Raw genomic sequence first — 72,089 nt, forward strand, 5'->3', positions numbered from 1 at the left:
AATGTCCCTGGTCTAGGTCTGCCCCTGCAGAGGTACCTGGCTTGGGCTTGGCCCCACAAAGTCTCTGCCTCTGGTCAACTCCCTCAGAGGTCCCAGACTCACTCCCGGACCCACAGAGGTCTCTAGTTCCTCAGTCTCCTCTTTTAAATTGGAAAGAAAGAAATTGGTGTGGTGGTGAAGACTTGTAATCTCAGAATTCCAGAAGTGAAGTAGGATTTTAAATTCAAAGCCAGTTTACACTATATAAATTCCAGCATAAACAGCCTAGAGCAAGGCTGAGATTTGCCAGGAAGGACCAGAGGGCAGGCAGTGTCCCTGAGGGTCTTGTTTCTGGTGACATCTCTGGTGGACGTACAGTTTCCTGATGACCTTGGCTTATGCTTCAGTACCTGACTCTACCCACATAAGGGGCACAGCTATATGGGGGAAGATCCAGGTCGCCTGTGTTTCTAAGACTGATTGCCAATGCACTGGAGGCTGAATGTCAAACAGATACAGGTGACGTGACTACCCTTTCCCAGGGGAGTGAAGGTTTTGCTAATGTGGCCATAATTCCTCACATTATGTCATCTGTGACCTCTGCCAGGGTGTGTTTCTTCCTGTTTGTATCTCATTGCTCATCTGTCCCCCTTGACTAACATGTATTTAAAAGCCTTCCACAGTCTTCATTACAATCAAGTCTAATTGTTCGGCAAGTCATCTTTCTTAAGGCCAATCAGCTCATTTGTGTTAAAATAATTCTCAGAGAGTCATCTTATTCCACAGATTCCTGACTCCACAGCTCGTCACATCACTGCTCCCTTCAGGTAAGAACAAAATGCCTATTTTCTATTGATTGAAGGCGTCCTGGAAGATTCAGTGTCTCATAAATGCAGACAGCTGAGCATCGTATTTCTGCAGGAGGCATATTTCTGAAATGGATGGAGGTAGTTGTGTGACAGCCAGAAGACTGGCTGGATGGCACACTGGGTTCATGCTGTGCCCGAACATATTTACAGCCACCATGACTCAATGATTCACTACCAGATGGTTTGCCAGATCTTACGGGAAAGCGAACAAGGAGTATAGGAATTAATGAGTGCACAGGGCCTAAGGTTCCCATTGCGTTGCTCACACTGTGTGTAGAACCATAACATGGCACAGCTTGTGATGGCAAAATAGGAGGAGAAGGAGGCTTACATACACAGAGCCAAAGTGAAAGCATTCCAACTGCCTCCACTCATTCACTGGATATCTAATTAATACTTATTGACTATCTGCTCTTGGGGGAGTTGTGCACTGACTTGTAGGGATGCAGCTAAGGAGTAATCAAGGAAGGTTATCTGACCTCATGGACCTCACAATCTCAGAATTACAGTGGAGCTTTGAAAACCATCACAGCGTCTAGTCTACTGCCTTCCTGCTGAGGTCATGTTGATCCAGGTGTACCAAGTGCCGTGTTGCCAGTCATAGAAAAGTCTGTCCAATAGACAGCCACATAGAGTGCGCCCTGCTTGAGATTAAATGGCTATGCTGCTGGTCTGAATTTACTATATACATTTGTTATTATTTTAGAGCAAACTTTTACTTATTAAAACAAGTTTATGGGCCTGAGAGATGACTCAGTAGGTAAAGGCCCTTGCTGCCAGTCCCTGTGACCTGAGTTTGATCCTTGGAAACCACATGCTGAAAGAGAACCAGCTCTAGAAAATTTGCTCTCTGGCCTCCAGATGCACACTCTGGCACATGCCCCACCCTCATAAATAAATAAAAATTTAAAGTGTACTGTACAGTGTATGTAGTGTATCGTGTTATACCAGCAGAAGGCTTATTTCATGCTTCCCAAGTCATTTAACCGTATCATTTTCTGTTGGGATTGACTTAATCTCACTTTTTAAATCCATAATGTCCCTAGGAACAGTGGGGGTCTTTGTGTGTGTTATACAACCTAGGTGTATGGATATGCAAGTATACTTTGTGATATCTCCCTAAGGACATAAAATCAGCCAGCGATGCAGTCTTCATTTTCTTTCTGTTACAGTGCTAAAACACTGACCAGAAACAACCAGGGGAAGAAGGGGTTTATTCCAGCTTACATTTCCAGGTCACGGTCTATGATGCAGAGAAGTCAGAGAAGGGGCGAGGCAGGAACTGAAACAGACAAGCCATGAAGAATGCTGCCTACTGGCTTGCTCCTCATGGCTAGCTTGGCTTGCTTTGTTATACATACAATCCAGAGCAACCTTCCCAAGAGTGGCATTGCCTACAGTGGGCTGTCTCCTCTCACGTCACTCGTTAACCAAATGCTTCCCACAGGCCAGAGGTTCCCTCTTCCGAGATGACTCCAGCTTGGGTCAAGCTGACAGGAAAAAACCTAAGCACCGCAGATGTGTCTCTCAGAACACATGGACACTTCTTTCTACATGGGGGCCTCATTATTAGCCTGGATGCATGAAATTGTTCCACAAGTAAAAAGCCAATATTCTAGCCCATGGAATAGTAAATCTTTTTTGATAAATGGAAATTTCCAACAGCCATGCCTTCATCTAGTCCACCTCTTATAACTTTAATAGCTAAATAAATGCTTCTGTAAAGCAGGCACCCAAATGCTTTTGGAGTGAATGGTTATCAGTTAGAGAGGCTGGACACACTCTGTCCTGTTCCATTTGGAGTTCTCGGTTAGCAGGGCTATGCTTAAGGATTTGAGTCTGTCTTATAACAATGAGTGTCATTTATAAGATCTTTAAATATTAAAGTATAAAAGGAAACAAACAGCTGGCAATCTCAGGACATTTCCTTGACTTCTTTGGGCTTCAGTCCCAAGGTTGTATAGTGCCTTGAGTTCAGTCCTCAACATCACACGAAATAAACTCTATTCTGACTTCCTTATCCAGAAAATGCCTTTTTGTTCTATGTCTAGATCAAATCTTCCTTTGATGACCCATGCACTATTTCCAGTTACAATTAATATTGTATCTTTCTATAAGAATGAACATTATGCAATCCGTGCTTAGTTGTGTCTATATGTGGGTTCTTGAGGTATGGGGAGTATCTCATCAGGTACAGCTACACACCCCTTTATGTAAATGAGGATGTCTTTGCTGCTTCAATGGGCTTTAAATGAGTCACATTCCCAGTCCACCCCCAAAGTGAAGGTAACATTTTATAATAATTGCTTTTCTTGTGGGAGTAATATACACACCCTGACATTTTTCACGGTGATGAAGGAACAAGGCACTTGATGGACAGAAGTTGTGACAGAATGTTTTAGAAGCCCATTAATAATTTTCATTGATAACATAAATTATAACATATAAATTGAGCTCTGTGGAGTAGAGTTCACCTATGGGATAGCCTCATTGCCAATACTCTTCTGAAGGCCTGAACTCATAGATTCTCATTAGGTAATAAGATGATGACTTATGCAAATGAGGATAAAATAGTTTTTCTTGTTCTCGAATACCCTGGTTCTATGACACAAATAATGAGGGTTTAAAAAATTGGTTTCCTTTCACATTGCTGAGGCTAATTCATGCAAAAGGGTGACTTAGCTTCTCTATTGCTATGATAAACACCATGACCAAAACTGACTTGGGAAAGAAAGGATTCACTTGGCTTCCATATCCTGATTACAGTCTGCCATTGAATGAAATCAGTGCAAGGCCTCAATCAGGGGCAGAGGCGGGAACCATGGAAAAAAGCTGCTTTTTGGCTCATTCATCTTGTCCCACCCAGGACCACCTAATCAGAGGCACTGCTTCCAGTGGGATGGGCCCTCCCACACCAACCATTAATCAAAGAAATGCCCACACAGCCTTGCCCACGGGAACTCTGTTGGGGGCAATCCCTCGATTAAGGTTCCCTCTTGCTGGATGATCCTATCTTGGTCAAGTTGACAAAAACAAACCAACACAAGGATGTGATATTATTTTATATTAGTTAATTCAAGGAAGAGATATGACCTCATGCAAGGCCCGGTACAAGAGGTCTCCAAGGAATGAAGAATCCAAAATAGCCTTGCCTGTACCCTGAAGGAACCAGGAGAACTTGAGGAAAACTACACTCCCTTGCCTTCTCTGGGATTTCTAGGGCCATTAATGCCAGTGTGGTCTCAACATTGGCGATTTTATCAGGAACACGACAAGGCTGTCCACTCTCTCCATACCTCTTCAATATAGTGCTTGAAGTCCTAGCAATAGCAATAAGACAACATAAGGGGATCAAAGGGATTCGAATTGGAAAGGATGAAGTTAAACTTTCGTTATTTGCAGACGATATGATAGTGTACATAAGCGATCCCAAAAACTCTACCAAAGAACTCCTACAGCTGATAAACACCTTTAGTAATGTGGCAGGATACAAGATCAACTCCAAAAAATCGGTTGCCCTCCTATACACAAAGGATAAAGAAGCAGAGAGGGAAATCAGAGAAACATCACCTTTCATGATAGCCACAAATAGCATAAAATATCTTGGGGTAACTCTAACCAAGGAAGTGAAAGACCTATTTGACAAGAACTTTAAGTCCTTAAAGAAAGAAATTGAGGAGGATACCAGAAAATTGAAAGATCTTCCCTGTTCTTGGATTGGGAGAATCAACATAGTAAAAATGGCAATTCTACCGAAAGCAATCTATAGATTCAACGCAATTCCCATCAAAATTCCATCAAACTTCTTCACAGACCTTGAGAGAACAATAATCACGTTTATATGGAAAAACAAAAAACCCAGGATAGTAAAAACAATCTTATACAACAAAGGAACTTCTGGAGGCATTACCATCCCTGACTTCAAACTCTATTACAGAGCAACAGTATTGAAAACAGCTTGGTATTGGCATAACAACAGAGAAGTCGACCTATGGAATCGAATAGAAGACCCGGGAATTAACCCACAAACATATGAACACCTGATATTTGACAAGGGAGCTAAAGGCATACAATGGAAGAAGGAAAGCATCTTTAACAAATGGTGCTGGCATAACTGGATGTCAACCTGTAGAAGAATGAAAATAGATCCATATCTATCACCATGCACAAAACTCAAGTCCAAATGAATTAAAGACCTCAACATTAATCTAACCACTTTGAACCTGATAGAAGAGAAAGTGGGAAGTAGTCTACAAGATATAGGCACAGGAGACCAGTTCCTAAGCAGAACCCCAGGAGCTCAGACAATAAGAGAAGCAATGAATAAATGGGACCTCCTGAAACTGAGAAGCTTCTGTAAAGCAAAGGACACTGTCAGTAAGACCAAAAGGCTACCTTCCAACTGGGAGAAGATCTTCACAAATCCCTCATCAAACAAAGGTCTGATCTCCAAAATATACAAAGAACTCAAGAAACTAGACACTAAAACTCTAACTAACCCAATTAAAAAATGGGGTACTGAACTGAACAGAGAATTCACAACAGATGAACTCCGAATGGCCAAAAGGCACTTAAGGTCATGCTCAACCGCCTTAGCGATCAGGGAAATGCAAATCAAAACAACCTTGAGATATCATCTTACATCGGTCAGAATAGCCAAACTCAAAAACACCAATGATAGCCTATGCTGGAGAGGATGTGGAATGAGGGGAACACTCATCCATTGTTGGTGGGAATGCAAACTTGTGCAGCCACTGTAGAAATCAGTGTGGCGGTTTCTCAGGAAACTGGGAGTCAACCTCCCTCAGGACCCAGCAATTCCACTCTTGGGAATATACCCAAGAGATGCCCTATCATACCACAAAAGCATTTGTTCAACTATGTTCATAGCAGCACTATTTGTAATAGCCAGAACCTGGAAACAGCCTAGGTGCCCCTCAATAGAAGAATGGTTAAAAAAGGTGTGGAACATATACACATTAGAGTTTTACTCTGCGGTAAAAAACAATGACATCCTGAATTTTGCATGCAAATGGATGGAAATAGAAAACGCTTTACTGAGTGAGGTAAGCCAGACCCAAAAAGAGGAACACGGTATGTATTCACTCATAAGTGGATTCTAACCATAATTAAAGGTCTTTGAGTCTATTATTCATGATCCTAGAGAAGCTAAATAAGAAGATGAACCTGATGAAGATTATTTAGCTATCCGCCAGGAGGTAGGAAATAGACAAGAGTCCCAGATCCTTCATCTGGCGTAGGACGGCGATACTGACGGAGACCCACATTGGAGCACCGGACTGAGCCCCCCAAGGTCCAAATGAGGAGCAGAAGGAGGAAGAACATGAAAAAAGAAATCAGGACTGCGAGGGATGCTATCACCCACTGATACAAGGGGACGGATCTAATGAGAGTTTACCAAGGCCAGTTGGACTGGGCCTGAACGAGGACGTGATCTTACCAGATTCTCGGAATTTGGCCGGATTCTCTGAATGTGGCTGGCCTGAAGTCTTTCTGAAAAGCCATTGACTATGACACTGGGACTTATTTCCTCTGCATATACTGGATTTTGGGGATCCAGTCTGTTTGGATACTCACCTTCCTGGACCTGGAGGGAGGGAGGAGGAACTTGAACTTCCCACAGGGCAGGAAACCCTGACTGCCCTAAGGGACGAAGAGGGAGGAGGAGAGGGAGTGGGGTGAGTGGGAGGGTGTTGGGAAGAGGGGCAGAAATGGAAACTTTTATAATTTAATAAAATTACTCTCAAAAAAAAAACATTGGCGATTTTAAAAATTAAAAGTCACCATCAGGTGACTCCGGAAGCATACCTCAGTTTAGAGGGAAGTGTGGAGTCAACTCCCACAGTTTTCTTCAGATCTTCACAGGGGTGCACACTGTCTTCTACTTGGCCCTAAAGCTGGAAGTGGTGGACTGATCCATGTCAGACAAAATTTTCATTTTAAACTTTTTTCTCCTAGTGTAATATGCTGGGTGTTGTGATGTCCTTTTTGAGATAAGGGGGTGCTATGGGAACTCCTTCAGTCAATAGCCTTTAAGATACCAGTCCACTTTGGGTGTGGTCTCATGTACTACAAATGCAGACAAAAAGCATGCCCAGGTCTCTTGGCTGCTGAATTTGGTTCCAGTTCCCAGCACATGCAGAGGACTGTGGATCACTTCCCTTTCTGTGAGTTTATCCCCATAAATAAACCTTTGTTATACTCCATTCTGGGCTATTGTGGAACTATTTTGTATGGCAACAGGGAGGGATGTGATTTTCTATATAACACAATTTTTCTGAGCCTTTTGAAGTTCCATGTTTTTTACATGGCTTCATATACTTAGAAACTTGGGAGGCTTTCCTGAAGATTTGAACCCAATCTACAGTAAAAATCAATACTAATTATTAGGATAAGTCACCAAGTAGAATGTAGAAACCAGAACAAAGATCCTGGTCTGATTGCTCTCAATGAGAGTGTGAGTTTTATATATCCCTAGGTTCGGGATTTATTAATTCTACAGCAGGGTAAGAAAAGAGAAGCAATTGGACATCATTCACTCATTTATATTTTCATTCAACAACCATCTGCTGTGTGTCTTCTCGGGCTTGGCAACAAAATAGTGAGTAGCTCACACAGTGCATGTCCTTAGTCTAATCGGAGACAAAGAAGTAAGTGAGCAGCTGGACTTCACATGAACATGTGGTAAAGAGGGAGTTGGGGGATGCTGTGAGAAACAAGGCTGGGGCATCCAACCCCAGACTCAGCGGCCAGGCTGGAGAGGGATGATAGGGAAGTCTCATGGGAAAAGCATCACTTGGTGGGGAGGGGGTCAAGCTGTGGGATTTGGCTGTTTGGACTTTGACTACAGGAAGAGAAAATCTTGCTGTTTAAGATGAGTGGAGTCATCTAGTAATATCCAGATGTTGGGCTCTCAGGACTGACCTCAGCTTTTTTTCCAAGTTGCAACTGCTATGTCCCTTCCAGATCACTGTGCAAAGAACAGAGAAATCAATAGAAGGAAAGGGAAAAGGAGGAGGTTAGAAAAGTTTGTGCCCCGGATTGTGGGAGACCTGGGAGGCTGCTGTTGGAAACCTGGCTTCTACTCAAAGTGATATGGGGTTTTAAAAAAAGAAAAAAGGTATCTAGTGTCACATGACACAAAGTGATTATGTATGGTATCCTTGGCCCTCAACTCTGCTACTGCTCTCCAGATAATGATACATGGACCCTCTAGGGGACTGTCATCTAGCTCAGCAATACTCCTGCTCAGTGACTCATAGTGTGACAACCTTGGGCAGGTTCTGGGAAGTCGGGGTTTCCAAGAATCTGAAGACTTCATCTGTGACTTCAGCAACATTTAGTCCTTGTGAATGAGACTATGTTGATTTTTGTGCCCCATAGTTTTGGAAGTCAGCAAGTTTCAAGGTTAAGAAGTATGTTGGAGGAAACCCCAGTGAGTTGATAGGGTGGTGGGGAGAACAAACTGGGTTTTTCCTCAGATGAAGCGTACTTACACTGCCCTCTCTGACTTGCCTCATCTGCCTATCAGTGGGATTGGTGGGAGACAGCCAAGGAAAGGCCCTGGCTGGTGTGCACCCCCAGAGTTGAAGCACGGGCATTTATTTCCTATTCTCCGTCTTCTGAAGGTTTCCATGAAGAGAGGCAAGTTGATCCTAGACCTAGAGATTCATAAGAGGGGGAATTTTATTTAAAAGAAAAATAATTCATCCCTAGAGAAATGGTTTTCTGTCCATAGATTTTTAAATACTCTGTTTCCCTCACTAACTATTCTTCCTAGGATTTACTCCCTCTAGCTTCATCTCAGCAGGTATTGAGAAGGCCTGTGCTTGACGGTGTCTTACGTGGTTGCACACCCTACATCAGGCACGTCTGTGTGCGGAAGTCTACTTCCTAATAGAATTTGTAACACAAAAGCATTCTTCTCAATACTCGCTGGTCCCAAAGAATGCCAATATTCATGAGAAGAACTCTGCCCCAGTCTGTGTCTCTTCCCTCCTCACATCTCTAAGCTCTCTACCCTTGATTATCCTTGGTCCCACATGGTGAAGACAATGACATGGCCATAACTAATCAAAAATAGAGGGAAGACCTGACATGGTACATATACTAACGATGAATACACTTCAAAGAACATTTAGCATCACTATTAATAAAAGTGGGGAAATAGCACAGAAGAAAATGAGCAAAATTGCTAACAGTTCAAATGGCCCACAATAATCAACTGGTTAAAACTGAATGTAAATGGGCTCATTGTAGTTGGTTTTCTTGTCAGACTTTCTTTGGACTGCCAGCTTCAAATAATGACACGGAGACCTATTATTAATTATGAAAGCTTGGCCTTTAGCTTAGATTTGCTCCCAACTGGCTCTTATAACTTAAATTAACCTACTTATATTGATCTACAGTCTACCACGTGGGTGGCTCAGTTACCTCTCCACTGGACCATATGTCCAACTTCTTCAGTGTCTTGCTGGCAACTCCCACATGCATAGATTCACACTGAGTTTCTCTCTCTTCCCAGAAGTCCCGCCTATTCTCTCCTGCCTCGCTATTGGCCATTCAGCTCTTTACCAAACCAATCAGTGACACATCGTCACACAAATACTCCACAGCAGGCTATCTGTCACCAAAAAGTATTCACATCATAAAACTCTTATATCACAAAATCAAAGAAGCCAGACATGTGGTACCTGCCCGTTCACCTCAGGACATGTAAGGTTGAGTCAAGAGGATCTTAAGTGGGAGGCTAATCTTGGCTACATACCAAGTTCCAGGCTGCCCTGGGCTATCTAGACCCACAGCAAACAAAACAAAGCATAATAAATAAAGGAATATAAAAACTACCTGTGTAAATAAGTCCTTACCTTTAAAACTGAAAGCATTTATAAAGGATAACATGTTGTAGAAATAGCAACACCATTTATTTTTGATAGCACATTAGTGGCTAATTTTAATTTCCTGCAAATATTTTTTGTATTTCCTCCAAATATTTCCTATTTTTCCAGACTAAACATGTGGTTAGGATGCCAAGTAAAAATGAATTATAAGAAAAATGTGCAAAAATGATATTAGAAAAATCATAAAACTTTTCTTATAGTATAATTTTTACAAGGATTTTTTTTTTGATAAAAATAATTTTAGGAAGTCACCTAGCATTCCTGTTGGCTTTTCTTTGTGATGGTATGGTGTTCTGGCAATAGGGTGTTGCTTATGAAGTCATGCTAAAAATGACTAAACCAGCCATAGTTAATGTTAGGATCAGGCCTACAAGTTTAATGGTGTTGTCTTTTCCGGTCACCAAGACTAAAACTGTGTAAACACAGCTAATTTAATCCCTGCTATAAACTGGCAGGTTTATAGGACCCAGGTTGCAGCCCCCCTTTTCACTGCAAATTGGGGGTGGCAATGGGATGAGAATAATTTTGTTAAAACTATAGGAAAGACAAAGAAAAGGAGGTGAGGGGGGCATCTTAGGGCTGTGGCACTGAGAAGATTTTAGGAATGATTAAGGAAGTCCTCGTGTGTTTTATAAACAGAACACCTCCAGAGGTGCGGGCTATCCACACTCAATCTTACTATTTCAAGTCTTTGTGGGTGCTCATGATTGCCTTTCCTGCATCTTTTCCCCCGTCTTTCTTCAGTATTGATAGCAAGCATTTGCATGGGTTTATTCAGTGCTGTTTCTGAGCCATCATCTCTGTAAATCTGAGCCCAGTCCCCAGAGCTCCACTTTGTGACTCATTCACCACAAGAGAAAATAGACACAGGTATGTTTTCCTTTTTGGCATCATAAATAAGGAAAGCATGGAGAGCTAGTTTTCCTGAGATAGCTCATGCCGCAAATTATGAAAATACCTTCATAACTGACCCTGAAAACATGTCTCCATGTTTGGAGGTGCACGCCAGTGACACTGACTGCTTTGTCTGTGTCACCAAAGACTGAAAAGGTGACATGATTTACCGCTGACCATGGAGACAGCAGGAGAACACAAACCACTTGGTCCACACTCTAAGTAAATCAATCGTGACTTCTGTTGGAGCCTCAAACTATCAGGATAGAAGGTTTGAAACGGTGCATGCTTTGGGTGTTTGCAGGCCTTGGAGGAGGGGAGAGTATGGAAAGGAAGAGAAAGAGGGGAATATGGGCTTGTGAGGACCTGGCTTAGGGGAAATCTTTGAGTGTATTGACAAGGGAGTGTCAACACTGCAGAGGTGGCTCCCTGAAGGACTCAGGATGCCCCACCCCTCATCTAGGAGGTCCCGTGAATAGCAAATCAGAGTGTCATATGACCTCCGGACAAGGAGAACAGAGACCAAGTGTGGTGCACTTGTAGGGAGGGAGGAAGAACAGAGCAAAAGTGTTGTGACCCCCGGTGTCACAGAGGGTCTCTGGGCCTCTTCCATGGCCTCTGTCTCAACACTCAGAACTCCATGAAGGAGCACTCCATGGCGGCTCATGGAGGAGCAGGGAACAGTCTCCAGGGAAGCTGGTTAATGATTCAAGTCTGTATGTTTAATTCTGAGGTGACCTTGTGAGTCCTTGTCCTTCGAACTTTTCAAGAGTATAACTTCATAGAGGGCATTATCTATGTTTAATCTACCTTGCAATCTCCACAGAGACTGATGTGGGAACTTGTTCACTAGGTAAATGAGAGATGACTTTCCAATAGTATACCTGAGAACCTACACGATTACCATCCTACAATCAAGTTAGGCTTAATTCTCGCTGACTGCTTTGCTGGATTTGTCATGGTAGACCACCTCAATTCTCAGTTTGTCTCTTACTGAGTTTTCTTTTGGCCATACCCAGATCCTTCAGTCTACTCCTCGGGGCCACTTCAAAAACTTCATAAAGCTGAAAATATTATCAGTGCAAGCCCAAGGCCATATGAACACATCTCCACCACAATCAGAAGCAAAGGCAAGGTGCTTCAAGTGGGATTTACAGAAGGTTAACTTTCCAGAAGAGTCAAATGTCAAAGAAATATGTCCTTTCAGAGTCGGTGAGGGGTTTTTTAAATCTTTAAAATCTCTCCAGAAATCAGAATACAGCAGGGTACAATACATATAGTTGTATAAGACACTAATCTATTTTAAATATTAAGAATTAATTTTGGGGACCACAGGTCTTGGATCTCCAAGAAAGTAGACTGAAGCAAGAGACCTTTGTGGGACCAAGTCCAAGCCAGGGTCCTCTGCAGGAGCAGACCCAGACCAAGGGCATTACAAAAACAGGACTGAGCCAGCAATTTAGGCTGGAGCAGGCCTGAGACAGTAAAATTCACAGAAGCAGTGCAAACCCAGGAAGCGCCGAGTAACCTCCAGGAACACTCAGTGACCAGTGTGGTGACTGGAACCATGGCACTGACTGCACCACAAGGAGCAACCATCTGAGCCTTGGATCCACTGGTACCTGGAAGATTGATCACTGGAGTCACAGACAACCCAACTACACCAATCAGAGGAAATAATAGGTGGACAAGGTAAGAACACATGCAACACCCCAAAGAGCAACACGATACCAGTAAAAACTAGTGACCCTACAACAGCAAGACTTGAACAACCAAGTATGGATGAAGCAAAAGAAAATGACCTAAAAAATAACTTTAGGAGAATGTTTGAGGCTCTTAAAGAGGAAATGAAAAATTCCCTCAAAGAAATGGAGGAAAAGACAAACAGAAATAGGAAGATATCAATAAATCCCTTAAAGAAAACCAAAGGAAAAAAAAAGGCAATCAAACATGTGAAAGAACATCTATGTCCCAAATACAAGGGCACCCTCATATGTAAAAGAAACACTTCGAAAGCTTAAATTAAACCCCACACACTAATAGTGGAAGAATTCAAAACTCCACTCTCACCACTGGACAGGTCTGTCAGACAAAAAAATTAAGAGAAAAATAAGGGAAATAACAGATGTTATGACTCAAATGGACTTAACAGGCATCTATAGAACATTCAATCCGAACATAAAAGAATGTACCTTATTCTCAGCACTAATTCCAGAAAGCTCACAAACACATGGAAATTAAACAATGCTAACTCGAAGCATAAATAGGTGAAGTAAGAAATAAAAGAAGTTATTAAAGACTTCCTAAAATTCAATGAAAATGACCACACGACATACTCAAATTTAGGGGACACGATGAAAGCAATGTTAAGAGGAAAGGTCACATAGCACTAAATGCTTACCAAAAAAGCTGTAAAACACCATATTAATTAGTGAATTAACAGAACATTTAAAAAAGACTCCAGAAAAGAAGCAAACTCACCCAGGAGAACTAGATGGCAGGAAAAAAATCAAGTTGAGAGGTGAAATCAACAAAATAGAAATGAAAAAAAAATACAAAAAAATCAATGAGACAAAGAGTTGGTTCTTCGAGATTATCAACAAAATAGACAAACCTTTATTCAAACTAACCAAAAAGCAGAGAGAGAATATACAAATTAAGAAAATCAGAAAAGAAAATGGGAACATAACAACACACCTGGAGGAAATCCAGAGAATCATTAGGTCATATTTCGAAAACCTGTACTCCACAAAATGGCAAAACTTAAAGGAAATGGACAACTTTATGGATAAATATCACTTACCAAAATTAAACCAAGACCAGATAAGCAAATTAAATAGACCTATAGCTGCTAAAGAAATAGAAACGGTCATCAAAAGTCTCCCAACCAAGAAAGGCCAGGACCAGATGATTTCAGCACAGAATTCTACAAGATTTTCAAAGAAGAACTAATACCAATACTCCTCAAATTGTTTCACACAATAGAAACATGGGAACATCACCAAACTCTTTTTTTATGAGTCTACAATTACTCTGCTACCCAAACAACATAAAGATATTACTAACAAAGAGAATTACAGACCAATCTCACTCAGGAACATTGATGTAAAAATACTCCATAAAATACAGTTAAATCGAATCCAAGAACACATCAGAACCATCATCCACCATGATCAAGTCAGCTTCAACCAGAGATGCAGGAATGGTTCAACATAAAAAATCTAATCAACGTAATCCACCATATAAACAAACTGAAAAATAAAATGATCATCTTATTAGATGCTGAAAAAGCCTTCAACAAAATACAACATCCCTTTTTGATAAAGATATTGGAGAGAGCTGGGATACAAGGAACATACCTAAACATAATAAAGGCAATAAACAGCAAGCCAACAGTCAACATCAAACCAAATGGGGAGAAACTCACAGTAATCCCACTGAAATCAAGAACAAGACAAGGTTGTCCACTCTCTCCATATCTATTCAATATAGTTTTTGAGGTCCTAGCTAGAGCAATAAAACAACAAAAGGAAATCAAGGGGATACAAATTGGAAAAGAAGAAGTCAAACTCTCACTATTTATTGATGCTATGATAGTTTACACTAGCAACCCCAAAAATTCTACCAAGGAACTTCTACAACTCATAAACATTTTCAGTAATGTAGCAGGATACAATATTAACTAAAGAAAATCAGTAGCCCTCCTATACACCGATGATAAAATGTCTGGGAAAGAAATCAGAGAAACATCACCCTTCACAATAGCCACAAATAGCATAAAATATCTTGGAGTAACTCTAATCAAGCAAGTGGAAGACCTATATGACAAGAACTTTAAATCTTTGAAGAAAGAAACTGAAGAAAACACCAGAAAATGGAAAGATCTACCATGCTCTTGAGTAGGTAGAATTAACATAGTAAAAAATGACAATCTTACCAAAAGCAATCTATAGATTCAATACAATGCCCATCAATATTCCACAAAATTCTTCACAGACCTCAAAAGAATGGTACTCAACTACATATGGAAAAGAAAAAAAAAACAGAATAGCCAAAACAATCCTGTACGATAAAGAAACTTCAGAATGCATCATGATCCCTGACTTCAAACTCTACTATAAAGCTATAGTACTAAAAACATCCTAGGATTGACATAAAAGCAGACAGGGGGACGAATGGAACTGAATCAAAGACCCGGATGTTAATCCACACACCTAAGAACACCTGATTTTTGACAAAAAGCAAAAAAATATAAAATGGAAAAAAGAAGGCATATTTAACAAATGGTGCAGGCATAACTGGATTTCAACATGTAGAAGAATGAAAATAGATCTATATCTGTCACCATGCACAAAACTCAAGTCCAAATGGATCAAAGACCTCAACATAAAGTCAGCCACACTGAACTTCATAGAAGAGAAAGTGGGAAGTACACTTGAATGCATTAGCACAGAAGACTACTTCCTAAATATAACTCCAGTAACACAGACACCGAGAGAAACAATTAATAAATGGGGCCTCCTGAAACTGAAAAGCTTCTGTAAAGCAAAGGACATAGTCAACCATGCTTGAGGGAGGCTGTTTGTTGGTTCCCGGATGCTCTCTGCTTGTTCATCTCAGCTGCCCAGAACCGAAATAATCACACAGAAACTGTATTAATTAAATCACTCTTGGCCCATTAGCTCTAGCTTCTTATTGGCTAACTCTTACATATTAATTTAACCCATTTCTATTAATCTGAGTATTGCCACTTGACTGTGGCTTACTGGCTAAAGTTTTGGCTTCTGTCTCTGGCAGGGCTACATGGTTTCTTCCTGACTCTGCCTTATCTCTCTCAGCATTCAGCTTAGTTTTCCCCGCCTAGCTCTGTTCACCTACAACTCTGATACAGGCCCAAAGCAGTTCCTTTATTATCAATGGTAATCACAGCATACAAAAGGAAATCCCACATCACAACCAGAGAAAATGACAGCCTACAGAAAAGGAAAAGATCTTCACCAACCCCACATCAGACAGGGGACTGATTTCCAAAGTATACAAAGAACTCAAGAAATTGGTCATCAAAAGAACAAATAACCCAATTTAAAAAAAAATGAGGCACAAACCTAAAACAGAGAAGTCTCATCAGAGAAATCTAAAATGGCTGAAAGACACTTAAGGAAATGATCAACATCCTTAGTCATCAGAGAAATGCAAATCAAAACAACTCTGAGATTCCATCCTACACCTATAAGAATGGTCTATAAGATCAAAAACACTGATGACAACTTATGCTGGAGAGGTTGTGGGGTAAAGGGAACACTCCTGCATTGCTGGTGTGAGTACAAATTGGCACAGCCCCTTTGGATATCAGTATGGTGGTTTCTCAGAAAATTAGGAAACAACCTACCTCAAGACGTGACTATACCACTCTTGGGTATATATCCAAAGGATGCTCAGTTGTACCACAAGGACATATGCTTAGCTATATTCACAGCTGCATTGTTTGTCATAGCCAGAACCTGGAAACAACCTAAATGCCCCTCGATCAAAGAATAGCTAAGAAAATGTGGTACGTTTACACAATGGAGTACTAGACAATAGAAAAAATAATAACACCTTGACATTTGCAGCAAATGGATGGAACTAGAAAACATCATTTTGAGTGAGATAACCCACACCCAGAATGACAAATATCATATATACTCACTCATAAGTGACTTTTAAACATACATTAAAGAAAACCAGCTTACAATTCATGATCCCAGAGAACCTGAACAACAATGAGGACCCTAAGAGAGATACATGGATCTACTCTACATGGAAAGTAGAAAAAGACAAGATCTCCTGAGTAAATTGGGAGCTTGAGGACCATGGGAGAGGGTTGAAGGGGAGGGGAAGGGAAGGGAGGGGAACAGAGAAAAAATGTAGAGCTCAATAAAATAAAAAAAAAAGAAAAGAATTATTTTTGGTTTGGTATGGTGGTACTCACCTTTAATCCTAGAATTTCTAAGAGTTTGAGGCTAGCTTGGTCTATATTGAGAGCTCTGAGTCAGCCAGGGCTATAGAGTAATACCCTGCATCAAAAATAAACTAATCAAAACACAAAAAAATTAATTAATAAAATATTTGGAAATCATCAAAATGTACCTATTGTAAGACATTAAAGCAAACAGGCTCATAAATAAAATAATGAATATTCTTGAACCGGACTGATGGCTCATCGGCTAAAGCACTTGCTGGGCAAGCATGCAGTCTTGAGGTCAGGACCAATGTAAGGCCAGATGTGATAGTGTGCCCATGTAATCCTGCTGCTTCTATTGTGAAACTGGGGCCAGAGTCTGGAGAACTCTCAGAAGCTTGGGGGCCACTTCCCGTGGCATATGCAGCTGAAAACAGCGAAAATCCCTGTCTCAAACAAGGTGAGAAGTGAAGACTGGTACCTGAGGTGGCAGTCCCGTGACCTCCACATGTGTCACACCTGCTTGTCTAAATGTGTACACATGCAAACACACACACACACACACACACACACACACACACAGACGAAAATTACAAGACTCAAGTGATATATGGCCTTTAACTCATCTTCATTTAGTTGGGACCTTCGGTGAGCCTAGATTAAATGCTGTAAACTTGCTAATTTTTTTACACCCCCTTCCTTCTACAGGTGTACATGTGGGTATGTGCATCTATGCTTACATGATTTATTTTTTAAATGAGAGTGTATCTTGCGTTTCACTTCCTAGTTGACAACTTATGCTGCCCACAGATTTTTGTGTCCAGTAGTCAAAGTTCTATCCTTAGTGGGAGGAGCACTGCTTCTCTTTTTCCTTTATAAGGATTGTAAAGGGTTGCCATGACAATTACTCCTGTATTAAAAATGTAAGTACAGTTTTACTTTAAAAAAAAATGTACCCAACGTTTTGATACAGATGCCTGTGCATTAATTAACAAAGAGGTGATGTTAAGATCACATGGTAAGTTCCAAACAGCTTAAGGACAGGGAGGTGGCTTCTCGTTTTCCTTCTCTAGCTGCGGGTACAGTACACTTCGTGATCTGCATGTTCTAAAGATCATGAAAGTGAGGTCAGGCTTGGCAGGAAAATTGCTGGCTACAAGTTTTTAGGACAATTAAGAAACAACAGGATCATTTTGGCACAAGCTTCAACCAGTTGGCAGAAAATGAAAAAATCCTCTTCTGCTCCTTGGGAGACTGGTGATTCAGAGTAAAACGCGGAAATTGCCTTCCATGTCTGCGGTACCTTCTTTCCTAAAGCCTGGAGTCTCGTTGAATCCTCGTTGATAATGGAGCATCTTCCCTGTTAGAGTAAGTTTGGCATCTATCGGGATTAACTGCAACACCCACAGAATGGATGTTTCCTTGTATCCACAGGTAGAAGTCCCTGAAACCTTGCTTTAGTCTACAAATGAAATTTGCTGCCCCTCCCTCTGAAAAACAACTTTTCTTCTTTCACCGTTCGTTGCCGTATCCAGAGGCTCTGACCATGCTCTGCATGATTAGTGACATCCTAATGGGCATTTTTGAAACATTAGAAATAGCTCACAAACCCCTGTTATTATCTATGCTGAACTCCAAGGACTTGGTACTCCAGTTAGGATATTTTTAACTATCCCCACTCACTTAAATTATAAGCTGTCAACAAACATTGCTTTTCTTCCAGCTTTCATTTACCATTGTCCTGGAGCTTCATTGTTGACCATTCTGCTACTACCAGGACCTAGCCAGGGCAGAGCCAGTAACTGCTTTCCGAATTGCCTCCAACAGCCTGAAGCCGAGACACTGAATTGCCAGCACCCCACATTCAAGAATACTGCATCCACAGTCCCAGCCAGCCACCGGTGGGGGTGTAAATTCGATCTGTACTGGACATAGACAGCCTTCTTTTTCTTGTCACTCTTGCCTCAACAATAGTGATTGTTTACATGGCCTCTGGTATTATAAATCCTCTAAAGTGACTCAGTGTATGCTGGAGGATGTGTGCAGATTATATACAGCTATATCATTTATATGAGATTTAATGAGAATAGGATAAGGCTAGGGAGGAGAGAAGTTCCTCAGCCACTCCTGCACAGACCACCGAAGAGGCAACATGTAAGCTGCCCCCGCTGGAAAAGGTACTGAGCCATTATGGCTAACATAGATGAGAATAATGGGTTAATATAAGTTATAAGAGTTAACAAGAAGCCTGACCTAATGGGCCAATCAGTTTATAACCTTATGGAGTCCTGTGTGTAATTTCTCTTTGGGATTTGCCGGCTGTTGGGGTACCGGGCGGGACGGAAACCCCAACAAGCCGGCCCTCATACTACAGAGATTGACCATCCAAGGTGTTTGGGTCTGCTGGGGACTTTGGGGTCAACTGTCCTCTGTATTGTGCAGTAGAGTGCTTGGCAGCAGTGGTGCACTGGGTTCTAGGAGCTCCTCCGAGACACTCCCTTGCTGTCTCCATACAATGTCGGAGGGTAACTCAGAAGCTGCTGAGCCAGGCAGCAATGGCATGTGTTAAGTGACGCTTTCAACATTTCCCAGACCACAAAGGGAAATGAATCTCACATCTTTTCTACTTAAGGCCATTGTCTTTTGTTGTCACGATGAGGTCCGCAGCTGTTTGTGCAGCCGAGGGAGGAAACCATCTCCTGCTGTTCCCTGTGCCGTGACAGAAACAGAAAGGGAAAAGGTAATGCAATTTTAGCTCCTCTGCCCTCCCCATGTTTGGTTAGGCAACAGCAGGGCTTCTGAACCAGGCTGCCTGGCAGACCACTCACAAGCCTGTGCCATGAGCGAGATTCCTGACACCTTAAGCCTTGGTATCTATACAAAGGATGACAATTGTCCTTGATTGCAGGACTTCTGAGTCATCGAAAGCACTATGGATAGAGGGCTTCCAGACAGTAAGAACTCTGTGCATTTAGCTGTTGAGAAAATTCAAATGCAACCATTTGAGTGGGCTTCTGTTGAACACCGACTACCTGTTCACCCTGTTGAACACTACTGTCTGTTCACCGAAAGAAAGATCTCCAATAGCGGTCTACCAGAAACCCTGAGTCTTCACTTGGATTCTCAAGGAGATTGGGAATTCGACATACTTAATGAGCCCGTAGTGGTCCTCAGTGTTAGAGGTGAGGGCACTGAGGTAGGACCCAGGTCACAGGCTGGTGGTATTTTCCCTGTGAGCCGTGCCTGTCTTAAAAACCTAAGGATTCTGGGGATCAGTTAGGAAGTAAGGTAGAGGTTACCTACCTTACTAACCAGGTTACCACTGGTTCTTGCCTCCTGCTTTTAGAAGCCTTTTAAATTACACTTTTATAACCAACCTTTGGGTGAACATACATCTTAAATAATGAATCAAAATAGTAGGGCTTTGTTTACAGTTATACTCTAATTTCATGGACTTCCTAGCAAATCTAAAGGCGTCTGGTGGTTTACAGTCAGGGGGTTTTCCTTCCTCTTTTCCTTTGATTCTAAAACAGCAAGTTGACTCCTCTTCTTCCCGGAAGCCTTTCTAAGTCATTACAAAGAGCATCTCTGATGCTCTCCTAGCGACCTTTCCTGAAGCTTTTCTTTCTTCTTCCTGGGGACCAGCCCTGACATCATTCTCCAGGAACACAAAGGACTCCCCGAGTTTGATTCATCCTGTGGAGACTCTGCAAACTATCTCTTCTCCACTGACTGTATCTTAATTCAAATATTCACCCTGGGGGACACACGATGCCTCCCTTTTACTACTTTTCCTTGAGGTTGGCTTTTGAAAAGTCAGCTATTTTAGCGACTGCTTGGAAAACTTTATTATCCCCATTCACAAATGTGGTTTTGTATCTTTTAGCCAATCATATCTTTCGTTACTTCTGCTCCCTTTTTTTATTCAAATCAGCCAGCATCTGTTCCAGGATTCAGTGCCAAGGTGCCGCCCAGCTTAGAGGAATGAATCTTTGATCTTTTTCTTTGGCCTCATCTTGGTACCAGTGCACTAGTTACCGCCCAAATCCCTCCACATTCTCACGCCTTTCTCTGTAAATTCACTCAGGATTTTTTTTTTTAAGATTTATTTATTTATTTATTATGTATACAACATTCTACCTCCATGAAAGGTATGAAGTTTATTCATATAGATGCCGAATGAAGGCAACCACATTATGTGATTGTGTTCTGTGTGGGTGTGGTTAGTAGACAGAGATGAGGCCAATTTAGTTCTGGCTTTGGTTCCTTCCCTGTGCTGGGTCCTTTTTTTTTCCATTCGGGTAGCTTTTTCATGCCCTGAGCAAAGTGGTAGGAGCCACTTGTGTCGACTGAACAGAGTGAGGTTAGCATTCACAGAAGGGGGGCTTGGGAGGGTTACTTACTGGCACCTCCTATAATGTGTGCAGGGACCTCCGGGTGCCTACAGGTCCTCTTCTAAATGGAGCTCACAAGGGTTTTCACAGTTTGCCACTGACTGAAGTAGAGTTATTGTCATTTGGTTATGAAGATATTTTACTAATGTCTGGCGCATGGTGGGTCTTCTGAATTCTAAATGCCCATTTCAGACATCTGTCAGGTGAGAGCTGTACAATGTGTTTGAGGGACTCAAGAGCAGTTCTTAAAGTGTCGAAAGAACTCTTCAGTCATTCGGTCATTCAGTCAAGGAGCACAGATTTACCACCGCCCCTGTGTCCGGTACTGACTATGTGTGGCCCAACATTACCACCTCCGGAAAACAGACACAGGTCTTCCCAGGCGTCAGAGCCCACCTGATGGCTTTCATGACAGCAGTAACTTGCTAATAGATATAAAGCTACTCCCCTGTTTAGAAGTTATGGTAAAGCTACAGACCACTGGGAGAGGAAAGATTTAAGATTCTGTGAAGCTCATGGGCACTTCTTCTCCCGCGTACTTCCCCCAAGCGCTTGGCCCTTTAACCCATAGCCATGAACTTGATAAGCTCATCTACCCTATCATGCAGACATATGTGGCTGGTGTAAAATAAGAACCGTCAACTACTGCCGATGGCCAGACCTTGTCTGCTGTCTGCTCCGTATGACCTTTGTGCTTAGGAAAATTTTTACATTTGAAAATGCTTAGGGGGAAAAAAACAAAATAATGATAATTGTTTGTGAGACAAAAAAATTATGAGATTTCAGTGTTGATGAATAAAGTTTTATTGGTGCATGGACTGGCCTGGGTGCAGATGAATGTACTATGCATGGCTGTTCTAAAGCTGACAGGAGGCCGCAGAAGCTGTGCAGACAGCAAGGCCTGAACGTTATTATCTAGCTCTCTAAGAAGGATTTTCTAGCCTCTGCTCTAGAAGACCGAGGTGGTACAGCTTCATTGTGTTTGCTAAACCATCAGTTGTGTCACTGGGAGGCAGAATGGCCTCAGTTAGTTGACCCTCATGTAGTGGCACTCAAGGTTGAGACTTAGAAACCCCAGAGGATGGCCTATTTAGAGGCACTTTTGAACTTTCTTCAGCCACAGGGTATGCAAGAGATGTCCCATGTTCTTTTTCTTAATGCAACTTAATTCATTTCCTACCATGAAATTTCAGTTATTTTCAAAAAACTGTTCCTTCTTGCCTTTTTCCCCTTAAAATATGGATAACTCTAGTGACTGGAGATGTGGCTTAGTGGTTAAGAGTACATATGACTCTTACAGAGGACAGGGCTTAGTTCCCATTCCTTACATCAAGAGGCTTACAGCCACCTGTAATTCCCGCTCCAGGAAAGCTGACACTTTATTCTAGCCCCCATGGTCTAACCCTCACCCTCTCTGTAATCCTGCACTCACATGTACATCCTACGTACACACGTAGTTAAAAATAAATGCCTTTACAAATCCAGTTCTCTATAGTCGTTCTTCGCCCCGCGGTAGTGTCTATGTGGGCATCCTACATGGAGTTTTGATGAGGGCTACCAGTCTTGAGATGTGTCCTGCCTCTGGTCACTGACAGTCCAGAGTGCAATGATTCTGCCTGTCCATACTCCTTTCTGTTGTAAAGTCCCTTTGTTTCTTCTCACGGATACCTGGGCCTTCCAGCATGACATTATCCTTGAACTCATCAGATGTGTGGGAAGAGCACCCCTGTGTGTTTTCTTAAAGGCCTCTGAAGCAGCATAGACCAGTCTATACTTTCCTGGCCCATCATCCCAAGACCTGTGTCGGGGACCAGAGACATCAGACACCACCCTTGCGCTTCCTGATGCCTACCAGCTTCTCAAGCTTGGAATCGCCCATGAACCAGCTGTCATTTCGTCATAGTGGCATCTTGTCTGTGAAGTTAGAAGAACAGGATGTTTCTTTGGGAGCTGTGGTCTGAGAAACTGGGAGCTAGCTGGCTTCTGCTCCATTGACCTTGCAAAAAGGAGACAGTTTGACATTTCCAGTTCTATGCAGGCTCCAGGCAGCTCCAGTCCAACCTATTGGTGCTGTTGTATTTAGCAACCTCAGGCTCTGGCTAGACCAGATGGGAAAAACAGCCCCGGAAAAACAAAAACATGAAAACCCAAGACAGAGAAAGCCGTTACCCACCCCTCTGAAATCTAAGTCCATTGAACATATTGAAGGACTTGCCAGGAAAACGCAATTTTCAGTTTTCTCTGTGGTTCAATTTATCTTCCCTGCTCAGTAGTCAGTTTGAATTAGATCCAGAAGCAGATACAATTCAACCCTTCCTCTTTGAAGGCAACAGCCCCCACCTTCCTGTGGGCGGCCTCACGGTCCTATCCCAGGTACTGGTGTTTCCCACATTAGGAACTGCTGCAGCTACCTCTTACTCTGAGACATCTGAGCCGGGCCTCGCTTGTTTGTCTCCAATCCATGAATCATTGCATCTCTCCTGCTGTGCTCACTAGACACCAGGAGCAGCTACTCGGGGCTGCATTTTACTTCATTGAGGTTGTCTTGTAAAGAGGGCAATTTGGCTGCCTCTCCTGAGCTACCTTGGCCTGAGCTCTGCCTCATCTATCGCAGAAACCGTTCAAGTTTGGCGTTCAGAAAGATACATGATGATATAAAGTGTAAGGAAGGACATAGCTATACAGACAGCCTAGTGGCCAAGTGCACCTTACTGCCAAGGACGCACTTAGAATAGGCACCAGAAGGCCTACACAGGAATATGTGTGAAATGAAACACACAAAGCATTTCCTGCACTTCTGTGGGCAAGAATTAGGGTGTCTAGCCCCTCCCCCCCAAGATAGGATTTGGATGAAAGAGGGAGTCCAGGCATATTCACCTCCAGAAGGTAAAGTAGAACCTGATTGCTAGTTTTCATATGGAAATGACTTGTCTCTCCACACTGATTGTCCAAATGAGGACAGGTGTCTAATGGCGGAGCTTTTTGAGATAGTGTAAGAGAAATCTTTAAACTCCCGCAGGCAGCCAGTGTTTAATTAAAGTCTCTAATGTGCCTCCTCCAAGAGGTTCAGCATGATTCTTTCCTTTAAGTGGAAGCTAGACTTGGTAATTTATTTCTAAATAGAATCTAGCCGAGGTATAGGCCAGTTAGCAGTCTGCTTCCCTAACATTCACAGAGCTGCGTGTCGGATCTGTAACATCCAGGGGTGTACATATGTAATTACATGTGGTGTACTCATGTGATCTCAGCACTTAGGAGGTGGAGACAGGACATCAGAAGTGTGTCATCTTTGACCATTCTCAAGTCCCCAAACCCCCTTTCATCTAGAATATAGATAAAGCACACAGGACAAGGTGTCACTTTAAAGATCGGGGCTTAATGGACCAATGGCTTCCCGTTTGTCCTCATTAGCATCTCTCACTCTCTAAGAAGCCAGTGTCATGTCATAAGAACTTTTAGGCATTGCTGTGACAAAGCCCATGTGTGAAGACCTGGGCCCTCCATCCAATAGCAGTATTATTGGGCAATGTTCAGTGAAGACCACTCAGCACAATCCTTTAGATGCCATAGTCCCCTCCTTATGAGTAGCTTTGAGAGAGAGCCACTAAGCTAAGTTGCTCACATATCCCTGACCCTCAGAAGCTTCAAAAAAAGTATTTATTGTTTTAAGATATTAACTTGTAGAGTTATTTTCTAGGCAGCAATAAACAATAAAGTTCTCTTTGGAGAATACATCATGTGTAGTGTAAGTTTTATTTTACATGTCATTTAAGATGCCCACCTTAATGTTTAATGGTTTTTAATAAGTTTCTATTCCAATAACTAATAAATTTTCACAATGAGTGGGGATTGTAAGGGACCACATTAGTGTACTCCCGAGCTACTCGAATGTGAGCAGACATGTTCTCATACGCTTGAGAGGGCATATTCTAGGGTTTTCCCATGTGGGTACCTTGAGTGGATAAAGAGGAAGTGAAGCCCAGTTTTACTAATCTCACTTCCTTGTAGAAGCCACATAAAGATGACACTGTATCCGCTTTAAAAGATATAAGCAAATTCTGACTATGGAGACCCGAAGTCTCAGGCACCAAACCTGAGCTTTTATAACTTATAACCAGGAAATGGCTTGGTAGACAGCTTCAGATGCAGTGACAGCTAACAGCCAGTTTCGATCACCAGGTACTTGGGCAAAGACAGCTACTTTTGCCCCAAATGTCTAGTAACTCCTAATCAAATGATCCCCGCTTAAGTCTTCTATTATGAAGCCTCAAATGTTAGAGACAAATATCCCACTAGATCCTGTCTAAACTCTCGGCCCACAGCATCTATGACCATGATGTCATATTTGTTCAATGCTGTCAGAACTTGGAAGGTTACTACATGGCATCTGCAACCGGAACAGACTTGTAAAAACAGTCTTAGTCACCTTTCAGATTAGGTGGAAACGATTTTGTTAAGGAATAAGAACTAACTAACCAACTGAGTTTAAACTCTGACCTTAAAATCCCCAACTTCAGTTAAGGGTGGCAAAATGAGGGACCAGGAGACACTGTGGTCTTTGATCTGCTGTTTCAATGTTATAAATTTTATATCTTTTGAAGCGATCATTGACTGAGTAGCTCATCAGGCTCATTGAGTAACTCAAAGATAAATGAATAAATGCATATTTTATCCTTGAACATTCCCCCAGAAGATATTAAAAATATTTTAAAAATATGTATGTGTATGGATGTTTTGTCTGCCTCTCTGTCTGTGCACCATGTGCATGCAGTGCCCATGAAGGCCAGAAGAGGGCATCATATTCCCTAAAACTGGAGTTACAGATGGTTGTTAGCCAGGATGTAGGTGATGGGACTCCAACCAGGGTCTTCTCCAAGAGCAACCAGTGCTCATAATGAACCAGGGCTCCCACCCTTGGCTGTCAATGCACTTTTTAAACAAATTCATAATTTTGAAAAAAGAAAAAAAATCAGAGAAACACAGCAAATAATGAGATAGCTAAGTATTTACCTGGCCAACTACAATTAAACCAAAGTTAATCTTCTGGATGTTTTTGCCTTTATACACTAAGAATTAAGGCATAGAATCCATTTAGAGCTTCTACCTTGTACTCAGTTCCAAGTTGTCCTGTGCCAGGAGTGGGGCGAGAGTGGTAATCAACATCCCGAAGTTAATATTTCTCCCTGGCCCTTGCCTTTTCATTGTTTTTAGAATAAATAACTCTGTAAGTTAGCTTGTAATTGCATTTATTAAAAGCTTGCCTTACTGATGTTGTCATAAATAAGTAATCTGATTTGATTAAGATGGAGTAGACCAATGTTTGCTCTGGATGCCTAATGGATTACCACTCCTGGGATGCATGCTTTCCATCTGGTGGTAAAAAGGAGTGTACCCATAGGTGGGCTTGTGTCTTCTGTAGGGGACTGGTCCTGCAGGAAGTCTCTTCATGGACAGGACCCTGCTCTCCTAGAGGGAGACACAGATGAACAGCAACATTGACTCACCTTCAGGATGCTCCAGCCCACAGGATATTTATCACGTCCTTAGAAACTATATGAAGGATATACATGGAAGTCCAGAAAAGATAACAGACCTGTCTGAGTTACACAGGTAGTGATTCGCAGCGCAGTAGCCCGAACCCTCATCTATCTGGCTTTAAAGCTCTTCGTCTCTAAACAGCACAGATCCATAGTTCTGGAGAGCATTTTATATAAAGACCACATATCCAAGAGAATGTGAGCAGCACAAACTATGCTTGATTAAAAAAAAGAAAGAAAGAAAGAAAAAGGAAAAAGAAAAAAAGAGGACCTAATGTCGAGCGGGGAGGGGAGGAGAGGAGTGACTAGTCTGGGAGGAGGCTGGGGGGGGTAAATATTGATCTGGTGGAAGCGTCACCACAGCCCCTGGCATCCATACACCTAAAGAGTCTAGAATCTTTGAGTGAATGCTCCACCCTAAGCCCCCACCCAATCTCTCTCCAAACCCTGCTGCATCTCAGAAAGCCCGCCAAATGATGACCCCTCTCTCAGAGATGCTCAAGATCACTCCCGGAGAACATTTAAACTATCTTTCTCCCCCCACCCCCCGAAAAGAGACATGTGAATTTCCGGTCTTCCTTTCCTATCTCCTCTCTGGGGGCTGGGAATCATCTGGGAACATTTGTATCCATTAAACCTGGGCTTTTTCTAATTCTGTTTGATTTGGTCTGATTGGATTGCTGTATCGGCAGAGAGGCTTATCGAGGTGCAGAAACTTTTCAAATATGATCAAAATACATTGTATGAAATTCTCAAAGAACAAATAAAAATGAAATATAAAGAAAATAAACCGACTTCTTATGAAGCAAAATGTAAGCTTTGATGAACTGTAAAGATTAAAGAGCTGAATGAATTGAATTTGTTTCTTGGATTGTTTTACAACTTCGATCCCAGAAACTTCCACATTTGGGGGGTCCTGTGATCCCTAGAGAACCAAAGGAAACTTGCTTGGGAATGGTGTTCTAGCAGAGAGCAGAAAAGAGTCCCAAGAGAGAAATGTGATACTAAAATGCACCGGCAGCCATGGTACAAAAAATTGTTTACGTCTGGGTCTTCTGGGCTCCAACTGATCAGACCAGACACCGAAGCAAGTGCTCAGCTTAGTCATGGCTATGCCCACCCTTTTCTTCATGAGACATGCATCCTAGAAAGAAAAGCACCCAGAGGAAGGCAAGCACTTAATAAAGCAGCCGCTGGATCTGTCTTTAAGGTATCCCAAACCTGCTCTTTCGTGCTCCTGCGCTTATTAGTCTCCCAAATTAGAAACATTAGCGTCACCATCCTCTTACTTTCAGTGCTGGACTAGAATCCCATCTTGATTTCCACTGCTTGTCTCATTGGTCCCCTGATCTTAGTTTGAAGGAGAAAGAAGTAGGCGTCTTTGGCATAAAAAGCCCAGAAGGCATAGCCCATTGGGGAGGTAGCTTTCTAGATGGAAGTGCATACATAATTGATTTGGGAGTAGTTTAGACAAAGAAAGCAGGCAGAACATAGTGCGCTGTTGGGGAGAACAGGGCAAGACAAGAGAAGAAATAGGAACTAGAAAGGGACCCCGGAAGGCCTGCTAGATAGCTAGTGTTTTATACTCAGTGCAGCTGGGAGCTGTCTGAGTCACTAGTGATAGTTAGTAAGAAAAGGGGCATAGGACAAGGTATGATTCCATTTTCAGAGCATCCCTCTGGCTGTGATGAATTCTGGGATGTCAAGAGTAGAAGCATACTGGGAAACCAGGAGGTTTTGTTGCTGAGGAGGAGAAAAATGGAGGTTTAGATGACAGTAATGGTGGAGACAGATAAAAGGAGAGACTTTGAATAGTCGGTAGGCAACCTCTACAGGGCACAAGTCTATTAGCATCTTCTGATAGTATCGAGTCCAACCCCCTCACTTTACAGATAAGAAAACCGAGCTTCAGAGAGTGATGTGAAGTCAAGACCTGTGGACAGAGAAGCACCAGTCTTATGTGGGCTCTTGCTCCCTGTTGGACCGCATTACTTTCTATATGATTCATATGTGTGCCTCTATTTCTTTCACTTCCTGACAGTGAAGGAGGTACCTTCTCCATGAATGACTGACTCAAGCTGGGTGGAGGACAGGGTTCTCCAGCTCAGGGTCATTCTACTCCCGGCTCATAGACGGAATCCCTAAACACTTCCTAGATTAAATAAAATTGAATATGGAAGAAATCAGAAATCAACAGCAAGCAAGATACCATTGAGATTCAGACTCTGAGGGGAAGTTTAGAATCTTGGACAAGAGAAGGGAAAATTACTACACACTGTTCAAGGGCCGCAAGACTGAAGGGAAGGACAATGGGATGTCATACAGTCCTTAGGAACTTTCTCTTTCCATTTGTCTCACAAAAGTAAAATGGGAGAGGGGGAGGATTGGGGATGGCGTGGGGGAATGAGATGGGGGGAGGAAGGATGGATATGGGAGCAGGCAAGTATCTCAACTAAGGGAGCCATTTTAGGGTTGGAAAGAGACTTGTTTCTGGAGGGGTTCTCAGGCCCAAGAAGAGGTCCCCAGATTCTTCCCTGGGCAGCAGGGGAGATGGTGCCTGAACTGGCCTTGGCCCATAACCATACTGATGAATATTTTGCATATCACCATAGAACCTTCATCTGGCGATGGATGGAGATAGAGACAGAGTCACATATTGGAACACTGGACTTAACTCCCTAGATCCAAACGAGAAGCAGAAGGAGGGAAAACGTGAGCAAGCTAGGCAGGACCAGAGAGAACCTTCATCCGACGATGGATGGCGATACAGACCGAGACCCACATTGGAGCACCGGACTGAGCCCCCCAAGGTCCAAATGAGGAGCAGAAGGAGGAAGAACATGAAAAAGGAAATCAGGACTGCTAGGGGTGCGTTCACCCACTGATACAAGGGGACTGATCGAATGAGAGCTCACCAGGGCCAGCTGGACTGGGACTAAACGAGCATGTGATCAAACCGGATTCTCTGAATGTGGCTGACATGGGGGCTGACTGGGAGGCCATTGACAATGGCGCTGGGTCTTGTTTCGTCTGCATGTGCTGGCTGTTTGAGATCCTAGTCTGTTTGGATGCTCACCTTCCTAGGCCTGGAGGGAGCGGGGAGGAACTTGAACTTCCCACAGGGCAGGAAATCCTGACTGCTCTTTGGACTAGAGAGGGAGGAGGAGAGGGAGTGGAGGGGGGAGGAGAGGGAGTGGGGGGAATGGGAGGGTATGGGGAGAAGGGGAAGAAGTGGAAATTTTTATAAACAAACAAATAAAAAAAATAAATAAAAATAAATAAAATGGACAGAAAAAGAAAGTAAAATGGTATTGGCTGAGCAGTCCTTTTAGGTTTTACTCAGGGGAAGACGACTCACCACATCGCAGCTTAGGTGAAAGCCAACCAAGGGACTGGCTTCACACATGAAGCTCTAGCTTAAGCTTCAGGATTAAATAAAGAAAAGCCAGAGACTTTTGAGTATATGCGTTATTTGACCCAGTACACTAAAGCAAAGGAGTCCGAAAGATTGAGTCCATAACCAGATATATAGGATAACCAGGGATTGTGTCATAACCTGAAATAAAGAATGTTCGTTGATCTCAGCCAGAAGCCAAGCTTGATAGAACAACTGTTGGATGTGTGAATTCAGTCCAGGTAAGGGAACCCTTCCCATCTGCTGTGGTTGGTGGGATCCAACCTGGCCATCTGGAAAACTCTAATAAAACAATGATACCACTTGATTTCCTAGCGCATGCCAGACACCTGTGTCTGTCTTTATTGAAGTTATTGGAAACCGGCTTTAGATGGAACCAATGACAAATGAGTCTGAACTCAGTCCCTCTACTCCACAGCCAGTGCTCCTTGAAGGATGAGCAATGCTGGTAAGAGTTCCCTTCGGTCTGTTCAGTTGAGTGTGCTGTGCTCTTGGCTTCATTCTATGTCCATCTCACTCCCTCTGGCTGGCATCTGACACCTTGTTGCTGCAAGTAGGTTTTCTGGAGTTTTCCAAGCAGGTTTGCCACTGACATCCAGGGTTGCTGAAGGAATAATAATAATAATAATAATAATAATAATAATAATAATAATTCCTTTATTGCTCATTGAGTCCATAAATTCTCTACTTCCTTGGAACACCACCCCTTGACTCGGAAAGAAAATAAAAGACCTGTGGACTTTCACTCCTCATTGCAGTTTGTAACTGTGTGATTGCTTAGCAGCAGACTGATCTCTATTTCATTTTCAATTAGATGCCAAGGATTAAGAAAACAGGGCCTGTGTCTATGAGTATCTCTGGCTAAAACACAGTGACTCTCTCCAGGGAGACTAGCAGCACATGCTTTCGTGTCAGAGAACAAATGAATGAGTGAAAAAAAAAGGGAGTCAAAGGAAAACATTTTTTTTTTACCAACTCTGAAGCACAAAAGTAAAAAATAAAGCATCAGTATCAAAAACCACAGAGGAGACGGCCAGGAAATGGGAAGGTCATTGTAAAGAGACACAGAATGACCAGGGTTCTGTTCGGAATGCAGGACTGTATACAAATTTCTTTAAATTCAAAAAGAAGCGATTTCATTGGATCTGGCAGGGATGTCTCAAGAAAGCAAGCCCTGATTACTGAATACCCTATGTTGGCAGGGCACCACCCCTCAGATAAGAACAATCAATTGTTACCACTCTTTCCCACCTCCTTCGCTCCTGCTGTGGTAAGATGAACAGTTTGGGAGCAGGAAACCACAGCCTGAACCCCATGTTTTCCACTTCCCATGGCTCTTCTAATCACCCACCTCTCTCATGTCCACCCTCTCTCATGTCCACCCTGCTCCTTGCTCGAGATTCCTGAGTGGAGGACACATGATTGGAATGCTATCTATAAAACTGGCCTAAAACGCAGTCTGTGCTTAGAGCAGCCCTTGTTCTGCTTGCATTTCTGTGAAAATGAGTTCTTGTAGGTATGATTTCTGGGTACTCAAATAGTGGGCACTCAGAGTCTGCCACTGTGTCTGCCTTTTCCTTCATAGGTCATTAAAATACCATTGAAACGTAGCTGGGCAGAAAGGGCAGCTTAAGATGAGAAAGTAAAATATTTGTAAATAATTAAAATGTAAAACAGTGACCCAGGACTAGAAGTGTGCACATGTAAGTGTTAATGGTGTCGGCAAGGAGACACATTCTAAATGACTGTGGCCTGAAATTCTCCAGAACGGAAGGCTTCTTCAGGAGGGCGATTCACCCCGAAAGCATAGCTCAGGTGCCTTTTTGACAGGGTTCTGCTGTTGCTATGGAAATTGTCTCTGTAGGAGACAATGCACAAATGTAGGAAAGATTGCTTGTGGCGGGAATAAGGAGGCGTGGGCAGGGGGCAGGCGAGCTGTCAGTCTCCAGCTTTGGTCCTGGAGAGACCGGCACAGAGTGGAACAAGGGTGGTGGGTGGGTACCACCATGGATAGCTCAGGTCTGAGAGACCCCAGGACCTAGGCTCTCCAGATCTGCACTCTGCTATCTAGAGGGACCTGTTAGGGTTTCTCTCTCTGTGTTTCTAATAGCATGTCAAGATCATCCCAATTTAATTGGTCAGAGCCCCACAGCCACTGTAGAATGTAATGTTCCCCACAAAATGAGAAAAACACATTGAAGCAAACCTGTAGATCTTTCATGATTTCCTACTCTCCAACACACACACACACACACACACACACACACACACACACACACACACAGAGAGAGAGAGAGAGAGAGAGAGAGAGAGAGAGAGAACCAATGTTTTTTTTTTCCCATAAGCTCCTTACTCTCATCACGGTCCCAGCTAAACAGCTGTGCTTCTGCCCAGCCAGGAGAAGGAAACATGCTCCCTTTCATAGCATCACAAGGAGAACATAAAGTTGTGTTGAGTCACAGAACAGGAGGTGGGCTAGGTTCGCTCTCTAGGGCAGTGACTTGCTTTTACATGGCAGCCTTCCAGGCTATACATCACAAACTTGTGCTTCAGGCTAAGGAGAGCGTGTCACCCACAGGACTCTTGCTAGAAGGACTCTCCATGTGACTATGTGCTGAAAGGACACAGAATCATCGTGGCAGATGGAGGATCGGGCATGGAACTTGAATAGGCTTAACAAAGACCTGCTCAGACAGATCACATCTTTGAGAGATGTCCTGGAAGTTGGCTGATTTAGAGACCTCTGCTCCTGCCACAACGACACCTCTGCCATAAACACATCCTCCAATACTTGGGGCTGCCATGATTGCTACCAATTTGTGGTGCGGGAGAATTGTCTGTATTCTGTCAATCATATTTTAAATAAATGCTGATTGGCCAGGCAGGAAGTATAGGTGGGAAAGGCAGACAGGAAGTAGAGGTGGAGCAAAGAGAATGGGAGTATTCTAGGAAGCAGGAAGCTCCCTCTGCATTTCTGCCCAGATCACTGAAGAAGCAATATGTGAGCTGACCACTGGAAAAGGTACTGAGCCACATGGCTAACACAGACAAGAATTATGGGTTACCGTAAGATGTAAGAATTAGTTAATAAGAAGACTGAGCTAATGGGCCAATCAGTTTATAATCTTATGGAGTCCTGTGTGTGATTTTCTTTGGGACTTGCTGGCTGTGGGGTACCAGGCAAGACAAATACACCAACAAGCAGGTCCCCCTCATGTTACAGATGGCACCCAACGTGGGGCTCAAACCCACGATCCTGAGATTAAGAGTCTCATGCTCTACCGACTGGAAAACCCATGCCTCTGCCTTCTTCTCTAGTTAGCTTTTGGTTCTTGGTACAAGGTGCGTACTGGACAAACTGCCTTTGGGTGGAGATGTGAATAATGGCCCCTATGAGTTTCTTGGTAAGAAACTTAGTTCTACCTCTCACTAAGTTCACAAACATAGTGTTGTGGTTTGTATGCAAAAGGTCCCCCATAGGCTTTCATGCTTGTGTACTTGGTCATCAGATGATGGTGCTGTTTATACAAGTTGTGGAACCTTTGGGAGATATAGCCTAGCTGGAGGAAATGGGTTCCCGAGGAAGTGGGTTTTAAGGAATTAGAGGGTAGTCCTACTTCTTGTTTATGCTCTGATTCCAGAGTGCAGGTGACTGGTGACTAGCTGGCTGCCTGTTGCTGCTGCCACCATGATGGAATGATCCCCTTCAACTGTAAGCCAGGAGAAATCTTTCCTCCTTTAAATTGCTTCTTCTCAGGCATTTAGTCACAACAATGAGAAAAGTAACAAAAGCACCCAGAAAAGACTTTCAAATGTTCTCAGTCTGGAAGATAATTGCAACATTCTAAGTATTGCCAAAGGCCTCTTTATATAATCTTTAAAAATAAGATCTCCAGCAGTCTATGGTAAATAAAAAATCAAATGTATCTAAATAAAGCCTTAGAGCATGGCTGTCTGATTGTTTGAAAAGACCAGATAACTTGCAGTTGTCCACGAGTCTGGGTATAATGTCAAAAAAGGAAAAGGAGAAGAGAGGCCAGTGACTAACTGGGGGTGCGGGGGGCAAGGAGAGTTGGAGGTTTTGACAGAAGAGGGTGTATTCCGTAGATCTGCACCATGATCTGCCAGAAATTACAAACCACCACAGAAAATGGGTGCGAGAGAATGGGAAAGGATTGAGTCAAGAGACCCAGAGTTCTGGTAACAAACCAGAGACAGATGTGTGCCCACCCACCCCAATCTAGAAGGATGCCATGGTGAATTTAGGGTCACACACAAGTGGTAACCTCTAGAAGTATTGAATCTTGAATGGCTGAGTCAGATTGACTCCCAGAAATTCTTGAGGAACAAGGAAATGCGTGGAGGTAAAATATACAATCAGGGCCATGAGGTCATTGGTTGGGCAGCTCAGAAAATCTGCCAGTGTGTCACATTGACTGGAATCCAAGGTTAACTAGCTGAAGCAAAAGGAGAATATGCTTAGGAATAAGGGGTACCCAACTGTCAATGAAGAGGAGAAGAGAATCTGGTCCCCAAAGATCAAATATCCGCCGTCCCCTCAGTCTCTGTCTCTTGTCCCTGCTTTTCTCTGAAGGGATGAGGAAACACTGCCTTGCCTGAGGTCCAGCACCCTCAGCACAGTGGAGAGCAGGATATTCTGTGTGTATTCCCCAGGAGGCCTGCGCCTCTTTCAACTCCAGTTGCTTAGAGACAATCTGGTGAGCCTGGCCCACCCAGGTGGGGTGTTTAAGTTTAATTTTCTAATCATTTTAAGGCAAGACTCTTTTCTAGTTCTATTGCTGACATTTTCACTGAACCTTTAGGTTACTGCTTAAAAAGCAGGATCCTGATAGATCCATCCTATCTTTGTTAGGGTTTCTATTGTTATGAGGAGACACCTTGACCATGGCAACTCTTATAAAGGAAAACATTTACTTGGGGCTGGCTTACAGTTCCAAGGTTTAGTCCATTACCACCTTGGCAGGGAGCATGGCAGCATGCGGGCAGATGTGGTGCTGGAGAGGTGACTGAGAGTTCTACATCTGGATTGGCAGGCAGTGGGAAGTGAGTAAGCCACTGGGTGTGGCTTGAGTTTCTGAAACCTCAAAGCTCACCTCCAGTGATACACCTCTGCCAACAAAGCCATACGTCCTAATCCTGTCAAATAATGCCACTTCCCATGAACCTATTGGGGCCATTTTCATTCAAACCACCACACAACCCCATAAAAGCCTGGTAAGTACCATCCCAACAGTCAACATGGATGCCGTGCTTACCTGTAAATGAGCTAAGCTTGAGGACCAGGGGCAGGGACAACAGGCACCAAGAGTGAAAGGTCATGGTGTTGGTACTTCAGGGTGATCAGCTCCCCTTTCCATGTGCAGCTGTAGGATTGGCTTGACAAGGGACTAGCTTGGAACTGGCCAAAATAAAGCAACCTTCCCCTCTTTCCTGCCAGCATGCACGCTCTCCTGGATAACACATCCCAGGCCATCTGCAAGTTCACATTAGGAAAGTGGAAAGGGCAGTCTGTATTTATGGGCCATGCAGCTGCCATGGGGAATTCGGAAGGAACCACCTCTAGGATGGAATCGTTCGGTTATTTACCAACAGGACTGTACCTTGGAGTGTTAAGAAAATAGGAGAGCCTGTACCGGGCAGCTCCGGTTCCCAGCCTGGCCTGGTTTTCCTGAACCCATTCCCTAAAGAGAACACTTATGGTGTTAAGTTTGCATGTCTCCTTGCTGAGAGGGTTTTGAAGCGCTGGAGAGAACCGGGTAATTGCAAAAGGACAGAGAGAGATCCTGGAAAACTGTAATAGAGTTTAACCCTTTCTTCTCCTGAGGGCCGAGTTTGGCATCCGCCTCATAAGTTTCAGGTACCAAACATTTTATATTTTATGTTATGTTTTGGGGACCCAATTAAATCCATGTTCCTCCTGGTTCCTTCCAAATCTCTTATGTCTCTAATGAGTCATGGACTCGCAGCTCTTTTCTGAGGGAAGATAAAGTTACACAAGCAGACCCTGCTGCCACCCACTTAAGAATGCCACCGCGACATCTTTTTCTCTTTCTACTTTTACTCAAGCTCCTTACTTTTGGACACAGTCTGATTGGGAGGGAAGAAAAGTAGCTATCCTTTTAGGGATATATGTCAACATGTCAACTGCTTTGCCACATTCTTTGCTAACGCCAGTGTCATCGGAATTTCAAAAGCTGAAGCAAGGTCTTGCATGTTGGAATGAAGGCCACGTGAGCAGTCAGGGCAGACAGCCAGAACCTTGGGCTGCAGAGAATGAAAGTGGAGCTGTGGTGGAGGGCATTTAAATCCCCTTACAGTTCTGATCTCCTCCCCCACCTTTCCCAGCCCCTGTGGCCCCCTGGAACAAAGGTGGTATCATATTTCCTGGGCACGCTGCCTGCTACTACCCTTTTCCCCCCAGTCTTTCTTCTTCTTTCTTTCTTTTAGATTTTTTTTTCCTTGAGAAGAGTTTTAGAGAAAGACACAAGGAAGGCAGAAAGATTTCTTTCCCAAACAGCCCCTTCGTCCTGCATGTGCACTGTCTACCCCACTGCCGGGCTCCCTTTTCACATTAACTCACCAAGATCACCTGTGCTCTATGCAGTTTTATATGTTTCAAAGAAATATAGAGGATCATATATCTACCTGTATCATTCTATAGAATACTTGCTCTGTCTACCCCTGGCCATGCTGGGGTTAATCACCACCCTTCTTCCCTCTGGACCCCTGGCAGGGACTGTCTTCTCTTTCCACACATTGATCTGTCTAGGGGCAGTTCAGTGTGAAGCCTTTTCACTTCCTTGATGCATTTCTTTCCCCTGCATCTTCTCACAGCTCAACGGGTCGCTTCTGATCACCATGCTTATAGCACCTGCGTCATGCTTGTACCCCCTGCTTCCCTGCCCCTCTTCCATGATGCATGCATTCTAGAATCATGTCCTTGCTATCAACTCCCCATCTGAGTGACAGGAATCAGATCATACACCAGCATTTAAACATCTTGTTTCCCCATTGGGTTCCTGGTACCCAGTATCCTGCCTGGGCTTCAAGACTTCTCGTTGAAAACAAAATGCATTGCAGTGGCCACCTTATGATGTCCATTTGAAAATTTCTTCCTAAGTAGACATTATCAACAAATTCAGTGTGGAGGGTCACAAATAAAAGCGTACTGAGTGCACTTGTTTTCACTTGGGCTTTCTTTGTTATATTAGCAGTGGTTGTTTAAGCTAAGAATCTATTCGTATCAGAGATGTTTCCGTCAGAGAAAGTACAGAAGCTGTTCTCAGAAGCCCACACTGCAGAGCAGTCGGCAACAGCGTGTGAAGAAGCGATTTCATTGCCATGGCAGCCAGAGTCCAGACGCTCGAGCTTTATAGATTAAAATCAATGCCTGAATTGCATTCACAAAGCCTGAATTGCCTGTCAGACTTCAGGACCAGCCGCACAACGTGATAAATGAGGTGAAGAGCCCTGTCCGGGCCAGGGAGTGTGTGCTGCATTAGTGAGGACTCTGGTTTCTTTTTCAAAGCAAATACCAAACGGAATGAATTACTGGGAAACAGCAAATGAACGTCAAGAACTTGAGATGCTGAGGTTATAATTTGCTAATTACTGGGAAATGATGAACACAGAGTCAGAGTGTGAAAGAATGTAGCTGCGGAGGAAGGGTGGATTGTAGATACAAAGAAAGGAAGTCTTGGGGAAGGCTCCTGATATCCCTTCTGACCAAATCAGGTGGGTTTCGGAGACATATTCACCTGGGGTAGCTCCCACCTTGGTCAGTCTGTATCACCAACTGTAATTAGCATCAAGTAGGTACGAAAACAACTAGGCTAGAATATAGGTATACAAGAGGCAGTCAATAAATGTGTCTACCTCCTCCCAGCTCCCGTTCAATTCCTTTCCTTATTTAGTGCTGGGTTACTCGGTGATACCTCCCAAGGCAGGTCAACATGTAAAGACTGTGAAGTGGGGACCAAGCCTCGAGCATCCACAGAGGATCTTTCCCAAAGTCTGGTTTTGTTCTTAAATTACAGAACAATGTAACTGTGATGCTGCCCTCTGCCTGTTAGTGCAGAGGTGTCAGATGGGCAAAAATGACTTCCTAGTCTCATTCTCCAGTATCTTGGCCTCTTTTGGAGGGGCATTATGCATTTCCAGTGTCTACTGGGAGATTGGCAAATCAGACTTAACCAGGTGCTCCCACAAGGGCTTCAGCTCCTAAGAGACAAGATGAGGAACTCCATGGGGGTCTCCATTCTGCCACTGGGCATAAGAAGGTTAGCATCTGAGGAAGAATTGTGAAGAGACTGGGCAAGACCTTGAAAAGGAACCTAGATATTTGGGTATGTCTCTTGACTTGCCCAACACCCAGCTGTGCAAGGAAGGGATCAGGGCCATCACTGTTTTCTAATGTCTTTAAGGGGTTGTTTGGAAAGAACTCAACACTCCATATACACAGTCTCTCCGTCTTTTCTTGTGCACACTTGATGCTCGCTCACCTGAATACGGGCGCTCAGAAGGAGGACCACACCATCCTGTCTTTTGTGTGTGTGTGATGAAGTTTTTGCTTCCTTCGCCGTGTGTTGAGGTTTCTGGCAAGGATGCAGAAATGTGAGACTGTATGCACTACCTGCTGCACTTATCTTCGAAGAGGACATTGTGTATGTCCCCTTTTCTTTTCCCTGATTATGTTATGTGTCCATGATGGTTGGAGCTAGTCACATCACCTTGGAGATTGATGTGAATCTCTCCAGAGTCTGGTCCCTGCACCCTCTAGTGAACACACAAATCCTAGTCTGTTTAGATTTCTTTATAATGCAAGAGGAAAATGTTACTGTTATTCTTGACTTTTTTTTAGTAATTAAAAACTAGAACTTAATCTAAATCAATGGAGGGCAAGCTCAGGGAGTTCTGTACCTTACAGAACTGTCTTAGAGATTTGCAACAGAGGGACTGGGACAGTTACTTAGAGCAGCTCTTGCTGCCGTTGAGAGGACTGGGGGAGTATGGTTCCCAGCACCAGTGTGAGGTAGCTCACCACCACCTGTAACTCCGGCACTGGGGGATTCAATACTCTCTTCTGGCCACTGTGGGAATCTGCACATATGTGTGCATATACTCACAGACACACAGTATAGGCATAAATAAAAATAAGTAAATCTTAGAGGAGAGAGAAGGTTCACAACACAGCCAAGCACACTTTGGGTTTGAATAGGCTCTTTGTGAGAAAAATAGAAGGTCTTATATAAACCTCTTCCCAGAGCTGGTATTTCATAGGTCCTTGCAGCTCTGAGCATGCTCTATAGATCCTCCGGGAGCTTGCTAAAATATGGACTCTCGGGCAACTCATGCCTGCGGAGTCAGAATTCGTATTTTAAACAAGGTCCCCAGGTGACTTGTTTGCTCTTGAGTTTGGGGAGCACCGCCTGACATGATGATAGTGTCCTGTGGTCCAGCCCCTGGAGCACTCTGCTAGCGGAGGCGCTGCCTGGAGTCCCTGGAGCAGAGGGACTCCGCACAGCCCCAGCGTGGCTGTGAGCTCGTCAGGTCTCAGGCTGCTGCTGTGGACCTCTGAATCCATCCACAGCATCAGTTCTAAGGGTTGAATCATTGTCAGGGCCAAAAAAAAATTTGGGCATCACTGGCTGAAGCAAGAGCCTGTGACAGGTTTTCTTTACTTCTGCTTTGAGGAGACCTTAAGGGGTCCCATGCTGCTGCAGATCCTGATCAGGTCTTACCAATGCTTCTCTTGGTGGGTTAACCTGAATCTAGCAGGGAGGAAAGACAGGCCTCCCAGGAGACCTACCTGCTGGGGCTGCAAAGCATCTGTCAGTCATTTTCAATTACACACAGGCTTATACATGGGCTCAGCTAGCCAATCAAAACATCATTTGGATTAGGCCCTGTTGTCTGTGAACCGGTACCTGACTGGAGTAATTCCATTTGCCGTTTGCTTTCTGGTTTATCCAGAGATAGGAAGTTAGAGGCTGTGCTGGGTGATGGTAAGTGTCTTGGTCTCTCGAAATAGACGTTCTGGATTGGGATTCAAGTTCATCACATGCTTGCTGCAAGGTTTCAATCAAGCCTTAATTGTCTCATCTTTAAAAGGAAGGCTAAAATTGTATCTCCTTCCCAGATTTGTTATGAGGGTTATGCAAGGAATATATGGAGGCAAGTTGCCTTGTATTTGATACACTGGAAATACTATGTAGTGATAAGGGAAGATACATATGAACAAACCCATAAGCAACACATTATTAGTATGATCTGTATATCATAATTTAGGGGATTAAAATCCAAATAATGTGGGCAGACATCTAGAAATGAGAAAAGACATCTAAAATCATATGAATTGACAGGATTTCCCAGGCTGCTTCTCCCTTGGAGAATTAACCAACTGTGGTTAGTTTCGCTAAATCAGGGCAGGCAGTTTGAGCACACGTGGAGGGAATCAGCCTCCACTGAGTACGAGAAAGGAGGTAGCTGGAGTACACAACCATGTAGCAAAGGAGACCCTTCTCCCGTGATACAGAGGAGAAGGAAGATGGAGAAATTGCCACACTGTGCTCTATAAAAGCAGAAAAGACACATAAAAACACACATAAAAACATCACAGTGACTCTGCCAGAAATCACATGTGTACTTGAACGTGAATAGTTCCTTTTGATATTCACAGCAAGCCTTTGCTGACTCTCTGAATGATTTTTACTCTAGAAATCACTAAATGGAGCTTTTACAACATCAAAATAATGAAGATAACAGAGTTCTCGTGTCTGATACCAGACAAAGCTAGGATTTGAACCCAGGCCTGACTGTTGCCAGAGTCAACTGCGATGACCCACAAACACTTTATGGAAAAAGTGACATTTCTTCTTAGCCTTGAAAGATGGGTTTGGAGGCAGATTGGAGCTCCCCAGCAGACCAGTATTGGCCTAATGCAGGGGTAGATGAGTTGGCCAGAAAAATCAGAGGATAGTGAAAGTTTAAAAGAAAGAACGAAAGAAAGACAGACAAACATGTGAACACACAGATGGGACAGCGATACAGTCACACGGTATCTGATCCTGAGTTAGACTCTGAGGGGAGAATGGCAAGGACTCTGGGTGGCAAGCGCACAGACCGTGTGCAGAGACATTCAGAGTCTAAAAGCACAGTAACTACGACTGCTTTATACACAGAACATATTCCACACATGTGGATAGCCAGCTTAATCATGTATTCAGATAACGCTATGTTTGTGACCTTCAGAATTCGAATTCATTGTATATACATGTGCATGTACGCATGTATGTGTAGGCCAGAGGTTGGCGCTGAGTGACTTCCTCTCTACATTAATTGCTCTCTCCTACCTTTTCTGAGACAAGGTCTCTCGCTGAACACGGAACCCAACATTTCTGCTAGATTGGCTGGCCAGCAAGCCCCAGGGCTCTTCCTGTGTCCTCTTCTCCCACACTGGGAAAGCAAGCACACACAACTATGTCTGAAGTTCATGTGAGTGGTGGAGATGCAAATTCATGTCCTCATGCTTGTGTGGCAAGCACTTTATTAACTGAGCCAACACCCCAAATGTTAAGTTTTAATAATACACATGAGTGTGATGCTTTATAGGTTGGCTCGCTGCCGTCTTTCCTATTGTCTAAAACTTCAGACAAAGCATTCAAAACCTAAAGCAAAACAAAACAAAGCAGACCCTCCTCAGTACGGCAATGGCTGGGGAGCCTGGCCTTCAAGAAGATGAGTTTTCGAATTCTGCAAGGCAGTCCCATCCTCATGAAACATGAGCTCAAAGATGGAGGTGAATAGGCCAATTCTGATTCTTCATGAAGCGGAAGAGAATGAAGGCTGATAAGAGGCTGACGGGGGTGGGGGATCAATTAAAATTGAAAAAAAATCACATTTCACCTGAAGATTAGGAAACAGTGATTTTTCAATGTGGGGGTATCCCTTGCTTAGTTGACACTTGCGGTGGGGGAGATGGACACATTGCCTAGGCCTTAGTCACCGGTCTGCTGCTGAAGCTTCTCCAATGCTGCTACAAACGGGTGGAGCCACATTCTCTGTTTCTGGGGATTTCCCCGCGCAGAGCCTTGCTGTCTGCCAGAACTGCTGGGAAGGGGGAAGCCGGAGGAGTGAGGATGCTTCAATGACAACAGTTCTATTTGGGCACACTTTAATGACAATCCTGTCTGAGAAATATTTTTCCTACAATGGCTTTTCCATTTGGTGTCACCGAAAGTGTTTTTAATTTTAAAGAGAGGCTGTGGCATGAAACGTTCATCAATGAACGGCTGGCATGCTTTTCCATGAATGTAGTTCTTTTTTTTTTTTATTTACCAGTGACAAAGATGATTTCTTCAGCTCAGGCAATGTTACCATTCATGCCTGGTTAATAAAGGAAGAAAGGAATGCCTGAGGAACTCACCCTGATGGTGGAGGGGAGGGGGTGGGCCTATTTTAGGTCCTTGGGATATTTTATTGTCTTCGGGCCTTCCCTGTGAGTCACAGGACAGAAATTTGAGGCAGAAATGCATGAACGTCTGGGCTGAAAACTGTTTGGGCCACAATGCCGACGATGTGTGTGTGTGTGTGTGTGTGTGTGTGTGTGTGTGTGTGTGTGTGTGCATTCCTTGCCTGTAGGTTCTGGCTGCCCTGTGTGCAGGGACTCGGTGGTTCCTTTAAATTCCTATAGTTGGATGTTGTCAAAATTTAGGGTGGGGTCAGCTTAGGGTCATTTTAGCCTCAATAAAGATCTGTTTTATTAAAAGTCCTCTCGTCCCTTGCCTGTTTACTGCTGCCCTGAGACAACACTTCCTTTATCTCCTTCTGGCTTGCTCCCAAAGAAAACAGGGAGACTTGCTGCAGCTTGGAGTCCAGTTTCCATCTCCAGGCTGGGCTTGGGGGCTTTGGTGGCTCAAAATGAGCCTGTGCCAGAACCCAGCACATAGGATCAAATTTCACTGTGCTCCATACTCCCAGTGTTCAAAAAGAAAAGAGGATGCTCCTGACTCACTCTGTGGAGCAGTTTCTTCTGTATGATGTCAGTCATTCTCCCCCTCTTGTGATGACCACACAGAGTTATGTTAGAGTTGGCGGAACCAAATTAAACCTTCCGTCCTTATATGCTGCCGGTCTCAGGTACTTTGTCACAGGGACGAGAAGCTGGCAAACACCTTGTGGAAGCTGTACCTTGCTTTTACTTAGAGGCAGTCAATTCGATCTGAAGATCAAGTAAAAGGCAAGGAGTGAGAGCTGTGAACATGGAAAGGTGTTTCCCTGGGAAATGGAGCTCGGAACTTAGCAAGGGAAGCTGATTTTTAGGTGAATTCTTTCCAGGTTCTCACTCACATATCTAGTCCTGACAGTCACTAAACTAACACACTTAGGTCAACCATAACGTAGATCCCCTTCCTATCTATCTATATAGCCTGTTTGTTAGAGAAGAGGAGGGTACCATGCTGGCTGGAACTCAGAGGCTCCAAAAGAGGGAGAGGGCAAAGAGGATATATTTAAGGCGGGGGCTAAAGTAGATGGGAGCTGGTGTGGCTGCAGATGTGTGGGAGGATCGTGCAGGGCTGCCTGAGGTGATGAAGGTGTGTGTGTGTGTGTGTGTGTGTGTGTGTGTGTATGTGTGTGTGTGTGTGTGTGTGTGTGTGTGTGAGAGAGAGAGAGAGAGAGAGAGAGAGAGAGAGAGAGAGAGAGAGAGCACAGCCGGGAAAAGGGAGGCTGCTAAGGAAAGAACAGAGGAGGGATGAGCCCTAGAGGGTCCTCCATACATCTATCAGTCTATACCTCTCGGTACACGAGACCCAGAGTCATGGAAGAAGAAAAGAATTTCCAATGAATACTGGGTCCCTTGCTATACTTTGAATCTGGAACTCCCTTTAATGATCCACACAAAAGTCTGTTTTCAGCCCATAGCTCTATTCGGGAGATTGTGGAATCTTTGAGAGGTGGGACTGGTGGGTATTAGGCACCCTTAGAGGGGATATGGGGTGCCAGCCCTTTTCTTTCTTTCTCCTTGCTTCCCAGTCACAATGAGATAAGCAACTTCTGCTTCATGATCCCACCATAGTGTTCTGCCTTGCCAGAGGCTTCACAGTAACACGGCGCATTGACCGTAGACCAACATCTCGGAAACCATGAGCCAAACGAGGCTTCCCATCTTATAATATAATTGTCTTGTGCCTTTTGCAACAGTGTTAGCAAGCTCACAGCTCTACAGGGGATTTCATGAAATGGACTTAGGAAATGTGCACAGTTCTTGGCTCAGCTTCCAAGTCAAGCACAACACCAGGTCCTTCCTTTCTTCCCCAACCCCCAAGCCCCATAGGAACAGCCTTCACTTAGTAATTCAGGACATTTTCTGGACTTGGCTCTAGTGTAATTTACTATTGTTCTGGGTCCAGTCTTTCAGTGTTAAACTGGGGCTCTCCCTAGCACACAGATGCTGCCGACGCGACTACAATGCTATGACTTATGCTTCATTCCTAAGCCCAGCCTCATACTCAGTTTCTGTGGCTCCCGCTTTCTACTTTCTTTCCTTCCTTTCTGTTTGCTCCAAACCCTTGCAAATTCCGCACTGATATGGGTAACTGACCGCTCCTTTCTGTTGGACAGTGTGGCCTTTCCGCGGTCTGATCTCCAGAGAGCCTCTCAATGCACCGTGCATCTCACCAACCCTGGGCCATTTAAACAACAGTTTTCATACTTGCATATACAGACCAGTGGCGTGTGGTCCATGATCTGGTTTTGTCAGCAGAGGACGGGATCTGAATCTGGGACTTTTTTCTTTTTAAAGGTTTATTATGTTTATAATGTCCTGTCTGCATGTATGCTTGCAGGTCAGAAGAGTGTGCCAGACCTCACTACGGATAGTTATGAACCACCATGTGGTTGCTGGGAATGGAACTCAGGACCTCTGGAAGAGAAGCCAGTGCTCTTAACCACTGAGTCATCTCTCCAGCGCGATTTTCTAAGGCCCCATGGTGATGCTAATACTGCGGGCCCATGCACCCCCACACACCAAGTGGTGATATTTAAAAATGGGAAGATTACAAAGCTCTTCTGTATCCAGTCCCACCCACTCCAGCTTCCAATGGTCTCCTCCTCTCCACAAAGGGGTGGAAGAGTTTGTCTGCACCTATTCTTGTTTTCCAGCAACTAGTTGGAGTGATGTCTCTAAATTGGCTTTAAATTGGTGGAGGGCTGAGACGGGGCACTGTCTTCCTCTTACACAGTTTCCAAATTCTTCCTGGTCTTACTTTCTGGGTGCATCAGTATGTCATCTTGGGTATATGGCCTATTGTGATGTGTGCAAGGAGCACGGGGAAAATCAGACAGTGAGCAGGCTTCTTCCTGCACTTGAGAAACGAGGCAGAGGCTTCCGAAGGGTTCCGAAGGGTTCCGAAGGGTTCTGAAGGGCCTGCTTCCTCTCGCCCCACATCTTTGACCCACGGAGCCGGTCTGCCCAGCTCTCCAACTCAAATCCCCTGCTCATCCTCACCTTAGCTTGTGAGTCCAAAGGAGCCAAGGGCCTGACTGAAAAGAATTATGTCAAATTTGTCCATTTGACAAAGGATTTGAAAACATTGATCGCTTATAACCTTTACATTTAAATGTATTTTTTTCATCTTTACACTAAGCAGAGGAATTAGCCCTCTAAAACTGCAGCAAATGTTTTACAGTGTAAAAGCTGAGAGCACAGAAAATGATTATTAAACATATACCCATGTTCTCTCCCATAGAAAGCCCTCTGCTTGTGCTGTGTGCCCTTCATCACAACCACCTCCGAAACCTCCGCTCAGTCCTCTTCTCGCAGCTGAATTCTTCGGCCTGTCTACACTGATTCAAAGACAACCACACCCCACTCCCTCCTAGAGGGTCAAAGGTAGAATTCGATGTTCACAGTTTTACTGAAATTGCATTTCTCGAGACGCAAGCAGTCGCCAAGTCACTGGATCTAAGGGCTTCTCGGCTTATTTTGCTTTCGTGTCTAAAGCGTGGATGCTATTAGGTGCTCCCAGCATTCCCAGAAGGTTGCGGTCGGCAGATTCACCACCCGTCTGGTCACGGCAAGACTTTCCTGTCTCCTTTCCTCCGCCCCCCACACCAACTGCTGGTGTGGCAGGCAAAGGTGAATGTCCAGGGCTGCTCTTTGTTTCCGCTCTCCCTTGGGGGGGTCTCATCCGTTTGCAGGGCTTTAACTGTTAGCCCGGGCCAATGTTCAAACCCACAACCTGCAGCGCTGACCTTTCTCTGCAGTTCTAACCCTGCGTTTAATTGGCTCTTTCTGGTATCTAGCGTCTCCTTCTAACTTTCTGCTTCGTTTATGTCCTTTATTTCTGTTTGTAGCAAATATCAATTTTTAATCATGATGGTTAAGAAATAATACGTTTAGATTTTTTTTAAGACGGGATGAATCTTATTTTCTTCTTCCTGAGGTAGCAGGAAGTTCAGTCTCCTTCTCATAGGTTCAAAGGTCATGCAGCTACCACTCAGGTTCTTAAACATTGCTAAAGCATTACAGTCAAGCTGTCCCTTGGCCCCACTCACAGAATATTTTAAACCCACCACGTTGTTCCTTTTACATTACACCAGAACTAGGATTTTTTTTATGTATTTTTAAAATTTTGTTGTGTGTATGTGTTTAAATGGGTGCTGGGAGCATCCAGTCTTCTGAAAGAGCAGAAAGTGAACTCATTCGTTGAACCACTTAACCAACACCACTGTCTGATTTCTTTTCATTAAAAAAGTATTTTTTTTTTAGCTTAATTCCCTAACCTTCCTTTTCCTTCCCATCCTGCAGAAGTCTACCCTAAGGGTTTACAGGGTCAGAGCAAGGGGGAAGTCAGAGAGGCGCCACTGTGTCCTGAGGCAGTAAGTGAAAGACCGGGAGAACCACCTGTGTGCCTGGGGGGAGGAGGACGGCGGAGGGAAGTCAGAGTTCAAGAGGCTTAAAGGAAGTGAGAGGGAGAACTGAGTGTCAGGCCTGAGTGTCCTAACAAGGCTGGGGGGGGGCAAATATAGAACGGACCCGTGGCATCATATCGGATGAGATGGGGAATCTCATGATTTTTTTTACGTGTACATAGATCTGCCAGCTCAGCCAGCTCAGCCAGCTCAGCCAGCCCAGAAGTCGTGGGAGCAGTGCTGTCCCAGCAATAGAGAGCCAAGGCAGGGCCCAGAACCTGGCTTCCAGCAGAACCTGGCTTCCAGACACCATTCGGCCTTTGTGTGAGTCAGGGCCATCAACAAAACCGGAGTAGAAGCGGACTTCCATATACTTAGCAAGGGAAGACTAAGCACTCTCTCCCATGTGAGCAGGCATGAGGGAAAGACGTCCACTCAAAGCTTCCAGAGTGTTGGACCGGGAGTTCCAGCCAGGGCTGCGGGAAGGAGAGAAACGAAGAGTGAATCAGCGGCGTTGTTGTCACAGTGACCAAATACCTACAGAAAGAGCTGACGTGGCGGGGAGGGAGGGTGTGTGGAATTTGCTCACGGCTTCAGACATTTCAGTCTATTGCTGAGGAGGCTTGGCTGGGGCAGCTCAGACCGTGACAGCGGCAGGAAGGGGCCAAGGGAAGATGCCCTTCAGGGTCCTTCCGTAGTGACCTACTGTCTCTTATCAGGTCTCAACTTCTGAGGTTTCCATCCTGTTGCCAGATAGCACCGCCAGCTAGAGACAAGCTTTAGCACACAAAACCATGGAACGTGTTTTGTGTTCAAATTGTAACAAAGAGCAACCAGGTTAAAAAAAATAGTAAAGATATAATATTCACAGACACGGTTTTCTGTGAACAATATTCCTATAAAGTTACTGGAAGTGAGGTTTATGAATGTTCCACAACAATTAAAAATCGAAATCTCCCAAACAAAGCCATTTCAATAGTATCAAAATATGACTTAGAAATAAATTTCACATGTACACTGAAAACTACAGAGCACCGCTGAAAAGAACTACAGAAGGCCTACGGATGGGCCCCTAGATCAGAAGACTTGATGTCAGCTCTGAGTCTAGGGACATGGCTCAGTCCATAAGAATGTTTGCCTATTATATACCAAGCCTGGGCTCAATCCTCAGGACCACATAAGTCTGGTATGTGGGCACACTGTAAACCCAGTCAGAACTCAGGAGGTTGAGGCAGAAGATCAAACACTCATAGTCAGCCTCAGTTATATAGAAAGTTGGAGTCTAGCCTGCGCTATATAAAACCCCACTCAGTAAAAATGAAAGGGGGAAAAAGATATCAACCTTACCAAAGTTGGATGCTATCCCAATTAAAATAAAATCTAAGTAATAGCAGACTTTTATTGTTTGAAGACATTGACAAGCTAATTCTAAATATCATGGGAAAATACAAAAACAAAAGCAAGAAACTCTAGGATTTCTAAAACCATCTTGATTTTTAAAAAGTAGGACGATTGGACACCTGTACAACCTGACCTCAAGACTCACGTTAAAAATATGAAGAATTAAGGTAGTGTGCTTTTGGTAAGGACAAAACTATTGCTGGAAAAGAATAGAAAAATCTAGAAATAGGTCCGTGTGGTGGTTGGCGCTCAACAAAATTTAAAAGCTGACAGTTCTGGAGGTTTGTCGGTCAAGCAGAGGATCTTCAGTCCAGAGAGCCACCATTGGCAAAGTCACCTCAAAGATAGATTCAAGTACAGACCCGAGAACTGGAGAACATAAGAGTTGGAGGAAAGAAAAGAGACAAAATGTTTCCCCCCCACAAATTAGGCTAAAATTTCTTAACTATGGTGCTGAAAACATATTTTACAAAATAATAAACCAACAAATTGGTCTCTTCTATTTAAGACTGACAAGAGTAATCTTCGATTTAAGAATGACAATAAACCAATGAAAGAGGAAGACACAGATTAAAATGGGAAATGTTTATGTGTCATACACCTGATAAAGGCCCAGTTTCTCAAAGCTGTGATTAATTCAAATCTGAACTTAATGACCCATCAACGGTAAATAAATACACCAAGGGACTATTGATTACTTTCTCGTTGCTATGACTAAACACCCAGAAACTTGGGGAAAGCAGTATCAATTTTAGCTCACAGTCTCAGGGCACACAGTCCACCGTGGCAGGGACGGCACAATGACAATTACATCACTCTCACAGTCAGGAAGCAGAAAGAGGGAAACCCAGGGCTGTTTTCTCTCTCTTTTTTGTCCACACTGGGACCCCAGCCTAGGGATCTTCCCTGCTGTAACTCTTCCTGGAAATACACCTATAAACACAGTCAGTGATGTGTTTCCATGGACGTTCTAAATCCGATGTTGTTGATAATGAAGACTAATAACCACAGCGGTATATCTACATAAAAGAATGTTATTCAGCATTAAAAGGGAATGGACTACTGACATAGCAACAAAGATGGTGTCAGTATAGTCAAAAAAGAGCTCACACTGACTGATTCTATTTAAATATGCTTAAAAACACAAACTAATTTATAAGGATTTTAAACAGAATGAATGTATAATGAGAAAGAAGACACATGGGAATGTGAGGAGCTTTGGAGAGTGTTCTGTCTATAATTTTATTGGTGTGATTATTTCAAGGCTATAAAAACTAATCTCATTCTTTGCTTAAACATATGCACTTAAATGATACTTCAATAAAACTGTTAAAATGGTTCTCTAAGGGTCGGAGGAGACAGTTCAGTCAACAAAGGACCTGCTGCAGTCTTGAAGAACTGAGTCTGGATCCTAACACCCACGTTAAAAGTCAGTCTGATGGGTAAGTCTAGGGCCTTTCTAGCCATGGGAAAGTGGGGACAGGAGGATTTCTGAGGCTTGCTTGGCAGCTGATCCAGGCAAATCAGCAAGTCTCAAGTTCAGAGAGAGACCTTGTCTCAAAAAAGCAGGTGTAGAGCAATTGAAGAAGACCCATGATGTCTGGCTCCACATGCACACACTCAAGCATGAACACATACATATATACTCAAACAAAAAGATGTCATAATACTAATGAAATATTTTGCGTATTCAGACAAAGGTTGATATAAAATACATCTGTGGATATACTACCAAGTTTTGACAGACCTAACATTTCGCTAATATTCTTTTAGATTTCTTTAAGGAAATAAATCATTACCGATAGTTGAAACTTTCATTATCCCTTTCTAATCCAATTTCCCCCTCCACTTCCTCCTGATTGTAATCATTACCCTGACTTTTCTGATTATGGATCCTGCGCTGGCTTTACTCTTTGTTTTTTTTTTTATCATGCTTTGCATATTGGAAATATTCACATAAATGGTAATTTCCTCTCAAAACTTACTTTTTATAGTCTACATTGTGTTTTTTGAAATCTCTCCATGTTGCTGCATGTCACTCATTTATCGGTCTGCTTCATAAATATACACAATATGGTTAACCTCCTCCTCTTGGGTTTTAAACTGTTTCCAATTTTCCATTCTTATAAACAATGATGGGTCTCATCAGTCTTGGCCTTGAGAGTCCTTGAGACCATTTTCTCTGGCCCATATATATGAATACTTCTTGGTCTGTCTTAGATGATTTCTGGGAATTTTCGGTTTTACTAGTTGTGGGCCAAGTGGTCCGTCCACAGCATTTAGCATTCCTAAGAGCTCCTCATTCTTGCCCACACATGTCACATGTGTAGATGTGGGTGCTTCAGTTCCTTTTGGCAGGATGTAGTTTCGGATTCCTCCAGGTGTAGTGCGAAGTCATCTCTTGTAAGCTGGCTAGCTTCACAGAGGGCAGTGAATGAGTCTGCCCTGGATCAGAGATCTCATGCTGTCTTTGATGGCTAATTTTTAATGTTAGCTTGATTTGATTAAGGAGTGCCTGGGGAATGAGCAAAGTACACGTTGGACATATCAGTGATTGTGTTTCCAAAGACACTTAGATCCTGAGGGCTCCGACCTAATGAGTGGATGAACCCCTTGTATTCATAGGAGTTGGTGAAAGGAGGACGTGGGGTCTAGTTAGAAGAAGTAGTTCTGGGTATATACTCAGGGCTATATCTGATCCCTTTCTGTATTCCCCTTGTCTCTGCTTCTAGTCTGCTAAGAAGAGAAGGAAAGCTCTGGCCACATACTCCACATGCCATATGTTATGACCAAGCTCAGAGGTCAAAGAATCCTGGATAGAAACCCTTTGAAATCAAATTTTGAAATCCAAACAAACCCTTCCTCCTTCTATTTATCCCTCCCTCCCTGCATTTCTCCCTTTGTCCCTCCAGTCCTCTCTCTGTCCCTCCCTCCCTTCCTATCTTATGTCCTTCCTTACATCCATCTGTTCTTCCTTCCATGTTTCTACCAAGTATTTTGATCGCATCAACTGAATGCTCACTAGTACAGGTGCCAGGAACCATGAACCTCTGGCTTTTAAAACACATGTGCTAATGGCTCTTCAGGAAAGTTAACTCAAACAAAAAGTTGCAAAGAAGCAGGAAGGGTAATGAGAAAAACTCAGCGAAAAGTTGAAATCCCTCAAACTATTGTCTCCATGAAAATGGTATCCCTCGTTGTCATGGAGATGTCAGCCCCCATGGCTTCTGCCCCTTCCTGCAGTTCTTCAGCTGTGCCAGCTCTGAATTCAACAGCCTCCCCTAGTCCCTACACTGCCTCTACTCCCAACTGTCACCTCAGCGAGTCCCTGGGCCAGCCCTTCTTTCTTCGCTCCACTCCCACAGCTACCCTCACCCTCTCTTCCAATGAGCACCAGGGAAATAGTCTTAGAGGACCATGTTGAACCCTTTGGTGCCCTGTTAGGGCCTTTTAAAAATAAAATACAGTGGCACAATTGAATGTGGGAGTTGTAAAAAAAAAATTGCCACATAAAATGTTTCTAAATATACAACTGCCAAAAATCTACCCAGATTCAAATGTATAGTGACTCTAGGGTGTTTTGGTGTCGTTCACCCTGTTGCACCATGCAACTCCACTGCAGCCTTTATTGGGTTACACAACATACATGTTTTGCACTGTGCGCAGCATCATGACATATAACACCAACCAAGGCTGTCCAAAACATACCTGCTCAGATTCAGGACTGTGGTATGTTATTAACTGTAGGGATTTACTTGTCCGTACAAAGTTTTCTGACTGCATAGAACCATCCAGCTTAGTTACTAAAAGCAAAGATTTTAACATTCTGCTACCATCATTCTGAAGCGTGGAGACTTCAAATTAATGTGTCCTTGGATTGCATTGTGTTAGAATGCTTGATTTCTAAAATTTCTGTATACGTTGCTGATTTAAGTTTCTAAATTTTGCCTTATGAAAGCATACATCTTCCATTTTGTGCTATGGATTTTTTCAAAGTGATGTTATCAGCATTGATGATTATAAAATCCAAGTGTCAATCAACTCTGAAAAAATATTGAAGATGCTTTACATTCTACAGTACCAAAATTCAGCCACAATTTCTTTTCTTTCTTTTCTTCTTTCTTTCTTTCTTTCTTTCTTTCTTTCTTTCTTTCTTTCTTTCTTTCTTTCTTTCTTTCTTTCTTTCTTTCATTTCTTCCTCTTCTTTTCTCCATACTTCAAAGTACAGCTTTATTAGAGTGTAAAGGAAAAACCCCAGAGCAGGCAAGCTGTGAATCTCTACTGCTGCCTAGAGGAGGAAGATAGCACAGAAGTAGAGAGGGCCAGACCATCTGACTTAAGCCAGAATGAAGGTCAGACCTCAGACAAGTTGGAAGACCAACCAGAGCCCCATGGTGCCTTATTGGGACTGCCAAATTTTAATGCATTATGTATAAGTAAGCATATACATCCATCTTATTACTATATAGATTTGTATTCATACTCAATAAATAGTAAAATTACCTATTCACCAAGGAATTGTTTTTAATACATTTCTTTATGGATTATTATCAGTAAATGTTTGTGTGCCTATTTTATACACCCAGGGTTGTGCACAAATGTTTAAAGTGAAGAGGGATTGTGGGTGGATGACTTGGATGACCGCTGCCCTGAAAGTCTCAGCCTTTTCCAGTCTGGCCTTACATATACTTAACACTTCTTGTTTGCCTGATGAGCCCTTTCTCCTTTCCTGGGAGGTCCCCATCTTCTAACCGGTTGTACCATTTTTCAATCATACCTTCTCCTGGATGGATACAGTCTGTTTTCAGGTTTAACTTTAGCACTTCCTTTCCTACCCGGGCTCTGTAAACCCAGACCACTGCTTCACCCTTTCAGAACTCAAGTTAGGTATCATACCCACGCCAACCACTTGGGCAGTGACCCCAGCCCTCTTTATGATAGTTTTATTTTGCTATTTGATTTTTTTTTACATATGCATTTATGCTTGGCTCTCTGTAGATGGATTTTTCTTTAGGCCAATAGCTCACAAATAATGACAGAAAGTTATTATTAATTATGAAAACTCAACCTTTAGCTTAGGCCCATGTCAGCTAACTCCTACAGTTTAAATTAACCCATATGTATCAACCTACATTCTGCCCTGTGGCATTGCCTCACTTCCATCTTCCTCCAAGTCTGGCTGACCTTTTCCTGCATGCCTAGATTCCTTCTTTCTCTTCCTTTCTCTTCCCGGAAATCTTGTCTATACTTCCTCTTGTGGATTATTGGTTTAAGATGTGTTACATTTGTTTATGCTGTGGACATTTGTTTAATGATGCAAAGATGTGTTGCATTCTTTTATGTTGCATTTGTTTGCCTCTGTAAAGCTGTGTGTCTAAAACACCTGATTGGTCTAATAAAGAACTGAACAACCAATAGCAAGGTAGGAGAAAGAAATATATGCAGGTCTCTGACGTGTTTGAAGACCATCTGCCTATATAAAATATATCTCTATTTGACCTTGAAAACATACCTAACATGCTCACAAATTTCATTGTTAGATGACTAACTACTAACCTGTATTTCCTAATTATCCTAAATAGTTTATGATAATAAGTTTCAAGGACTAGAAATTTACATTACATTGTTAAGTAAACTGCATAAGTACAGTACCTTAAACAAAGGTAGAAACACACCCACACATATTATAATAAAAATAACCTTAAATTTGTATTAATATCCAAAAATATCTTAAACAAGAGTAGAAACATAGAATATTTTCTAACAAAAATAGCCTTAAGTTTGTAACAATACACAAAACTCCATATCAATGTAAAATATTTGAGATTAATAGTTGCTTTTCAGTTTAAAGTAGATTCAATAATCTACTCTTTTATCCTATCATTCTTATATCCCCCTTTTTACTTTTCAAAAAGAGATCCTTGAATCTAGTCTCTCTTGCTAAGTTTCTTCCCTTACCATGACCAGTAACAATTTTCAACCAACTCTCCAAATGATGATAGACATTCATAATCCACTGAATGATGAAAAACACCCACCCCACCTCTTGGAATATGGGTGCTATATTTTTAAACTACTTACTGTTTTCTGGGAGTGATGGGATCTTTAGGAGACCCTGAGAAAACTGTGCTAATAGTCAAATCCAGGCAGAGTTAGCTATATCATTTGTTGTTCAATCTCTGTGTGATGGGGAAGTGCAGGGCTTATCTGAAATCCTTGATAAAGTAGTCTATGAAGTTGGATGATCTCAGCTAGCAGCTTTGAAGTTGTTCTGTGTGTAGAATTTTGAGGAAACTGCAACAGAGGCATTCTGATAGTCTGAATCACCTTGGCGACTTGTCTTTATTGGTGTCTGGTCTTTTATTTTTCTGAAAACACACACTTTTAAAGGTTACATATATATCTGTATTAATACAAGTAAGTAAGAAATTGCAGTGTGCACAAGTCAGCTAAAGATGATGCCATTACAATGGTGCCACACCTAGCGTATTAGTTCTCTGGTTGTTGGGAATAGTTGGCAAGAACTTGTGGACCTAAACTTAGACAGTCTTTAGAATACTGTAAGACAGATAGCTTGTTTCTGTGACTTATTAAATATTTTGGTACTACACTCTGCAACTCTTGGAATTTTCTAAGTCCTTTATGCTTCCCTGTATGAGAGGAACAATCTGGCTTCTATAAATTGGGAACAGAAAGACTCATGGATTTTCTACACTGTATGTTATTTTAGTTAGAAGTAGTGTTTGGACCGAAACTTAGGAGTCATCTAAACTCCCTGAAAACCAGAGTGAGCTAAAAAGGAACCTGAAACAGTGAATGGATACTTAAAAGAAATCCCACACTAGCTCAGGATTGAGACATAGTCATTTATCTAGGGGTAAACTCACAAATCAGAATCCTCTGCTTGACTGGTTGAATCACATGATCCAAAAGAGCAGCCGGTGGAAAAGGAGCAAGGGGAAAGAGAAAAAGGAACGACCTGGACTTTTCACCCACGCATACAGTATAAGAGGCCATACCCCAGTAGGCGGACACTTACAAGCTGAAGATCTCCCTACAGCACCTCCCTCTTTTGTTTAACTGAGAGGGTTCTAAGCCTAATGTAAAATTATATACAATAAGAACAAATATCCTATTGTAACTAGATTAAGTCTTGTATAATAAATAACTTGGCCAAGTCATGAGAGGAAAGTAACTACAATTATCTAGTCTTTAACCCCACTTGGAGCTTGTTTTCTTCTTGGCAAAACTGGCCTTTGGGCAAGGAACTGCCCATGCATCAACCACTGACAAAAGGCATGGTGTCAGGACAGGACAAGCAGGATACAAGAAAAAAGACTGTCAAATCATGCCAAGACAAGGTAAGATGGTTTTGAAAAATTTCCTGCCTCTGAAAATGGCCTGTCAGTTACTCTAGGCCTTAGCTAAAGTTGGTTGCTCCAACGTTGCAATGAGACTTTGGGTGATTGCCCAGGTAGCCAGTTGTCTCTGTCATTTGTTGCTCATTTTGGAAGTGACTTGACTGCACTTCCTGCTTACGCAAGTAATATTATTTCCCTTCTCGGGTCTTTGATGGTGTTGAAGACTAGATAGTTGTAGTTACTTTCCTTTCATGATTTGGCCAATTTATTTATAATACAAGACTTCTTAGGATAGGATAATTTTTGAAGCATTTATCCTATGTTTCTTGTTTGATATTGTTTATGTTGGTTATAATTCTAATTTTTATACTTGATATTTGTTCTTATTGTATATAATTTTGTTTTAGGCTTAGAATTCTCTTATTTAAACAAAAGAGGGAGGTGCTGTAGGAAATCCTTCAGCCAGTGGCCTTTAAGTTACCCACCCACCTAGGTGTGACCTCTTATACTATAAATGCCAATGTAAAGCACACGCCTGTCCTCTCTTCCAGTTGCTGGATTCAGTTGTTGTTTTCCTGTTCGAGCAGAAGACTGTTATCTGTGAGTCTACCCATAATAAATAACCCTTTATTGTACTCAATTCTGAGCTAGTGTGGGATTTCTTTTTAGCATCTGTCTTTAGTATCATATTATTGATTCATGGATACTCTTTATATACTACCCATGATCGATGCTGACATAATTGAACATAACTTCCAGTACTGGTTCCTGAAGGAGTCATTAAATCATGATTTTTTTCTATCATGCCATTCTCCAACCTAAGGTTTTTCCATTGTAAATTAGAAACAATGCTAGAAAACATCTGTTTCCTTCTTTCTAGAGCTGCTTTGGTAAAGTTATTTCCAATTGAAACAAAGTCAAGCTCACAAGTTAATAATCCGCTGTCATCTTTGCAAATTCTGTCTTCAGACAGAGTAGATGTCTCTATGTGTGAACTGATAGATCTTGTGATTTGTGTTCTAATGGAAGTAAGCAGCATGCTTGCAATGGCATGTATGATCCGGTCATAGAACAGCCTGGTCATTCCTTCCGGGTCAGAGGCCATTCCTTTAGGTCAGAGGGCTAAAGGCTAAATGTGGCCACATGTATTCCCGGAGTGCCCACCCCATTTCCCTCTGCCCCAGAGTGCCCACCCCATTTCCCTCTGCCCCAGAGTGCCCACCCCATTTCCCTCTGCCCCAGAGTGCCCACCCCACTTCCCTCTGTTCCCAGAGTACCCACCCCATTTCCCTCTGTTCCCAGAGTGCCCACCCCATTTCCCTCTGCCCCAGAGTGCCCACCCCACTTCCCTCTGCCCCAGAGTGCCCACCCCACTTCCCTCTATTCCCAGAGTGCCCACCCCATTTCCCTCTGCCCCAGAGTGCCCACCCCACTTCCCTCTGTTCCCAGAGTACCCACCCCATTTCCCTCTGCCCCAGAGTGCTCACCCCTTCCCTCTGTCCCCGGAGTGCCCCATCCCATTTCCACTTCTCCTTGGCACCAGCCTCCTTTTCCGCGTTGAGACGCACCGTGACATGTTTACTGGACTCTATCCCATGTCCTCATATCCCCCATCTCAGCACTTTCTTAGCAGTGCAGTCTGTTCTTTGGGATGCCTTCCCACACTTTTTGGATGACAACAGTCTGCTCTGCCAGGGCACACATTTTAAAGCAGTTAACAGGCTTTAACAAGCGCACGAGAGATGAACAGAAGCATATTGAAGGCGTCCTTGGGGCACCGTTGGCATGAACACATCTGCTTGGATGGAGTGTGTGCTCTCAGGGTTGTTGTGTAAACTGTATCCCACTGCATCTCCCCATTCACATCCCCCTCAGCATCCATCCAAACCTCAGCCTCAGCCTTGCAGTTTGCATCCATACAGCAGGGCTCTCCACTTCCATGTGATTTTTCAGAATGTTTTTCTAAAATATAGCTCTTGCTTCATCCACTGGCAGCCCCTTTTAAAAACTTTCAGTCAATCCCTGTTCTCCAGAGGAAGTGATTCTCTGCCAACAAAGTGCCCTGGGTCTTTATAATAGGCCCTGAGGACTTGTTTCCAACTCACCTGCGTACCTTTGGTTTGGGTGCCTCCGTCTGCCATTCTCTGGGACTGCTAGGAATGTTTTGTCCCAAGCTGATGCAATTGTGGCTTTCTTTACCTGAAAGGTCTATTCCTCCCATTTTGGCAAACTTGCTCTTCAAACTCTGTTGATAATGGTTAATAGTGATTGTCAACTTGACAGATCTATAATCACTTAGGAAGCACGCTTATGGGCACAGCTGTGAGGGGGTTAACTGGATTGGGTTAGTCTCCGAGCACAGCTGTGGAGGGGTTGACTAGACTGGGTTAGTCTCTGGACACAGCTATGCGGGGTTAACTAGATTGTGTGAGTCTCTGGGCAGAGCTGTAAGGGGTTAACTAGACTGGGTTAGTCTCCGAGCACAGCTGTGAGGGGGTTAACTAGACTGGGTTAGTCTCCGAGCACAGCTGTGGAGGGGTTGACTAGACTGGGTTAGTCTCTGGACACAGCTATGCGGGGTTAACTACATTGTGTGAGTCTCTGGGCAGAGCTGTGAGGGGTTAAGACTGGGTAATGACATAAGGCTAACTTTAATGGTGAGCAGTGCTTTACCACAGGCTGAACAATGGGAGCTGCACCTTAGCATACTCCCCTCCCCACTGTGGATACCATGTGACCAGCTTCCTCAAGTTCCTGTCACCGTGAACCTTCCTGTCACTACAGACTGTACCCTCAAATTGTGAGTCAAACAAACCCTCCCTCCCTTAGGTCGCCTTCATCCTGGTATTCTGTCATTGCAGCAGGAAACACAGCTACCAGGAACCCCAAGGCAGTAGCCCTTCTGCTATGGAATCTTCCATTCTCTCCTACTCAGTGCTTGCCACCCTCTTACCCTTGATACTTACCACAACCAACCCAGATTCTCTCTGCTGGACTGTGAACTCTGCAGGTAAGAAACTAATTTACCTTTCTGTCTCCAGACCCAACCTCACTGTTTGGTGTTTAGTAAATATTTAGTGAAGGAAGCAAGGAGCCGTCGACACTTTAACCCCTGTTATCAGCCAGCCAGTCATTTGGTGCATTCTAGAGAATTTGTGTTTTCCCGTTTGCAGCGAGCAACCTCTTCCCAACTGGCTGAGTCACAGTTGTCAAGGTTTTCCATTGACCTCACTGCTCCTCTTCATGGCGCAGGCTCCCTGTGCGGATGGACCTCTTGCCTCCATCCCAGCTGCAGTTGTTACCTTTCAGCTCTGTCTTAGTCACTGAATGTTGCTGTGAAGAGAGCCCATGACCAAGGCAACTTCTAAAAGAAAGCATTTATTTGGGGGCTTGCTTACAGTTTCATAGGCTGAGTCCATGATCATCATGGTGGGAAGCATGTTGGCAAACAGGAAAGTATGTCACTAGGGCAGTAGCTGAGAGCTGGGCTTACATTCTGCTCAACATGCATGAGACAGACGGAGACAGAGAGAGAGAATGGGCCTGGCAGCGACTCTTAAAACTTCAGAACCCAGCACAGTGACACACCTCTCTAACAAAACCATGCTCCCTAATCCTTCTCCAAACAGTTTTGCCAGCTAAGAACCAAGCACCCAAATTAGGAGCCTGTGGGGATCATTCTCATTCATCTCTGTGAGTTCGAGGCCAGCCCAGTCTACAAAACCTAGTTCCAGACAGGCTTCAAAGCTATAGAGAAACTCTGTCTCAAAAAAAAAAAAACCCAAAAAACAAAACAAAACAAAAAACACCACAAGGTCTGACTATGGCAACAGTTCAACATCCTGCAAACCTCTGCTCTCTTGGTCTGGCCCTTGTACTTGCTTCTCATTCTGGCTTCAAGGTATTCTCCAACGCCCTCTAATGACCGTGTGCTGTGACAGCTTAGAAAGGCTTCCCTAGCCTTGCCTGTCATCCACTGGAGCCATGTGACTTAACACATGGTGACCTTTGTCTCTTCTGCAGTCCCGGCTTCAACCTCACTCTCAGGCCCCCGGGACAAAAGCTTTCTTTTTCATTTTTTGATAATGGTAGTAGTAGTAGTAGATTTTTGGTATGAACTGGATTTTCAATAAATGTCAAATGAGTAAAACTAACAGAATAAAAGACACACAATTTGATGTATATAATTCACTGAAGTATGTACACAGAGACTGCTCATTCATTTCCCAGCCACCCAGACCCGAATAATCACCCAGAATCTATACTAATTATAACATTGCTTGGCCAATGGATTATGCATATTCCTAGCTAGCTCTCTTCCAACTTAAATTAATCCATTTCTATTATCTGTGGCCTACCCGGTAAAGTTCTGATGTCTATCTCCTTTGGCAGCCACATGGCTTCTCCTTGACTCCACCTACTCTCTCTATATCTCTGTTCAGATTTCCCACCTGGCTTTATTCTGCCCTGCCATTGGCCAAAGCCAATTCTTTATTCACCAATGGTAACAAAACATATTCACAGAATACTACATCAGAGCTATATGAAGGCTTAACCCCTCTAATTTCCATTTGAATTGACCCATCCATGTCAAATTGTGTGTATAATATACATAAGTTAGGATAGTGAGGAACATAGAACCCCCATGTTTTTATTTCAAACATAGGAAAGTTAATACAGGGGTTGTTTCATGATGGTGAGACTAGAACAAGGCAGGAAACAGAGGCCAGCTGGCTATTTATTAATAAGTACAGATGAAACTGTATCACAGACTCAGAAAACCTACAAAGACCCTGGGGTTGTGGGGCAAAATGGGACAGAAGTATGTCTAGAATCCAGTTGCTTAGAAAGAAGAGAGGGGCATTCAGCCATATTAAAGGCACACATGATTCTAAGATGTTTTCCAATGGGCAAATGTTCAAATGTAAAGGTAAAATGTAGAGACACCACAGAGTGTCAGGAGAATTAGCAAAACCCAGCATTGCAAAGGGAACCTATCACGTCTAACTGCATGAAATCTGAATAACCAGTCTGCCCTACCTAAATGGGTTTTCTAGGATGTAACTGAACATTGTGGAGGCAGGAGGCTAACACTTAATAGACACTGTCCTGGGCTGCCATCTCTCCAGGTTCATGATCCTAACGTGTCTCCAGTTCCTACTCTGCTAGCTTTGGAATCATGATCCTCAGCTCATGCAGTGGCTGGAGGATGCTGTGAGCCACTTGAACACATGAGTGATTTTCAAATTTAGATCCTTCAGAGTGGTTATGGTAGGTGTGGAAACAGCATTTTATTGAATGCCTGCAGTGCCCCTGAGTTGTATTTATCAACGTTTTTGGGTTCTCAGTCAAGTCAAATGTGTAGTAAAGGCTCTCTGTGGTGCCTGACGTATAACAGTCATCATTTTAGACCCCTTGACTTAAAACCAACTCATTCAACTTTCTAAAATAAGTGTATGAAGTGGGTATGAGTCTGAATTTGTTTGAAATTACCAGTATTCAACCATTTTTACCTTCAAAACAGTGATTTAATATAGGTCGACCTAATATAAATATTTTTTGAACCAGTTTTACAAAAGACGGGGAAACTGAAGCAACAGAGGTTAAATAAGGAACCTGAGTCACACGGACGTGAGATACAGGCAGCCTGTGCTTAGCTGTTGCTCCCTACTGATTGCTTCTTAGTGGTGTCATTTCACCCTCTTCTGCAGACGAGGAGCCTGGGGCTTGCGGTTAGGTCAGAGAGCCTGGAGTGGTGTGCTGGACTTCTAAACTTGCCTAACAACACTGCCTTGCCTTTGTCCGTGTTATCCCACATCTGTATTTTCCGTTCAAGCCACGCTCACAGTGGGAGGTGGGTGGGTTCTTCAGGCTTGTTACTCAGGTGTGGCTGTCGTGGTGGTGGATGGGCTATTAGCGTTTACTTTGCTGGAAGCACTGTGTCATGCATTGTTTGGTCAGCACAGTGATAGCAGAGAGGATGCAAACCTGCCATTCTAAACTACCCGAGCTGTTGTCTGGGCACTTCTCCCAATGCCATAGTCAGTACATTTTTGATTCTTCTTTGAAAACTGCCTCAGAGTCATATTTGCTCACCTGTAGAAGACACTCAGTTTGAGACCTCTCCCCTATCTTTCCTTTCCTCCTCAAAACTTTATTGATTTATTGGATATAATAAGCCTTGTTCAAGTTGATGGGGGATTCAACTAGCAATAATATAGACGTGTCTGCTTTATTCTATTTTCAGCCTCTCCAGGAGGTTTGACTCTTAGAGAATATTAACAATTATTAATTTTTTTAAAAAAGAAAGATTCATTGATTTTATGTGTAGGAGTATTTTGTCTGCATGTATGTCTGAGTGTTACATGCAGGCCTGGAGCCCTCCAAGATCAGAAGAGGACTTCAGATCCCCTGGGACTGGATTTACGGATGTTTGCAAGCTGCAATGTGGGTGCTGGGAATCAAACTGGGAACTCTGGAAGATCAACAGCACCCCACCCTTAACCTCTGCATCATAGCTCCAGCCCAATGCGTCTATTTATTTACTTACTTATTTACTTACTTACTTACTTTGGGGTGGGGGAGATGCACATGTAGAGGTCAAAGCACAAGTGGGAGGAGTCTTTCCCACCCTGTGAGTTCCAGAGTCCAAACTCAGATCATCAGACCCGGTGGCAAGCTCCTTGACTAGCTGAGCCCTCTCACAAGCCCCAATAGATGATAGAGAATTCTAGTCCCTTGATCCAGGGGAGCTGGGACAAGGTGTGGTGTATTGGATAGTTTTATGTCAAGTTGATATAAGCTAAAGTCATCTGAGAGGAGGGAGCTTCCATTGAGAAAATGCCCCCATACGATCAGGCTTTAGGCAAGCATGTAGGCATTTTTAAAAAAAAAAAAAAAACTAGTGATTGATGGGGGAGCACCCAGTCCACTGTGCCTGGTGCCAATGGTCTGGCTAGTAATCCTAGCCTGGGCTAGTGGTCTTAGGTTCTATCGGAAAGCAGGCTGCGTAAGCCATGAGGAGCAAGCCCGTAAGGAGCAACCCTTCATGGCCTCTGCATCAGCTCCTGCCTCCAGGTTCCTGCCCTGTTTGAGTTCCTGTCCTGAGTTCCTTTGTATGGAAGTATAAGCCAAACAAACCCTTTCCTCCACAGCTTGCTCTCAGTATGGAGTTTCATCATCGCGATAGTAACCCAAACTAATTCATGTGGTTTTCTTTTTTTTTTAAGTAAATTTTATTAAATTATAAAAGTTTCCATTTCCGCCCCTCTTCCCAACACCCTCCCACTCCCCCCACTCCCTCTCCTCCTCCCTCTTCGTCCCTTAGGGTAGTCAGGGTTTCCTGCCCTGTGGGAAGTTCCAGTTCATTCCCCCTCCCTCCAGGTCCAGGAAGGTGAGTGTCCAAACAGACTGGATCCCCAAAATCCAGTATATGCAGAGGAAACAGGTCCCAGTATCATAGTCAATGGCTTTTCCGAAAGACTTCGAGCCAGCCACAGTCCGAGAATCCGGCCAAATTCCGAGAATCTGGTTAGATCACCTCCTCGTTCAGTCCCAGTCCAACTGGCCTTGGTAAACTCTCATTAGATCCGTTCCCTTGTATCAGTGGGTGATAGCATCCGTCGCAGTACTGATTTCGTTTTTCATGTTCTTCCTCATTCTGCTCCTCATTTGGACCTCGGGGGGCTCAGTCTGGTGCTCCAATGTGGGTCTCCGACTGTATCGCCGTCCTTCGCCAGATGAAGGATCTATGGTGATAAGCAAAATATACATCAGTATGGTTATGGGCCACGGCCGATTCAGGCACCCTCTCCTCTGTCCAGAGAACAATCTGGGGGATCTCTCCTTGGACCTGGGATCCCATATATAATCAAGTCTCCTGTAAACCCTAAAATGACTCCCTTAGTTGAAATATATTCTTCCCTGATCCCATATTCATCCTTCCTCCCTCCCCCCCCCCATCCCAGGCCACCGAGCTTTCCCCGTTCCTCCCCTACTCCCTTCTCTCTAACACTCTCCCCTTCCATCAACCCTCCCACCCCCCCATGCACCCGAGGTTACCTGGGACTCTTGTCTATTTCCTACCTCCTGGTGGATAGCTAAATAATCTTCATCAGGTACATCTTCTTATTTAGCTTCTCTAGGATCACGAATAATAGGCTCAAAGACCTTTAATTATGGTTAGAATCCACTTATGAGTGAATACATACCTTGTTCCTCTTTTTGGGTCTGGCTTACCTCACTCAGTAAAGCGTTTTCTATTTCCATCCATTTGCATGCAAAATTCAAGATGTCATTGTTTTTTTACCGCTGAGTAAAACTCTAATGTGTATATGTTCCACACCTTTTTTAACCATTCTTCTATTGAGGGGCACCTAGGCTGTTTCCAGGTTCTGGCTATTACAAATAGTGCTGCTATGAACATAGTAGAACAAATGCTTTTGTAGTATGTTAGGGAATCTTTAGGGTATATTCCCAAGAGTGGAATTGCTGGGTCCTAAGGGAGGTTGACTCCCAGTTTCCTGAGAAACCGCCACACTGATTTCCACAGTGGCTGCACGAGTTTGCATTCCCACCAACAATGGATGAGTGTTCCCCTCATTCCACATCCTCTCCAGCATAGGCTATCATTGGTGTTTTTGACTTTAGCTATTCTAACAGGTGTAAGATGGTATCTCAAAGTGGTTTTGATTTGCATTTCCCTGATCGCTAAGGAGGTTGAGCATGACCTTAAGTGTCTTCTGGCCATTCGAAGTTCATCTGTTGTGAATTCTCTGTTAAGTTCAGTACCCCATTTTTTAATTGGGTTAATTAGAGTTTTAGTGCCTAGTTTCTTGAGTTCTTTGTATATTTTGGAGATCAGACCTTTGTCTGCTGAGGGGTTGGTGAAGATCTTCTCCCAGTCAGAAGGCAGCCTTTTTGTCCTACTGACAGTGTCCTTTGCTTTACAGAAGCTTCTCAGTTTCAGTAGATCCCATTTATTCATTGTTTCTCTTATTGTCTGTGCTGCTGGGGTCCTACTTAGGAAGAGGCCTCCTGTGCCTATATCTTGTAGACTACTTCCCACTTTCTCTTCTATCAGGTTCAAAGTGGACGGATTAATGTTGATGTCTTTAATCCATTTGGACTTGATTTTTGTGCATGGTGATAGATATGGATCTACTTTCATTTTTTTACAGGTTGACATCCAGTTATGCCAGCACCATTTGTTAAAGATGCTTTCCTTCTTCCATTGTATACCTTTAGCTCCCTTGTCGAAAATTAGGTGTTCATAAGTTTGTGGGTTAATATCTGGGTCTTCTATTCGATTCCATAGGTCAACTTCTCTGTTCTTATGCCAATACCAAGCTGTTTTCAATACTGTAGCTCTATAATAGAGTTTGAAGTCAGGGATGGTAATGCCTCCAGAAGTTCTTTTATTGTATAAGATTGTTTTGGCTATCCTGGGTTTTTTGTTTTGCCATATAAACTTGATTATTGTTCTCTCAAGGTCTGTGAAGAAGTTTGATGGGATTTTGATGGGGATTGCATTGAATCTATAGATTGCTTTTGGTAGAATTGCCATTTTTACTATGTTGATTCTCCCAATCCAAGAGCAGGGGAGGTCTTTCCATTTTCTGGTATCCTCCTCAATTTCTTTCTTCAAAGACTTAAAGTTTTTGTCAAATAGGTCTTTCACTTCCTTGGTTAGAGTAACCCCAAGATATTTTATGCTATTTGTGGCTATCATGAAAGGTGATGCTTCTCTGATTTCCCTCTCTGCTTCTTTATCCTTTGTGTATAGGAGGGCCACTGATTTTTTGGAGTTGATCTTGTATCCTGCCACGTTACTAAAGGTGTTTATCAGCAGTAGGAGTTCTTTGGTAGAGTTTTTGGGGTCACTTACGTAAACTATCATATTGTCAGCAAATAATGAAAGTTTAACTTCATCCTTTCCAATACGAATCCCCTTGATCTCCTTATGTTGTCTTATTGCTATTGCTAGAACTTCAAGCACTATATTGAAGAGGTATGGAGAGAGTGGACAGCCTTGTCACGTTCCTGATTTTAGTGGAAAGGCTTTGAGTTTCTCTCCATTCAGTTTGATGTTAGTTGTCGGCTTGCTGTATATTGCTTTTATTATATTTAGGTATGATTCTTGTATCCCCAGTCTCTCCAACACCTTTATCATAAATGGATGTTGAATTTTGTCAAATGCTTTTTCAGCATCTAGTGAGATGATCATATGGTTTTTTTCTTTCAGTTTATTTATATGATGGATTACATTGATAGATTTGCGTATGTTGAACCAGCCCTGCATCTCTGGAATGAAGCCGACTTGATCATAATGGATAATTTTTCTAATGTGCTCTTGGATTCAGTTTGCCAGTATTTTATTGAGAATTTTCACGTCGATGTTCATGAGTGAGATTGGCCTGTAATTCTCTTTCTTGGTTGTGTCTTTGTGTGGTTTTGGTATTAGGGTAACTGTAGCTTCATAAAAGGAGTTAGGCAATGACTCTTCTGTTTCTATATTGTGGAATACATTAAGGAGTATAGGTATTAGCTCTTCCTGGAAGTTCTGGTAGAATTCTGCATTGAAACCATCTGGTCCTGGGCTTTTTTTTGGTAGGGAGATTTTTGATAACAGCTTCTAATTCTTCGCGACTAACAGGTCTATTTAGATTGTTCACCTGTTCTTGGTTCAACTTTGGTATATGGTACTTATCTAAAAAAATGTCCATTTCTTTTACATTTTCCAACTTTGTGGCATATAAACTTTCATAGTAAGATCTAATGATTCTCTGAATTTCCTCTGTGTCTGTGGTTATGTCCCCCTTTTCATTTCTGATCTTATTAATTTGCATGTTCTCTCTCTGCCGTTTGATTAATTTGGATAGGGGTTTGTCAATCTTGTTGATTTTCTCCCAAGAACCAGCTTTTTGATTCATTGATTCTTTGGATTGTTTTCTGTGTTTCTATTTTGTTGATTTCAGCCCTCAGTTTGATTATTTCCAGTCTTCTAGACCTCCTGGGTGAATCAGCTTCTTTTTTTTCTAGATCTTTCAAGTGTGCTGTTAAGTCTCCAATGTGTGCTTTCTCTGCTTTCTTTAATTGGGCACTTAGTGCTATGAACTTTCCTCTTAGCACTGCTTTCATAGTGTCCCATAGGTTTGAGTATGTTGTGTCTTTGTTTTCATTAAATTCAAGGAAGAGTTTAATTTCTTTCTTTATTTCTTCCTTGACCCAGGGGTGATTTAGTAGTTGACTGTTCAGTTTCCAAGAGTTTGTTGGCTTCCTGGGGGGAGCATTGTTGTTGAATTCTAATTTTAGTCCATGGTGATCTGACAAGACACAGGTAGTTACTAATATTTTTTTGTATCTGTGGAAGTTTGCTTTGTTACCGAGTATGTGGTCAATTTTCGAGAAGGTTCCATGAGCTGCAGAGAAAAAGGTATATTCTTTCCTATTTGGGTGGAGTGTTCTATAGATGTCTGTTAAGTCCATTTGATTCAATACCTCCAATAGATCTCTCAATTCTCTGTTTGGTTTCTGTCTGATTGACCTGTCCATTGGTGAGAGAGGAGTGTTGAAGTCTCCTACTATTAGTGTGTGTGGTTTGATGACCGCCTTGAGTTTTAGAAGAGTTTCTTTTACATATGTGGGTGCCTTTATATTAGGAGCATAGATATTCAGGATTGAGACTTCCTCCTGATGAATTGTTCCAGTTATGAGTATGAAATGTCCATCTCCATTTCTTCTGATTGATTTTAGTTTGAAGTCGATTTTGTTAGATATTAGAATGGCCACGCCCGCTTGTTTCTTAGGTCCATTTGCTTGGAAAACCTTTTCCCAACCCTTTACTCTGAGTAGGTGTCTGTCTTTGTGGTTGAGGTGTGTTTCTTGTAAACAGCAGAATGTTGGATCCTGTTTTCGTATCCAATCTCTAAGTCTGTGCCTCTTTATAGGTGAATTGAGTCCATTGATATTAAGTGATATTAATGACCAGTGGTGGTTGACTCCGGTCATTTTTTTTTTTTTTTTAGGTAGTAGAGTGTATGTGTTTTTCTTCTTTGATTTGTGCTTGTGAATGGCCGCTAGATGTTCGAGTTATTGTAGGCCGTGTTGGGAATGTTGGATTCCTTCGGTAGTGATTTTCCTTCTAATATTCTCTGTAAGGCTGGATTAGTAGCTACGTATTGTTTAAATTTGTTTTTATCCTGGAATATTTTGTTTTCTCCGTTTATAGTGAACAATAGCTTGGCTGGGTATAGTAGTCTGGGTTTGCATCCATGGTCTCTTAGTTTCTGCAGTACCTCTATCCAGGATCTTCTGGCTTTCATGGTTTCCATAGAGAAATCCGGTGTAAGCCTGATAGGTTTACCTTTATAAGTTACTTGACCTTTTTCCTTTGCAGCTCTTAAAATTTTTTCTTTAATATTTATGTTTTGTGTTTTGATTATTATATGGCGAGGAGATGTTTTTTTCTGATCCAGTCTATTCGGTGTTCTGTATGCTTCTTGAACCTTCATAGGAATATCGTTCTTTAGGTTGGGAAAGTTTTCTTCTATAATTTTGTTGAATATATTTTCTGGGCCTTTGATCTGCAGTTCTTCTCCTTCTTCAATCCCTATTATTCTTAGATTTGGTTTTTTTATTGTGTCCCAGATTTCCTGAATGTTTTGTGAAGAGAATTTGTTGGATTTGCCGTTTTCTTTGACCAGAGCATTTATTTTCTCTATGGTATCTTCAGATTCCGAGATTCGTTCTTCTATCTCTTGTATTCTATTGGTTATGCTTGATTCTGTAGTCTCCGTTCGTTTACCTAGGTTTTCCATATCCAGCCGGTTCTCCGTTTGTGTTTTCTTCATTGCCTCCATTTCAGTTTTCAATTCTTGCACTGATTCCTTTACTTGTTTGATTGTTTTTTCTTGGTTTCTCAGGGTCTCATTCACAGATTTACTTATTTCTTCAAACTTTTTGTTATATTTCTCATCAATTTCTATACTCATTTCTTCAAACTTTTTGTTATATTTCTCATCCAATTCTTTAAGGGAGTTATTCATATCCTGTTTAAGGGACTCTATTGCTTTCATAATGGCACTTTTTTCCACTTCTTCTGGGTTAAGGTGTTCAAGCACTTCTGTTGTAGGGTCCTTGGGATCTGGTGTTTTCATGTTGTTTTTCAGATTGTTGGATGAGGTCTTGCCTTGGCGTCTGCCCATCTCTTACTTCAAATGTTCTCTTTTGGAACTTCTGTTACCGGGTCAGGTTCCCTTCTTGGGCAGGGACTTCACTGACAGAATGCTCACCTTTCCTCAGGCAGGCTATTGAAGCAAAGGCACTCCCTCTTTCCTGGATGCGCTTACAATGTAGGCTCAGCTTGCAAGGCAGCTGAGCTGGGGAAAATTTTATGGCCCCAGGGGGAAGGGAGAAATATAGGAATTCGTACCTGGATGGGAGCTGGGATGGCAGGCGGGAGGGGGTAGCCAGCACTGCAGGGCGACCTGGGCGTCTGTGGGGTCGGGGAACGCCAAAGCTCTTCCTCACCAGGACCCTGTCAAGGCCCGAAGCAAACTCACCACTCCGATGGCCCTCTGCTAGAAGTCAGGGCCCCTGCTGCTCAGGAATGTGGCTGAGCTGGCACCTGGTCCACCTGTCCTCAGGGAGGCCTTTAAGACCCAGGAACTGCCTCGAGCCGGGCTGCGCCTACAGCCCAGGCCCAGCTGGCAAGGCAGCTGAGCTGGGGAAATTTTATGGCCCCAGGGGGAAGGGAGAAATATAGGAATTCGTACCTGGATGGGAGCTGGGATGGCAGGCGGGAGGGGGTAGCCAGCACTGCAGGGCGACCTGGGCGTCTGTGGGGTCGGGGAACACCCAAGCTCCTCCTCACCAGGACCCTGCCAGGGCCCGAAGCAAACTCACCCCACCGATGGTCCTCTGCTAGAAGTCAGGGCCCCTGCTGGATGGGAGCCGGGATGGCAGGCGGGAGGGGGTAGCCAGCACTGCAGGGCGACCTGGGCGTCTATGGGGTCAGGGCTCATGTGGTTTTCTGACTAGTATTGTTACTATCACCTGTGAGTTTGTTCAGTGCAAATTCCTGGGCTTCCTTCCAGACCCGTTGAGTTAGAATTTGATGAAGGGGGCCAGAGGCAAGAAAGAGGAGCCCGCATTTTGAAAATAACCCCAAGAGATTCTTAACGCATGTCGAACTTTGAGAAGCCCTGCCATGGTCTTCTCATGGCCTAGATGAGGAAGTCACATTGACCCTCAAGTCTGAAAGAATTCCTAGCAGCAGAGCAGAGGCAGGAGAGTGGGAGAGGATTGTTCCTGACTGTGAGGACAGGATATGCCAGATTCTAAAAGTCCACAAAAGAAGGATCCATAGGAGGAATCAGTGGTTTTGTGTTAGAAATGAATTACAGCAAAGAAAGAGACCTCAATCAGAAGGTGTGGAGCGGGACCCTGTGAGCTCTGGAAAAGAACGCAGGGGAGAAATGACACAGTGAACTTGCGTGCCTGAGGGGCTATGCTAGCCTCACAGCAGCCTGGCCACTCAGGGGCTTGCTCTGAAGCCGATGAGAACGCCCAAGAAGCCTCCAGGAACCTCTGTGGATGGGCTGTGTAGCAGGAAGAACTGTGCCCCAGGTCTCATTGCTGTCTCCAGGAGGCAGGTTAGATGGAATTCTTCAGACTGTCTGGAGTCTTTCCCGGAAGAATGTGGACCAGAGTGCGACACTGATTGCAACAGACAGGGTGGAGTTTTCCTCAGGGAGATGAGCGGAGATTTAGACCTACTGTGGTGTGGAATGTGCCCCATAGACTCCCGTTCTGGATGCTTGGTCCCCAGCTTGCAGCGCTATTTTGTAGTCTGTGTGGAGTGGAGTGGCAGGCGGGACTATTTCGGCTAGCTTTACCCGAAATAATTACACAGAAACTGTATTCTTTTAAACACTGTCTGGCCCATTATCTGTAGCCTCTTATTGGCTAACTCTTACATATTGATTCAACCCATTTCTTAAAAAAAGGGGGGGTGTTGATTGGGGATAATAATATATTGGTAAATATATTGGTATTTGTGAGTTATTGTTTTTAGAAAATTGTATTGGTGTTGATTTTTGTACATTGATATATTGAATATTGTATGTGAGTATGCTTCTACCTCTATTTGTATTGACATATATACATATATTTACATTCCGACCTCTGATTAAGATATTTATGTAATGATATACATTGTTTACATTTGGAGGTCATTGTCCTCACTCATTGCACAGTTGTTCATTCTCTTAGTCTTCAAGTTAGATTGATAGACATCAATAGCCATATATGTTTATTATATTTATATTTAGGCTAATCAGGTTATTTAGGTGCATAGAGATCATACTTAGTATAGATAGTATAATCTTCAACCTCTTCAAAGAGCTGTGGAAAATTGCCTTTAATCTAACTCATAGTTATATAGCAGTAAGACACAATCGCTCCTGGCATCACCGCTCTACTCCTTACTCCCGAGAGAATGTTGAGCACCAAAGACACTCCACCTGGAGCTTGTCTTCTTCCTGGCAGAACTGGCCTTTGGGCAAAGAAAAAGTCCATACCTCGACCACTGACAGAATTACAAAATATCCGTAAATGGATAAAAGCAGGATTGTCTTATCTTGCCAAGACAGGGTGAGAGAGTCCTAAAAGGTTTCTTGCCTTTGAAAAATGGCATGTCAGTTACATCAGGACTTAGCCAAAGTTGGTTGACTCAACATTGCATACGAGACTTTGGGTGATTACCCAGGTATTCAGTTGTCTCTTCCATTCGTTGCACATTTCGGAAGTTTCCCGCTTGTACTTCCGGGCTGCTTGAATAAAATTATTTTCCTTCTCAGATCTTTGATGGAGTTGAAGATTAGATAGTTGTAGTTACCCTCTACATTATTTAGACTCCCTGAAATAGAATGTTTAGTAAAACTTTTGTTATATGTTTCTTGCTTAACATTGTTTGTTGTTTGTAACTTTATATTTATTATTTGCTTCTATTGTATATAATTGTATTTGGTTTGGTTCTGTCTTATTTTAGAAAAAAGGGGGAGATGATAGGGGAGTTCAGCCAATCACATTCTGTTTGTGGGGCGTGTCACCCTTAGACTAAAGCTTGCCTATAAGCCTGGCAAGTGCGCTCGGCTAGCTCTCTCTCGCCTGGCTCCTGCATCAGGACGGATCATTTGGATTCTGGTGTAAACTGGTGTAAGTCTTACTTCTGTTTATTAAAGCTGTATATTTTGTATTAAGATAGTCTGGGGACTTTTCATTACCAATCTCCCTGCGACATCAGTCTGTGGAACTTTCGGGGCTTAGGCAAGACTGGTAGAAATGGGAAATGTTGGGGTTAGCCTCTGAATTTTTCACTTTTTTCTGTTTCTGCCCTGCCTCTCTGGCTTCTGGTTCTGTACCAAGTAAACAAGCCACTGCCA

The sequence above is a fragment of the Myodes glareolus genome, chromosome 7 (assembly GCF_982192425.1).
Source record: "Myodes glareolus chromosome 7, mMyoGla1.1, whole genome shotgun sequence".
Taxonomy (NCBI): Eukaryota; Metazoa; Chordata; class Mammalia; order Rodentia; family Cricetidae; genus Myodes; species Myodes glareolus.